At 37.8% G+C, this 66,359-nt stretch overlaps 2 protein-coding genes across 4 annotated transcripts in view; both read right to left on the reverse strand.

Annotated features, from left to right (window-relative positions):
* The window catches only part of HSPA4L (heat shock protein family A (Hsp70) member 4 like), a 27,447-nt gene extending 20,893 nt beyond the window's left edge, over nucleotides 1-6,554 (reverse strand). Inside the window, exons 1-3 of the mRNA XM_035326471.1 lie at nucleotides 6,349-6,554; nucleotides 2,400-2,457; nucleotides 834-974 (exon numbers count right to left, since the gene is read on the reverse strand). Of these exons, the coding sequence (XP_035182362.1) occupies nucleotides 834-974; nucleotides 2,400-2,457; nucleotides 6,349-6,455 (306 nt within the window). The 5' untranslated portion in view covers nucleotides 6,456-6,554. The remainder of the gene's footprint in view (nucleotides 1-833; nucleotides 975-2,399; nucleotides 2,458-6,348) is intronic.
* Nucleotides 6,555-17,430: 10,876 nt separating this feature from the next.
* On the reverse strand, nucleotides 17,431-60,547 carry INTU (inturned planar cell polarity protein). Of its 3 annotated transcripts, none has more exons than XM_035326469.1 (16): nucleotides 60,338-60,546; nucleotides 55,605-56,191; nucleotides 47,355-47,440; nucleotides 41,804-42,007; nucleotides 37,130-37,248; nucleotides 36,182-36,271; nucleotides 35,531-35,608; nucleotides 34,247-34,436; nucleotides 28,990-29,043; nucleotides 27,561-27,623; nucleotides 26,687-26,908; nucleotides 25,701-26,123; nucleotides 25,090-25,187; nucleotides 24,229-24,418; nucleotides 20,077-20,228; nucleotides 17,431-18,287 (listed from the first exon to the last, which is right to left on the reverse strand). In XM_035326469.1, exons 1-16 carry the CDS (start codon nucleotides 60,493-60,495, stop codon nucleotides 18,176-18,178), a joined length of 2,826 nt encoding a protein of 941 aa, XP_035182360.1. In that variant the 5' UTR covers nucleotides 60,496-60,546; the 3' UTR covers nucleotides 17,431-18,175. The 3 variants fall into 3 exon arrangements, with proteins under 3 accessions (XP_035182360.1, XP_035182359.1, XP_035182361.1); XM_035326468.1 differs by having other exon boundaries at nucleotides 20,077-20,232; nucleotides 24,230-24,418; nucleotides 60,338-60,545; XM_035326470.1 differs by lacking the exons at nucleotides 17,431-18,287; nucleotides 20,077-20,228 and adding an exon at nucleotides 20,249-21,286 and having other exon boundaries at nucleotides 60,338-60,547.
* Between the last annotated feature and the right edge of the window lie 5,812 nt (nucleotides 60,548-66,359).

Raw genomic sequence — 66,359 nt, forward strand, 5'->3', positions numbered from 1 at the left:
CCAAAGTGCAAGCTAAGTGAGGATGACAGGGAGATTTAATTTCGAAGTACATTCGTGATCTAGATTAAACTGCTAATGGTAGATGCATTCAGAGACTTAAGCCATAACGTCTGAATTTTAGAAGTACAGTTTCCAATCATTTAGTTTGGAAGCAAATTAAAAATAGCTTATTCAGATTAAATCTTCAGAGAGTTACCCTGTTTTCCTGACACTTGGTCTCTGCATTTCCAGACAAATTGAGATGTCACTAATAATCACACACTGTAATTGAAGCTATTTGAAGGTAAATCTAGTAAACTACAAGCAACTAAGGGAGACTACAGAAAGCTAGTAAAATTGATGAGAAATCTCAACAGACATCTCAGACAAAGTACTATGCTTAGTGAATGTTACTGCAGGTTCATCTTTTGAGAAGAGCAGATTTATTACATGGTTTTATTCAAGGTGAATGAAACCTAAGCTTAACCTTTCTGAGGTTAGTTATTAACATTTTCAAGTGCACCTGTACAACAGATGACAATAAATTTTTGCACTACATTTACTAGAAGACACAAGTATGTAATATAGAAAAAGTATTGTAAAACTTCCTGAACAGAAAGAAATTAATGAATTATAGGAAGGAATGAGAAACGTAGCTAAACTATGCCAAGGAAGGCTTTGCATGAAATAAAAGGCATTACTGTACTGGTTAGTCACCTGATATTTCTTTTCAAAAAGAATTAAGAATATATTTAGGGTTTTCTTAGGGAAAACATAATTCAAGTATGAAGTGGCACAGGTTTCAAGCACTCATCTCTAATACTCGATATATTCTGTACAAAGCTCTAACTCACCTTTACTCCTACAGAGCCATTCGGCATCTTCTGAAGTTCGTAAGGAAGTTTGGCCCTTTCAGCTTGTATGTAAGGATCTTCAAAGGCTCTTCCATGCAGTTTTTTGAAGCCATGTAATGTATTTTTTACATTTGTGACAATCTGTGAAAGATATTTTATCCTTAGTTACCTATAACATGCAGACTACGGAAGACCACATTCTTGTTATGTTCAGCGTACTGCACATCCTGAAGAACTATTTTAAGCCCCACACATTTACTGGAAAAGAAAGGGTGCAGGGAAAGAAACACCCTGTTTTTAATCTATGGTCTCCATTATAAAGTTCAAGTTTGCTTCCCTCTTTAATAACTATTAGCTTGCTACCATCAATTTTCATCGCACCTTTTAATTTAAAGGAGCTTCCCAATATAGTATGCAGTACAGGATGTATTAAATACTGCGGCACTGATAGTCTACAGCAACAAGTTAAGCTATTACCTACATTAACTTCAAATGAAGCTTCGACAAATTAATGCATTCCACTTCCTTTAAAATAATACTCTAAGTCAGATTCCATCTGGACATAAAATCTTCCCACACTTATTCCCTCATCAGTGTTTCACCTGAATTTTTTTAAGGACAGATTTTTAAGTAAACAAAAGACTGTTCAGGTCTAAATACTAACACACAATATTTAATTAAGCTATCAAAAGGAGTTACTCCAGGGTAAACTACTCCAGCAGAAACTGGTCTAGTTTACTAGGCTAAGTAACAAGTATTATAGTTGGAAACATTACTGACAGGACACCTTCTAACCAGCAAGTTCAGGGGCTGAGCTCAGATGAACGGTGTAAAGTTTCATGGAACAAAGGCAATGCAGCCTCTGCCACGTGCTACCGGTGGGCTCCATTACCTCTACATCCACTGGGCAATGCTGGAGTTAAAGGTCCAGCTGCCTACTCGACCACTCTACTATGGGGAAGGATGTCCCCTCAGAACGTTAACATGATGCATGAATGCAAAGGAGAGGGGAAGACACAATCTATTTTGACTTTCTGGACTCCTACAAGTTTTTAAGCATTTTCCTTGCAAAGCAGTTCTTCTCCGAGGTTGTAAGTGAAGTCAAACACAATTGGAGGAGTTGTATTTCTTTTCAAAGTTCCAAATTAAAACACTAAATTACGCAGACACATTAATTTAACTTTATAACCGATAACTAGTATTTATACCAAGCTTTTGTTTTTCAATTTGTTTCAACTTCTCAAAACCATACGCATGGTACCCCTATCCCCCAACTCCTTGGAAGAAGATGTAAGAATGAATTCTACTCTTGCTGTCACAAGCAGTCAAGAGGAAGATACTCTACTGGGAAAGAAACTAGATATTATCCTGTTTCTCCTCATTCTGTACTCTAAATAAGGAAATGAATTTAATAGAGAATGTACTATTGATGCAGCTTATCGTGAAACATACACTTATAGTAGACAAGTTACTTTAAAAGACCAAGTTTATTCATTACTTCTCTTTTCACAGTTCAACAAGAAACAAGTCAGGTCAGTAATAATCCCAACGCCCCCGTCTGCTTACCTGGCTCTTTGCTGCATTCCCAATGGCCCGGGTCTTGGATCCTAAAGATATACAAGCTCTAAGAAAAAAAAAAAAAAAAGAAATTTAGCTTTAAAGGGAGGTGTTATAAAATACTTCTACATTACTCTAATAAAACAAAACAAACGAAAAGTCAAGAAGTACAGCAGCAGAACACAGTTGTGTATTTCACAGCATTACTGCATGAAGCACCAGAAATTGCAGTGCAATTCTAGTTTTGTTCTCTGCAAATTAATTTAGAAACTGCAGGCAACCACAATTGCGTTCACTGCATTTAAAAAATTTCTTTAAAGCTAGCGTGTTCTACAGATCCTGCCATGAAGGTGTGGAATTAATAGTTTTGGGTGACGGGTCATAACCAGACAAGGTCTGGGCCATCCAGTTAAAACCCCTGAGCTCTACTGCTCGAGTTTTCTCGACACGGTGATTCCGCAGTCAGAAAGCGACACACCTTGGCACTGAGACAGCAATTACAAGTAACCCCCAAGCCCGAGGCAAACACACCAGCTGCCAGCACCACAGGCTGGGACACTCAACTGGCTGTGGCACCTGCAGTTGCTGCTTCCTGTGTACCCCCGAGCCTTGGCTCCAGCTAAGGCCACCTGAAGACACCAGCCTCCACCTGGCTGCCTCCCTACTGGCTTCCCAGAGCTCTGCAACAGCACCAAGCGCTGGCCTGCTTCTGAATGAGCAACGGCACCAGCGAGAAATACAGGTAGCAAGGAAACAGCACTGTTCATGGCCTCAGCCAACTGTCCCAGCAGCTACTGAAGTGTAACTTTAGCCGTTAACAGCTCCACTAATAATGCAGTTACTACGTGTTACTTTTAATTTATTCTGTAATCAGTCCATCATCTCATCAGTGCACTTCCAAGTACTGTCAGTGGTGCTTTTTTCCTCAAGTTACCATTGCCAGCTTTGTTTCTACAGATTTCAAATAAAACTTGTTTTCAAGTTCTTGTTTCCAATAGAGAACCAATCTGTCTAAATTAATTTGGCAGTAAATAAACCATACAACCCAGATTCATATGGTTTACTCTTCAGCTTAACGAATGCATAAAGGTCACTATAGTGGATTACTTTCTGCCTCTGCTCCTCCTTTATTACATGAGGGCGCTGCATCCAATTTGGCAGCATTACCTAGCAACCTCTTCTGCTGCAACACCACCCTAAACACTCACAAGCTTCACTGGATTTAACTGCTGCACACTGACAGCACGCTGCCCTACATTTTCAAAGACATGGTTTAGTTTTCAATAAAAGCTTTTACTATTTTTTATGTTGTTTAAACAGTTTACAAGACGTTTATTTTATGGCTTGTGATTACAACTTATTATTATATTACACGTTTTCTGTGCAGGAATTTGCCTCTGTTGACAAGCAGCATTACGTGCTAATACCCCTAGGCAGGGCATGAAACATCAAGTCTGAAGCCACTCAACCAGATGAGTCTTGCCATGGTTCACTTCCAGCCAGTTCCCGCACCAGGGGATGGGTGGTTTCTCCCTTGGCTGGGAAGCTAAAATGTCAAAAACCAGAAGGTGCCTGCCCTCCTCGGCTCCAAATGCTGGAGCCATACCCAAGACAGCCCTCTAGGAAGCACAGCCACCACCAGGAGGAAACAACTGCACTGCCTGCCTCCCACCTGCCTCAGCTTAATGGGAAGGGAGGATCTGAGCAGGACAGAGACTTTTCTAACACAGCAGCTCTCCTCACCAGGACATTTCAACCCTCTCCACTCACTGTTTTAAAGAAGATGCTACATCATTGTTTTAATTACATTTTGTGATTGCACTAATTACATGTGGTCTGAAAAAATAGTTATTAAAAAATTATGAGCTATCAGCAATCACTTTTTTTTTTCCCTCCACAAAACCCTGGTGGTGAGGCATACTACTTGAAAACACCATTTGCCATGGAGCTATTAACACCCCAGGCTCACTGGAAATGCACGCAACATCTGACCTGCTGGAGTTCTCAGCTCAGAGAAATGAGGTGTCAGTTAACATCAAAAGAGACAACAAGGCCAAAAGCCTGAAGAAACATTGTAAGTTTTGCTGAAATGGCTGGCTCAATGGAAGAGCATTTCCTTTCAAAGCTTGAAGACATGCACTGCCAAAGAAGATGCACATTTTACAAGCGCTAACAATCCCATGCCTTCAATTATAGATGTAGGTTGGAAGCAACAAATCACCCAAGTGTTTTTACAACTGGGACACTCGATTTAGGACTCCAAGAGTACTGTATGGAACTGTGATAATGTGGCGCTGTCTTCCTGAGCTCTACACCGCTTTTGTCTGCAGCACAGGGGCATGCTCAGACTCACACTGCACAGTCCACAACTGTATTGCAAAGGTATCCGAATCAGCTCCAAAGGCAGGCGCTGGCTGCGCTAATTAGCCTTGCCCAGAAAGAGTAATTAGCCCTGCACAGCACAGCCAGGACTGTCCTATCTTCAGGACGTAACCCAGTATCTTTACATGGCTTAATAACATACTATGAACAGAAGCATACCAGCTTGTCCAGAGCCAGTTCAGGATTTACTTTGTAAATCTGAAATTAAGTCCCAAGTATTTGGGATGCATCCAACCAATGTTAATTATTAGCTAACGTCAAATGTTTAAATGATGTAAGCACCCCTATAGGAACATATAAATAAAGAGCTCATTTACCACGTTGCTATGCTCAACAAGTGGAAAAGTTTTGATGGTTTAGGCATTGTATCTGCCCAAACCTATTCAAAATAAGGTTTAGTTACTGTGGTACGTTTCTGTAACAGTAATAAACCTGTAACGTTTCTGTTTCCCCCCCTTTTTTTTTTTTAAGCTTGCTTCAAAGTATTACCATTAGAAAAGAATTCCTTTCTGTATTATATAACCCTTTTATATTGTAGTTTGGAGAAAGAAGAAAAAAGCCAGGAGAAATGTCAGTCAGTGAGGTAACTACTGCCTTTTCATATCAGGCACTCAAAGCACTACCTTACTAACTGCCTGAACTCCCTCCCTTTCACAATCACTTTGCACACATCTTGAAAGTATAGGCACTCATAAATTTAAGTGAAAAATATTAAACACAAGGAAGCCTACCTAACGTCTACCTGCAAAGAACGCACTCCAAGAACAGCTAAGAACTAGCATCATTCATTGTCCTGAAGGGGGAGGAATTTGGCCCTAAACTGGGGATTCTTAGGGCCAAAGTTTCCTTGATCAGGATCAAGAGGTCCCAGAGGTTCTGTTTTCATCAAACATGCACAAGGATAAGTCCTCCTTGGGACTTCCGAATATGAGAAGCAAGATATTTCATCTAGGTAGTAAAAAATATTTTCAGAGTGTACTCTGAAGAGGTAGTATGCATATGGTACCATTCAACTTCTTTCTGCATTAAAAAAAAAAAAGGAAAAAAAAACTTATAAAACAAACCAAAATCTGTATTTCTTCGAGATCAAAAGGACAGAGATACTGAAGTTATTACGGCCTCGTATGGCCTTGCACAGCCAAAAACTTTCCGCTGTTGGCTATGAATTCCTTTTACAAAGAGAAGGACGACCCAAACCTCGAGCTTTACGGATTTTTCCCGATCCCCCCTGAAAAGCACGCACAGACGGGGCTCCCCAAGGCCCAGCCGTATCCCCTGGAAACGGGGGCGGCCCGTCCCCCCCCCCCCCCCCCCCCCTCCCCCTCCCCTCACGGCCAGCACGCAGGTACCGCAGGGCCAGCGGCAGCGCGGGGGGGGTTTCGCTGCGTGAAAGCCAGTCGTTACGGGGCCAGGATAAGAAAATACCTATGCGCTGTGTCCCCGGAGCCGGGCCGGCGCCTCAAGGGCACGGAGGGGCCGGCAACCGAGCTGAGCAGCGCCTCCCGGGGCCCTGCTCCCTGAAGGAGCCGGCTCCCGGTGCGCGAGGAGCAGCGCGGCCGCGCCGGGCGGTACTCACGGCGTGCAGCGGTCGCTGTACTCGTTGGCGATGGTCTCGATGCCGCCACTGCGCGCCACGCCAATGTAGCAGTTGAGGAAGCCGAGGTCGATGCCCACCACGGCCATGGCTGCGCTCCCCTCCCGGCCTCCTGCCGCCGCCCGCCCGCCCGCACCGCCCCGCTTACCTCCCCCCCCCCCCCCACTGCGGAGCGCCGGCCGCCAACCGGCCGGGCCGCCTCCCCGCGCAGGCGCGGTGCCGCCCGCCCGCCGCCGCTTCGGCGCTTTCCGGCAGGGCTCGGGCTGCGCGGGCCGCGGGCGGCGCGTTCCAGAAAGATCTGGAAAAGAAAGGGGTGGGGGGTGGGGGGGAAGGAGCGCGGCACCGCCCCCTGCCTGCGCGTCAGCACTGCGGCGGGGCGCGCCCACGGGAGCCTTAAAGGGGCCGGCGGCCTCGGTGGGGCGGGAGCGGAGTTCACCTCAGGGATGAGATGACTGACGGGGTTGTGTAGGTTACTCCTCGTTACTGACAAGAGTCCTGGACTTTTTAACATGTTCTTGAAAAATAATGCCTGGCGTGTTTTGGTTTGGGGTATGGGTTGGAGAGTGCGAGGCTTTAAAGAGAAGGGAGCTGCTGTATTTCTTAGTGCGAATTTAAAAAGATAATAAAAAATCTGTAGTTGTCTTGCCTCGTGCCTTAACTGGCCCTGAAACACAGCAGCGGCCTAGAACCAGGCTTTCCTTTTACTGTGGTTCGTGCTGGAGCAAGCTGTTATGTACACACTAGGCTGACAGGCCGGGTGAACTGCCACCAAAACATACTCAAGTACCTGCCACAAGCTGAAAGTCTAGACCTGTAACATTAGCATCAACACCATGGTGACACTGAGAATTTTAAACAAGGTACTTTCTTGGATTACTTGCTGGAATGAAATGAAAACAGTGCTCTTTAGTTCCCTAAATCAAACCAAATTATTTAACATAAGCAGACGTGGAAAAACATCCAAATGATTTCTTACATGTTATACAAGTAATACTCTTAAACTAAAAACGTTCAATGAGAATTCTGTCATGAACATTGTGTGAACAGGACAGGTGTTTGTTTACTATCTTCATCAGATCCTGAACTGTGTGAAGCATCAAGATGAAAAACTTCCTTAATTTTGTCATGAAGAGCTAGCACTAGGGCTCCTCCTGCTCCACAAAGGATATTGGAGAATGCTCCATGAAAAAAAAAAAAGCATTAAGCCCCGCTTGCTGGTATATTTCCATAAAGCAGTCAAGAGTTCTTTTATACTGACATTGTCTCCCCACTCTGCACGCAAATCATTACTGCTCTGTACTGAGAAAATCTTAGATGCTTAGCAAAATCTGTTTTTCTTCAGTAAAGAACACTAAGGAGCATTTCCCTCTTGTTTCACCTACAGCAAAGAAGAGATCTTTTACCCATTTACCTGATGTAATGCTCTGTTATCTGGTTGCAATAGCTAAATTTAGAAAGGCTGTGATCCTTCCTCTGATGCTTCTTTCAAGCTTTACTGGGCAAGTAGAAGGCTTAAGTATTAAATCCTAATCCTAAAGGCGCTCTGAAATGTTTGAATGTTATTAAAACTTCTACAGCTTTTTTGTTTGTTTGTTTCCTTTAGTAACAGTGAAACATTTTTTATAGCAAGTAGATTTTCAGTTCAGATTTCTAATCAACAGCCCATCCATCAGCAGTTTTCCAGAGTTTAAAATGCTGTTAAGGTTTTGACTAACACAATAATGTGAAAACATTAAAAAAAAAGCTAAAACAGAGCACACGGTATAGTTTTTGATCTAGCCCACCTTATTTTTGAACATTAATTTGCTCAACAAAAGAAAGCAAAGCAAAAAGGAAGAATTGTTAGAGACCTTGGCACCACATTGACTAAAACCTGCTGCAAGTGCTTATAGGTGAAGGAAAGAAGGGATGAGGAGCAGTGAAACATTACTGTTTCTGTACAAGTTGGTTCTCAAGTACTGAACCCTTCCTTTGCCTTTTTCCAAGTGCAGTAGAACTGGAAATTGTGGCAATTCTTAAATTTTAAAAAATTCAACAGTGTAGTAAAAACAGCCCACAGACAGTTGTACTCCGCACGGCAAAGCACTTGGGAAATGCAATCACCCGCTGTGGAACCCAGCTTAATGACTGCAACATATCTTTCAGATAGCTGAGTAACACGACTGTTCTGACAGAGTGCTTTCTTGTGGATGTGCTTGGTGAATTGTCAAACCAGTCCTGGTTTGGAACTGCAGTCTGTCATGGGGAGTGTATTAGGAACTGACACCAGTTTTGTCTTCACTCCCAAAAACATAATACACATTTTTTTGAGAGATGCATCTAATGCTGACATCTTTATGTGAAATTCTACTGGAAACAAAACACTGTATGTATATATATATATATTATATATATGTATTTATTTATTTAATGTAAATTATTTGACCTAAATTAGTTACATTTTAAGTCAAATCCACGTGCTACACCTAGGTAAGCTTCTAGTCTCTTCTAGACTCTCAAAGTATGAGATCACTATAGATTTCCTGAATATAAGAAATACAGGAAATACAGCAATGATGAGCATTCACAAAAAAACAAAACAAAACAAAACAAACAAAACAAAAAACAAAAACAAACAAACAAAAAACAGCACTACCACCACTACACAAAAAAACAATAAGCAAGCATATTAATAAAGCTAGAAAGCATTAGAGTATTTTATTCTAACTCTACATGAATATATGCAAATTAAAGGATATGTGGTAATGGTTATTACTACCTAGCTGACAGAAATCAACTTTTACTGAATGCAGTAACTGTACTGTACTCATTATTTCAGAAAGTTACCCCAGCTAGCAAATATACTTAACTGAAGAAACAGAAAGTGCTATATTTAACCCAGGGCTTCCTCTTGGATTAGAATGAGTGTCACAATATGAAATTGATTCTGTATGAATGTTAATTTCACCACCATAAAAATCATACTGAACAGCAGCTTTATTTGTACCTGAGGTTTCAAAACTATGTAAACAAAACACGGATACCACCTGAAGTACATGCATACCTACATATCCACAACATATCCAAATCATGTTGTTTCTTGTGTGCTAGTAAAACCATTATCTTATTTCATATATTTTACGTTTTTAATAATCTTGATACTGTTCTCAATCCCAGCAGTAGGTTAACTACCAGAAATACATGCATTTTTTGGTAAGGCCAGCCTTGGGAAAGATAGTACTTCTGAATAGGAACAGCACTAACTATAGGCTGACTGCTCACTAAGCAAAGAAAACAAAATCTGAAGACAGTAAAATCATATTTAGTTTGTAAGGAAGAAGTGCTTTCTAATGGTGTTTGTCCACTATAAGCTTCAAGGATTTCTGTTATTTGGGACAGATTTAGGACAGATTACCAGAGGTATGCAGGCATTACATAAGAAGTTAACTATCTCCTGGAGTATTCTGAAAACAACTATGCCAACATTTGTTCTAATTTTCTCTTCATTTTCTGGAGTACAGAGAGAAAAGAAGATACACCTGAAACCTCACTTAGAGACGTGTCTTTGGAACTAGCATCTCCTTTTTGCTACCAGATGGCAAAACCTCCTCAGTGATGCAGGGAACAAGGTTCTTTTTTTTTTTTTTTCTTTTTTTCTTTTTTTTTTTTTAATTTCACATTCAAAGATGCTCTTGATGATAAGAGCATACTTTATTAAATGTACTTCAAATGCTACTTAACTACCTAGTAAAGTTACCTAATAACTACCAACAAGATAGCTAAAAACATACTTTCCTATCCAGTCAAATGCTGAGAAATAATTCCCAGCATATACTGAGCTTTGCAGAATATTGATGCTATTTCACACATGAAGAATATCTGTATTCCACAAAGCCTAGTCTTCCAGCTGTATTAGCTGGACTAATAAAGCATATTATTCTACCCACAGACCTGTCTTAATCCAAATGCCAAGCATCTGAGTAGGAGAAAGCAAATAGATCTCACGTTTCTAAAATCTCTCATCAAGCTGTTAACATATTTTTAGCCAGATTCCTGCAATACCATTATTTCAGATCTTTCTTCTTTTCTTTCTGGAGCTGTTTTCTTTTCTTTTTCTGAATAGTCTCACATGTTGTAAGGCTATAAAACACTCCAATTAGCATGCCAAGCTTCAAAGATCTGGTAATTTCCAGAAAAGAACTGTAAGCTACCTAGATCATACCTGCATCATCATGCGTCTCCTGACAGTGTCAAACGGATGTGACAGCATTCCTGAGAACATAGTCACAACTTGAGCAATGGAAAAGGAAAGAATGAGTGGAGTTTGTTTTGGATTTGGCAATAATCCCTGCAAAATAGAACAAAAACGTAAACCTGTACTAGGTCTCTCTAAAAAGCACACCCAGTCTAACAGATAGCAAATAATTCCATCATTTTTGTTGTTAATCCTACTTTAAAATGACTTGGCTCTTCACTAATATACTCTGTTGAGCATGCATAACTGCAAAGACAAAAGCTATAAGTAACACTTTCATTAGTTCATAATGAATTAATATTTTAAATTATACAGATATAAAACATGCATTTTGATGCATAAGAGCAACCTTAATGGTATCGTAACATCCAAAATAAGAGGCTCAGTATACAATGATTCCCTGTACTGAAATGCCAAAACCCTGGTACAGGCCAGAAAGTTCATCTGTCTTTGCAATTTTAACAATAGTCACTGAATCCCTGGAACTGTTGCTCAGAAGCACCTAATATAAAATAAATTCATACACAGTTATGTACTATGACTGAAACATTTAACATATCAAAATAGTATGAAAAATAATTATTTCCTCCAGTTATGAACAAAACATTAAGAAAGTGTAGAAAAACATGGATGGATGAAGACACGGTTTATTAGTTCTGATGGAGACTACTCATTCCAGTATATACAAATCTAAAGGAAAAGTCAAACATACTGGTACCCAGCTGTTGAAACACTTTCATGCCAAATAACTATCATTTACTCTTTGCCCTAATTCATCAAAAGAATAGGAATTTTCTTACCCTCTCCCTGAGATTTCTCCCCCTAATACCATGCTTACACTTTCTCCCGACATAGCCTAACTCAAATATGTAGTAAGTACCACTCATTTCAGTTTTTCCCCATAGCAGAACACTAGGCATAAGCTGTGACATAGTTAAACAAAAAAATCCACTTTTTATATCTGTACATTTTTCTCATTTACACAAGTAACTAGACTCAAGCTCTTAGGATTCTCAACATGTGAAAACTCAGCAAGTAATAAACCAAACTTACTTCAAACTCTCAAATCATGCACATTATTATACTGAAGATGTCCTGAAAATATGAATTCTGCCAACACAAACTGTTGCTCACTTGAGTAACAAGCAGAAGGGGCAAGCTGTAATTTCAAGATGATTGACTGTGCCTGTATTACCTTCAATACAAACAGTGCCTGGCATGTAGATACAGCTGGCATTCTTCAAAAGAGGTTCCTTTGCACTTTACTTTCCACAAGCTAAAGTATTTTTTTTTTAAAGATAATTCAGAAAGCAAAAAATCACGCATGCAACCATACTCGCTTCTTGATTTCCTATCCTGCACAAAACATGTAAGAAAGCATCCCAAGACCCTGAGCTTTAATGATGTATATGCTACTTTGTGAAATATACTTCTAAAGAAATTAATCTTGAATGCTATTCAAGGAATGTTTCTAAAATTTGAGTCACAAGCGCATACACATGTAGGCCATCTGGAAATGTTTCCAGGAGGCGGAAAGGAGATTTGAAGAACTATAAACACTGTTATTTACATCATGCATGTTTTACTTTTTCCACTGTTAAGAAAAGAAAGAAAGCAGTAACCTTAAACTCTTTACATATGAAGAAAGTGCAGTTGAAAAAGGACAGCTTAAGAATTTGCATGCAATACAGAGAGATTAATCCAACATTAACAACTGACAACATTCTTCTAGGTAAGAAACACGAGGAAAGCCTGTGGCAAGTACAGTTTCTGGCATTGCAGGAAAAAAACTGTCAACAAGAGAAACCACAGATCACTGGACTTTTGTTTAAATTATGAAAACCTAACCAAAGAAATTCTAAAACAGATAACCTAAAAGAGACACAGATAAAGCAGATTTTCAGCTATTTCCACATAAAAAAAAAAAAAAAAACTATAGAAAACTTATTTTTCATTCTGATATGAATGAATTTTATGTAATTTTTCAAATTCCAGTATGAACACTTTGCATTCCAAGATCTGTATTTCTTGTAATTAATTCCCTGGGTGCTGACCTTTTGTCTCTTCACAAAAATCAATCCAAGTTAAAGAACATTCTTCAAGTACATAAAATTGCAAAATTAGGCAGCATAACCCAATTTGCTTTTTGAACCATAACCTAAAGTTGTTCAATTTCTTTTCCTTCTCCTTTTGTACAAAACTTGCATTGTAATACCAAAAGCTTTATCTGGTGGTTGCATAGTAACAATTATCAAGAAAATAACACAAAGAGAAGTAAGAAGACAGATAAAGACAGACTTCTGCTTGAGGAACACAACCCAAGAATTTTATGCATGAAAATAAAAACAGCTGTAATTTCATGAGTGAGATTACCCATGAACATAAATATTTTTGAGATTAGAGTCCATGATTGTGCAATCATAACTATGAAAATGTGACTGGGATTTTTGACAAAGCCCTGAAACATAGGTGCCTGCATCCAAGATTTTGAATATACAATGTAATACTTACAACGATTAATTTTGAAATAATTGTATGTCCTGAACAAATCTTTGAAAATTTTGACTGCAGTTATAAGCATTTACACACACCTCATGAGGTTATTAATCAATGAAGATCAAAACATAAATTTCATTACCTCAACAATAATCTACGCAGTAAGCCACAGGCACTTTAAAAACACTAATTACAAAATCTATCAGCATGTTATCAAGAATTACCAACCATGAGAGAAAGAACTACTCAGTGCTTGGCCAGATCAAGTTAATTTATGAAATAGAACTAACAGACACTAGATTATTTACCTGTTTTTCTTCATCCACTTTGGACATGAAAATCAGTTTGTACTAGTCCTTAAAAGCAAAGTTTAGAGCCTTTGTATTGGAAGTATTGGAAAATATCACATAATGTTTGCCAAATTGCCTTGCCAGAAGCTAAGAAATCCTAAAGGAAAAGAAATGGATTATTAAAATACGTTTCCACAGTTTGTGTTACACCAAGGCTATCATACAACTTTACTTCCACTGTTTCTACTTTGGTATGAGCTGTAACAAAGGCCAAAAATATTCCTTTTCAGGACATTTATTTTAAGGGCATTCGGATTTATTCTGTCACTTAACAACGGATGTATGTGTTAGTACAAGAAAATCTATAACTACAAGACAAACAGCAATAACGCTAAGAAATGGGAAACATTTTCAACCTCTTCACTTCAAAAATTTGTAAGACTAAGGATACCTATGTAAACTGCAGTCTGGAAATAGGCTAACACTTCACCTGTGTAGAAACTGTTTCCTTGAAGTAGCCTGCCTATGCATTTTAGCTTCCACAGGGGGTGCTCAGACACCATATTAAAGCAACGACTAAATGGTTTATATGCATACGAGAAACTTCATAGGGCTTTTGTAATTACATCCTTTTTCTAAAGGAAGAAAAGGATTCCTTTGGACACTAAGAGAAATGCACTAAGATGTTAAATGCAGCTGAGGAGCTAATGCAGAAACAGATGTTATGGGAATCACGAGAAGAAGCATATGCAGAGATGTTCACAGACATTGCACCTGCACTGCAGCTGGCTCTCATCAGTGCTGTTAGATTTGGGTAAGCAGTGATGACAGCCATCTCTGTAATGTGCAGCCATGCTCTTCAATATCTTGTTATCATTGGAGAAGATAAAGACTCTAATGATAAAGAAAAGTCAAAACTAGGTGTTCATTTCTTACTTCAAGTACTCTTTCATATGCATCAACATGGGAATGTTAAATATAAGCAGTGCTCTGAAAAACGATCAGAAGGAAAATATTAAACATGTTTCATACCATCCAAAACTGAGCACAATTTTGTTACTATGCCACATGAATGCACAACCACTCAATGGCTGCAGGTTTCACTCCTTTTCTGAAAAAACAGAAATCCTGGGGGGACTCCCATGGCAAACTCACCCTCTCCCCAGGTAACGCCACTCTAAACACCAGCAGCCCGTGATGCAACCCACGATGGCTTCTCCATTGCTGTCAACACAGAGGTGTTTCTAAAAGCTTTTGTTTCCTGGGCTCTGTACCTTGCTCCCCAAGATGTGCACAAAGCAGTTGACCATGCCCTTGTACTGCTGGTCCGCCTGGATCTGCTTGCACGAGGCCTGCACCTGCAGCAACAGCTTCACTCGCTCAGTGAGTGCCATGGCCGACTTGGAGATTGCGGCTTCCACGCCGCCAGCCAGAAGGTCCTTTGCGAAGGACACGGGGTCGAACAGCCCCCCACCCTGTGGGGCTGCCGTGGTGTCCACCTCCACCCCTTACCCTCAGCGGCCAGAAAGACCTGGCCTCTGCGTGCACATGGCCTCTGGGCAGGCAGCAATGCCTAGCGGCGTCTGCGCGGCTTCACCCCGCCATTCATGGCCTCAAGGGGAAGGGGGGTGGCAGTGCCCTCCCTTGGTGGCTGGTCATTTCTGCCACCTTTCTGGAGCACTGAAATCCAGGCCCTCAGTGTACGCTGTGGCAGGTTTTTCCCCCGTTGGCTGCTGGGGGGAAAGTTAACCAAAAGGCCTGTTAAACACATCATTCAGGCCAATTTGGTGATCAGCTGGCAGAACACGTAAGGGACACAGACAGACTGCACCTGGGAATCAAAAGCTAGAAGAGTGAACAATGCACTGCTACACGTACCTACAGCTACTTTTATATTAAACACAATTGAACAAAGATCAACAAATCTTATTCCTAAATAACCTCCATCCTTGAACTGCAGTCAGCAATCTTCACAGAAACTTGGGGAACTTTCCAGAAGGTTCTGTAAGCTGTGGAAACTGGCCCCTCTCCCACAAGAAACCAGGAAAAAGAACAAGTAACAAATGGTTTAAACCAGAATATTTGCTGATTACATTGAACTCTGTGTTAATGAACATCACATATAGTAAGTCAAAACACAATTTAGTATGTTATTTATACCCATTCTGTTACAGTTCATAAGCGTCAATTCCTGCTAGAACTGCTGATAGCAAGGAAGTATCTTCTTTCATTGCTTTACCACCCTTATATCTACAAACTTTATTACTAACAAAGGCATGAAGCACCATATTTATTCAGTCATTGTAAATCATTAATGTTTTTAAAATTATTTTATTGCTTGCATTCCCTTTAAATTAGTCATTTTAACCCAAATACTCCACTGATTTTTTTTACACATTGCCTTGCCAATAATTCTTGTAAGTCATAATTTAAAAACAAAATAAATACATTTCTTCTGAACTTCAACACTGCCAGTTCAATTCCTTTAGTAGCTTCTCTGTATCTGTTCCTTTAAACATTAATTCCATACACCACAATTCACAGCTATAATCTTCCTGCAAGTTACTATGCTACGAGATTTGTATCAAAGCTCATAAAAATCTGTGTTCTGTAGAAAATTAAGTCCTATCCTTTGGGGCTCTTTTTAAACATCTCTTAAAAATCTACAAAATCAAGTCTATGCTCAGTTGGGGAACAAATTAACCGTTAAGAGTCTCCTTAAGTGTAGTATCAACAAGATTAAGGGAGATTTTGCAACATATTTTATTGCTGATCTACACTGAGTATAAAAGTTGTACCATATTCTGATAGATGCCCTTAATTCTTTTTAAGATGGGGTTTGTTGTGAAGTAGCAAGCCAATCTAAATAGCTGGTTACTGCTGAAGGAGTCTCCTTCAGTTCCCCTTTTCTCTACACATATATATTCACACTTTTTTTCTGCATTGACTTAGTCCAACTAAGTCAACAGAGTTTAGCCCACTACTCTGGCAGCAAAGTAACCTAGAAAAAAATCTTTTACTAAGTTAGCAAAAGTAATTAGGCTTAAGTCTTTCTTCCATTGTTTATAATGATGGCCTTCTTTTCTGTATTCCTTTTACCATCTACAAAGAAACACAATATTCAAAGCCTTCCTATTTTAGACTTTTTAAAGGTGTTATTCAATTATTGTCTATACTGTTCCTTTTTTTTTTTTTTTTTTTTTCCCCTCCAAACAGTAAATCTCATATCACTTAATTTACAGATGGGGAACACAAATGTAAAAGCACTATTTATGCAACTCAGCTCTGTACATCTCAAACTGATACACTATTTCTCATCAAGGGACCATAAATTCTGAAGGTTGATTTATAAAACCTTCCATCGCATGCTTAAACTTCAGGCCTAAGACTTCTACTGCTTGGAATTAAAGCAACTGTTGAATGATTCAAGCCAAGCTGTGAATCACTCAGAGGGAGTGAACAGTCAAAGGTGTTTGATTGATTATTTTAGAATTAGTCTAAACAGTGCAATTTACTTGTTAAAACAAGATCAAAGGATTTGATCATGAGAGCGTATGGAACTGAATTTACTTTTCTAAAGACTTAATTTTATTTTTTTGATCCCATTGTTTAAAATGCAATTTTATTCATGCATTTTATGAAAAACACTTAGGAAAAGCAAGTAGAAGCAGCAGAAAGGAAAAAAAAAATGCACCATTGACATGGAATGTGATGAGACACTATGCAGATGGCCAAATCTAAGTGTGCTGGCTAGGGGTAAAAATGGCCCAAAATCATACATTTTAAACTAAACCTTTAGTACAGAAAGCTTTAGGAGCAGCTAGTCTATAAACTACCTTTCAACAATTTGCAGAAAAGCTGAATTCTGCAGAAGACTTCTCCTGATTTTGCAAGTATTTTGCCTTCTCTTGCCTTGTACTGATGTAAGCTAAATTATTTTTTTAATATCCAGTGATAAATTGTAGAAGACTTAGCTAAACAAACACTGTTCAAATAAACAAAAGAGAAAATATGTTAAGTTGAAAAAATAGAGTAGCACTGTACTGGTCTTTGAAAAATAAATGTTTTTATTAAGAAATTATGATTATAATACAAAAGTAGCTATCCATGCATAAACAAAAATATCATGCTCTGCACCTCTTTTTTGTGCCTTCAAAACTGTTTTTTAACAAATGTGTTATTTACAATCAAATCATGAAATTAAGTAAAACATCACTCATGCTATAGGCCTTGGGCGTGCAGCAGACTATACTGGTAAAAAATGTAAGACATCAGTTTTGTGTGGCTAAATGCCATTAATCTGCTAAAAGATTTTTCTGTGTTGATTAACACAATGTTACTGAATACATTTCAGTATTTTTTATGCCCTCAGAGGTACAAAATTTTCATTAATAGGTAAATATTTTTCCCCAAACGGTGAGTGCCAAATATTCACAGAGGGCTTTGAGGATATCAACTCATCATTTTACGTGAATACTCTACACTGAACAGCAGTGAACGTACAAATTATGTGAGGTTTTCATATAATAAAGTTACAATTGGGATAAATAATTTGGCAATATATAAAAATAAGAACTTTGGTTCTCTGAAAACTTTTTAAGTATTCAATTGATGAGGTCATTGGAATAATCTCTTAAATTTCACCTATGTCATACCACAAAGTTGATTTACCTTCTTAAAAGCATTTCAAAGATATGTTATAGGTGGATAACACAGTTGAGTTAATTTCTTATTATACTTAAGTACTTTAAAGAGACGACAAGGATGGCTGAATATTCATGAAGCTCATCTATGTAGCTAAACCAAAGGACAGTTTAAAGGCCAGTTCAACAGCAACTTCAGTGACTGAGTCATGAAAACAGACGTAAAACTCCTGAGGTTTTGGATGCAGGAAGAGTCTCCTGAAAAACAACAAGGAAACACATAAAAATAAGAAATCATAGGTGTGAGCTTTTTCTTTTTGACTGTTCAATACATTCTGGTTGTAATCTTACGGTTTCAGTATGATGTTAAGAACAATTGCTGTGTAAAACTGCTAGCAAATTGCTGTGGCTCTCCTGCATTATCTTACTGATTTCATACATTAGATTCTTAAAGCAACAATTTCTGTTCAGTTTTCTCAAGACTATCTGAAAACCAGTCTTCAGGTTTTTAGTATGTATTTCAATGGTGCTGTTGTGTTTGCAGTAATCCTACTTTCAGGCTACAAGCTGCAATCAGGTTACTTGGGAACAAGCTCCAGTATTTACATATTTACTCATTTTTAAAAGTAATACAGCCTGACCCGTACATTCCTACATGTCACTCCAACACAGTCTTCAAGGGAAAGAACTAAATAGGAAAGCTCTTAATATTCTTGTGCATAACTCTGTGTAGCATTATAATGTAGCATATAGCTCTGTAAATATTAATGCATTGTCCCAGATGTAATACATTATCTGATAGTGCAGAGACTGAAAGATTAATGTTATTACTTAAAAGATATCAACAGGAGCCTTGACATTTGCCAGGTTCTTAATTTTTCCAGCCACAGGATAGCGCTTATTAGCAAATGAACTGTAGTTATGTACAATCCACTGTGCGATTCAGTCCTTTTTGTTTTTTGCTTTTAACCATCTGACTCAAAGGCAAACAGGTTCAAAAAAACTCTAGTAGAGAATTTCTACATTATTATTCCTGGCCAAAATCATTACCTGTGGATGACATTTCTTCTCCTTATAGTAGGAAAAAGTTCTTATGCCGTATTCAAAATATATTTTGCTGATTTCAAAGACTTTCCTATTTGTGCAATAATTGAACTAACCAATAATCATAATTTAATGAATCATAATCATTTATCTTCCTTTCACACCCTAGCCATACTGAGTTATTATTTCATATGGTGAAAGCATAGCTTCCACTTTACCAACCATTTTCATTTTTCTTTCTATTTTCTAGTAGGAATACTGAAGACAGAAGATAAATCCAGAAAAGAAGGCAAAATCCTGCTGACTGACTAATCTTGACACAACCGTCTGCTTAATGCAGATATAAAGTAGTCATCACAAAATATGGTGAGTAGAGGACAGAACAACACATAAGTGGTGGCTACTGGCTTAGTGGCCTAGACTTAAAACAATTATAAGAGTTCTGAATTTTTCTGAAGTTGCTATGTTCTGAATTGTCAAGTGATGATACATGCTATTTTCTCATTACACTTAATTAGTTTTTAAAATATATTATTTTTATTATTTAATACCTAGGACAAAATGCTGTTCTGTCAGGCAAATAAGGCTTAGCTATGTAGCAATAACCATATATGTCATTACAAAAATTACTTAAGTGACATCATAGCAAATGGATTGTGATTTGCGATAATGGCAGAACTTTGAAAGTAAATTTAGAGTATGATTACAGCACTTCAGCATGTTTGCAGAGCACAGAGCAGCATGGTGCACTGCTGTGCCTTGTGCCAGCTCTGTGGTGTTAATACCCTATCATGCTGCTCCCAGGTTAACAACCTTTATGTTTAACACCAGGTGGAACATTACAGTAGTGCAACTTCCTAGATCCCAAATCAAAGCTACCTGATCAGAATCGGCTTGAGTATTTCTGTGATTTGCTACAGTATTTTTTTTTCCTAAAGAGTACAGGGGCACGTTCAAAATGGAAAATTCTGGGAGAAATAGATACATTTGTCTTTAAACTTACCCCACAACCCAGTAACTCATTGTTGGTGGTGGTTTCTTCTGATCAGTCCAGTTATCAGGAGAGCACTCAAATAAAACTCCATGTTCTCTTATCAGATCTAGGTCTTCATCTGCTGTACTAAATTCTGAAATCTTGCTGCCTTTCTTCTTCTTCTGTAAAAAAAAAAAAAAAAAAAAAAAAAAAAAAGTGAAGTGGGTGAAGTGTTAGTAAAGAATTTTTTATGTAAATTACTAGCAAATATATCTATAAAATGCTTTCTTCAGGAAGCTGCTGAATCAAATTGCTTTCAAAAAGGCAGATTTAGAAGAGAACTATTTTGCTTATATGATTCTTTTCTCCACAGTTTTGTTACTTTGACATAAACAGGCTTTTTTTTTTCCCTCATTGTTATGCAATCAAGAGGTTGTTTTCTATCTGAAAAACATTCTCTTTAATAAGACATTTGAGATAATACAGCTTCATTAAAAAAAGTGCGTTAAACAGTTAAAGCTCTCATCTCCCTTTATTTGTTTGCCTTCCTAATTAAGAATTGTGATAGTAAAAGCCTATTCAATAAACTTGGTCAGGCAGGAGTTTCTTTTACTTTTTTTTTTTTTTTTTAAGCAAACAGTTGAAATACTTTGCTCAGAGCATTTTCTTGCACTTAGTATAAGTGCATAAGATGTACTTTTTTGTGCTTTGTTGATTTTTTATTTTTTTTTTGAGGGCTATGATTTATGTAGAGCTTTTGAACAAAACTTGTAAAAGTTCAGGTGTGGAACTGAACCCCTGGTACCCATTTAGTAAGGATCAAAGTGCATGTGCAAACCTACTTTGCTCTGTCTTGGTGCTCAACAGTTCTCTAAGTCCAATAAAGCTACTTTTCTTTTTATCAGAAATGGAAAGGGAAAAAGACCAGAACAGACACTGAGATAAGCAGAGGAGAAATTTTGAAAGGGTTTGTCACTTGTCCAACTCTTCTCCCCCTGAAGTCAAAGGATGTTTATTACTCTTTTGTATATGTCTACATAATGAAAAAAACAAGCTTTGTATCTTATTTTCTTTTTGAAGCATGAGAAGGGAGATGAGATTATGGAAATGCATGGAAATCCATTTGAAACAAATCTGTTTTAAGAGAACTGTTAAGATGAGGCATCTCTGGTTCAATTGCAACCATGCCAATAAACTTCTGTTCCAATCAGTTGCTTCTGAGAGGAAAGAAAAGGTTTTCCTGGAGGGCAAAAACAACAACAACAACAAAAAACACAAAAACAAAAACAACAAATCATACATAGGGAATTTGTCTGCCATATGCAGAAGCATAAACCAACATATCTCAATCTGCCTATAATATTGAAAATGTGAGAGTGTCTAGAAGAGAAAAGATTATCACAGTACCACAACTATGCTGTCTCTCTCAAAATGTTGAAGAAAAATGAACCTTAGCACTTGGAAAACAAAATGGCTAATATTTGCCTGAGCAAATGTCTTTTAAATTTCCCTAAACATGCTTTGGATTAAATTCATAAAGCATATTCTAAATTACTACCCACAGTAGAAGAAATTTCACAATAGATGACAATCCTGTATCTTTCTTTAGTACGTAATATTATAAAATGTAAAACCTGTTCTTACTAATGCTGCTACTGAAGAGATTTAAGGAGTATGTAAGACTGCAGTCTAATAATTTTTCCTCAACAAAAAAATGCGGTTGCTATCATGCAATTTCCAAGTGGACATTCGTTTAAATTTTGTCATGTCTTACATGCATACTTAAAATACTAAAGAAAAATAATATATTAAGATGGGATATTGGATAAAAGTATGGGCATGATTTACTTCTGTACTTTTATGCGCATAAGGAATTCCTTCCTTGTGATTTTAAATGTAAGAAAATATGATAATGATGAAGAAAATTAGGCCAGAGCTGTTAGATCCGGGCACATATATTACAGGGTTTAAGACTACAGAACTTATTTTTGCTCAATTTCAACTTTTTTCCTCAACATTTTTGTGCACATTTAGAAATGGTAAATTTTCAGTTCTCAAAAAGTTAGTAAAAATTATTACTAATTACAATAATTTTGCATAATTGCTGCAATTTTCAATTTTTACCTGATGTGATGTCAAAGAATAAACAGTATGATAGTGTCATTTTTGTCTTTTTTTTTTTTTTTTGTCATGCCCTATGAACACAGAAAACTTATATTCACTCTTTTACATTTTCCTCATGCTCTAATGCAACTCAGCAATTTCAGCTTTAATTGTTGAAACCAACAAAACTACCCCCAATTTGTAGAGTCAAAATACTGTTAATTCTTCTGTTACCAAGCTGGCTTACAGGGTATTCTTAGATTTTTCTCTAAGAGAAACTTTGTTGTGCAATATGTGTTAAATTATTTTTGACTTTCAGGGCAGAATGAACACAGCTGCCCCAAAGAACCCAGAAAAGCGTATGCTGAGATACCTGTTGCCAAAACACAAATTTTCACTTTTAAGCATGAGTTCTTCAGTTTTTATGAACTATACCTAACAGTTGAATGGTTTATTTATTTTTCATATTTCATTTGTATTTATGGTTTGAATTATAAACTGTCCATTTAACATTTGTAACAGTTGTAAATTATGGCAATTTGGTCATAAGACATATTTGTGTATTCTCTCTGCTTCCTTTAGGGTTTCCAGATCTCTTGACAGAAGCCCCCAAAACACAAGACCCATTGCCAATGTCCCATTTGGCCAAACCTCAGTGTCACTGGAAGCTGACAGAACAATCCAAATTAATCTGTTTTTCTAACACTTAAAAATAAATAAATAAAAAATCCCAGATGATTTATGAGACACAGTCTAACCAGAACTGACTTCTTCAGTAACTTAAAGAAAACATGAAGAAAAATTAAATTATACTGATATTTCCAAATGGCATTCATTCAATTTGTACTGTTATTCCCCATTTCTCATTTAACACACTTGGATCGTCATTTTAGGACCTAAAAGTTGCAACTGGTATACGTCGTTCCACTTATATTTAATTATTTCTCTTTTTCATATGGATTATATAGATGGCAAAATTACCAGGGATGAAATGTTACCCTAATTTGGCTCATGTCAGTAAAAATCAACTGCACAACTAACAAACCAGACTTCTAGAAAAACAAAAAAGTGCATTGGACACAAAATGTCTGTTCTGAGTGTCTCAAATTGATTCTTATACCTACTATTTAGATTTCTGTATTACTTTTGATGTATTACTTTTATTCCGTTTTACTTTTGATGTATCATTTCAAGAAAACAGAAAGTTGCAACCAAAATGAAGGCAGGACAGCTGCTGGCATCATATCTATTTTTTTTTTTTTCCAAGTAGCCACATAAAGCTCTGGCAGCTGCCACTGGGCTTCAGCCTAAGTCTACAGTAAAGCCTAAATTGGTATCTTTGAAGAGAGGAAAAAACCCTCACCTATTCTGCCATCCCACATCATCTAAAATCCAAGAGATCATTTAGCTTCATAATTAAGAGGAATTGATCATTATGGCCAGTCATCTTCTAGGCAGACGTCGGTGTGGGCAAACTATTAGAGACGTTAGTGTCTGGCAAGTGTCTAAGTGATCTCGGATAGCACAGAGACCAAAAACCCAGAATGAATGCCCTCTCAGGTTCAGAGAGGCCCTCTTCAGGTCAGTGCTCAGACACACTGACAGGGCACTGAGGGGAGGCTGCACTATCACTGTTCATATCAAACATCTTATGTGAAAAATAGAGGGCCTACATCTCCTTTTCCTGCCAGTGTGAAGTTTCCTTATAGAATTAATATGACTAAAAAAGCCCCTTTTCACTCTGCTTCTTACAGCTCTTAAACCCAGTATTTGAAACTTTTTGCTAAGTTACGAGTCCTAACAGCAAACAGAAAAAGAAAATACTATACTGGATACATGGAGTACTTACTTTGAGGGCATGGCTGGGGAGATTGACCATAATTACATGCACACATGGTTGGATGCTCTGTGAGAGAACCCTCCCATAACAATTAAAGTGTCAGGTGCATTATAAACTACCACACAGAGAGTCACCTGCCAGTGGCCTTTTTTTTAAATAATGAAGTGAAAACAACCTTGAAATACTGAGTTGAGAATGTAAATAGAGAGGAAAACTGAAGTAAGACAAAGCTTTCATACTTCTTTTTTCATGGACTGCTGAAAAACTGAGCGAATTGAAAGACAGCAACGATGAAAATTCTCGATTAACTGTGGGTGGATGGAGCCACCGAGCTGTGCTACTTCCTTGTGAGTTGGAGTAATAAAGATTCCTTGCATTGTTTCCAAAGATAAATAGTGGAAGAGGGTATTCTCAGGACCAGATGTCAACCTTCAAAAATAGGAGAATTCATTTAATATTCAAATAAATTTGTATGAAATTTCAGTTAAACAATGTACATTTTTTCCTTAAAACAGACCTGTCTTTTCTAGTAACTACAATGGAGTACAAAAAAGCAGACATTTGAAAAGTGCTTATTTTTATACCAAGGAAATCTGCTAATTTGGACTGTTTATACTCAAATGTGTATTTTCAAGCAAGTATGGTACTAGTTAGATATTCTGCTTGCCATCTCAAAGCTTCTCATCAAAAAAGAAAAGGGAAAGGAGAAATAAAATCTTTGAAGAAAAGGAAAGCTTTCTTTAGCACTCAAACAAAACACCAGATCAGACTGCATCGTCACAAGCAACAGGTAGAAACAAGGAAGGTCATGGCTTCTATGTCCTGTGTGCTTAGTGGCACGAGGGACACACAAGGAGTATGTGTACCAAAACCTCATTTATTTGAACTTCTAAGGTTATATAATTATGTGACATGGATACATTCTACTGAAATATTATTGAGAAAGTCTTCTCTTCTAATTTATATTCCATGAAGAGCTTGCATAGCAAAATTTTGGTTAGAATAAAATTATGCAACAACTTCTGTGATCTGTGCATCTTCAAAAATCCATGCATGTAAAACCTTAAAAATCAAATATTTAATAACAAACCATTTCTTACTTGATAGCATTAAAAAGTTCTATATCCTTCTCTGACAGGTTCTTTTTAGGGTTTCCTGAATTAAATGGATTTGGTAGGGTATGTTTTTTTCTAGTGACCTGAAAAACAAATAGATAGATGAACTAACAGACAAAATAAAGGTAAGGAAAGAACAAAATCAAACCAGGAAAACACCTATTTAAAAGAAAAAAATAGTGCTTTTTACAAGGCTCAGTTGCATCAACTAACATAAATGTAATTTAGTCTATTTTAGGCCAAAATTGATTAGAAACAGTTGTACAACTGTACAGCAAGTTGTCATAATCACTTTTGTTTACACCATTATTATTTTGGGGATATTCTCCAATTACTTCTGCTGATTCCAACACAGCTGTGCCCAATTTAGTCATCCGAAAACCAAATATTTAGAAGCGATAATAATCAAAATAAAAAATGTGATGGCTGTGAGGCTGACCCAAAGCTTCTCAAGACAGCAGTATTTTCTACAGAATTTAGGAACTCTTGATTTTTTTTTTCCTGTTTGTTTTTAGTTCATGATTTTTTATAAGAATTGCTACCTCCCCCAAGCCCAGAAGAACCTTGAACAATTTGCTTTGTCCCTGTACTCAGACCTGATCGGCTACAGCTTGTGGATTACTGCTTTCATCTTCTGCAGGACCTTCATTGCCATGGTCAGGTCCTCCACTGCTTCTTGTAGGACTTGGCTTACGTGTCATTAAGGATGAGTCACCGAACAGGGTCCTTTTGCTTGCTGGAGTAGTTACTATTTTGGAAGCATTTTGTATCTTGCTTATGATGGGTGAGGTGGTCAAGCTCTCCAGTTTGTCACGTGTTGCAGGAAGGAACCAGTCTGCACAAGATAAAGGTGGAATGGAAGGAGAATCTAGCCTTTCCTCTATGCTGGCATCTATTCCTTCCAGCTGAAGTATTGTGGCTTTGACCTGATCTACATATATACAGTCTGGTCCTGGATTCCCAATGGCTTTTGATGCACAGCCTCCTGCCTCTAGCAGAACACACAGCATGAAGTGTCTCTGTAAACATGGAGGTAGCAACATTAGTCTCTGTTTCAAATATAGCATGTACTGCATTATATCTTATCAGATACTTGGACAAAAATCAGCACAATATTCAGCAGTCCTTCCTCCTCCCCAGAGGAGTTTATTTTTTCTAATCAAATCATGTCCAAGGAGATCTTTCTCTTTACACATTATCTAAGTTAACATTCAAAAAAAAAAAAAAAAGTATGATTTACACAGTCATTAGATACTTGCCTTTAAAAAAAGGAAAAAAGAACCCACAACACATTAAAAAAAATCTTAAGTGAATTATCTGAAAATACAAGATCATGGAAGAAAAAAAATTCAACTTAAGTGAGAAAGTGGAAAAGGTAACTAGACTTATTAGAACTTGCAAGCTTTACAAACATACAAATACTTGTACTGCCTGAGAAATTCTATCCCATGAAAAACTACAATATGAGTATTTTCTAAAATTACTAAACTAACACATGTAAATTTATGATCTTACTCAACAACAGACAATACACAACAACACAGAGCACAGGAGAAAGGGCATACTGGAAGTGTTAACTTACCAAGCCAACTATCAATAAAAAGTATCTTGCTTCAGGTTCTCTGTATCCTGTAAAACTTGACACTTTGCATGGCTGGATGTGATGCTGTGGAAATACCTCCCGCCATATCACCAACTGACCAATCTTCTGTTCTGCTGCCAAGGGTAACAGACAATAGTGCCGGCTATATAGACCTATATCAATAAGATCTTCCTTTGGCAAGTGATTACTGATCAAGTAACCCTTAATTAAACACAGAAAAGGAAGCGTATTCAGTAAGAAATGTGCTGGCAAAACTATGCCAAAAAATTATATTGACAGTTTACTCTCGTAATGCTACTGGCATAAAGATCAATTGCATGACAATAGGTTTCCTTAAAGCAAAGCCTGTTATCTTTCTCTTTCTTTATATTGTCAAATGCATTATCTACATTTAGTAAAATAAATTTATAAATAAGGTAGAAGTGAAAAAGCTGTTGATACAAATTTTCAAGTCTTTGATTTGAAGACCCATTAAAAATAGAGGAGCTGTTGTCTCTATTAAATAGTGGCAATGCCCCCACAAAAAGATCCTGTTAGAATATCATACCGAATCAACTCAAGTGCGATTTTCATCTCATATTACTGTCTTTCTTCAACCCATGGGTCATATGACAGAATTTAAGTAAAACAGCTTCAAACAAGTATTTTGTTCTTATTGATCATACGGCACATTTCACTTCATGAAATCTTTTTTTGTTGTTATGGTGTTTGAGTTTTGTGTCACTAGAATTACACTTAAAGCAAACATATATTTCTCATATTTGCAAGGTTCTGAAAAGAGTTACTCCGTGACTGGGTTAGATTTCTAGAAGTTGTATTTTCTTAATCTCTAGGCCTTAATCAGTAATACTACCTTGTAGAAGAGACAAGAGCCCATAATCACATATAATCTTCTCATGTCGTAGTAATCTTCAGACTGCGAACAAAAGCATGGATTTTTAGTTCAGAATTTTTGAGTGAATACAAGTAAAATATTTAATTCCAATCAACTGTAATCAGTCTTATTCAGTATTTTGACCACTTGTATCATTAGGGCATCAGAAAGGTATTAAAAAGAGTATTCTGAACAGTTAAAAGAAATACAAAGTTTTTAGCCTCCACTGTAGATTTTCATGTCACTAAATTTTTTTCTTACAAACAGTTTTCAGTTCAAGGTAAGATGCTCAGATTTCCTATCCAGTATTTATCTTTTCATAAACTATTTTTGTAGGCTATGCTACTTCTCACAATTAGTAACAGAAAAGTAACTGAAGCATAGCTATAGTTACCAGGGCCTTACCAGAGGCCCTCCTAGAGCAAAAATTCTAAGTCAAAGCATTTTTATGCAGTATTTGCAAATTTACCTGAAATACACTTATTCATTTTTTTTTAGTTTAGATGCCCATTGGTCTCAAAGACTAACTTTACATGGAGTCTAGAGTATGTTACATTATTGGGTGCAATCAGTTTCTTTGAAATAAAAAACAATCTAAACATTCTTTCCTGTGAACATTCATCCACATTTTGTTTTTTATTCTTTTGAAACATTGACTGTACATTTACCTAATTTATCTTTTAAGCATCTTTAGCTATCTGTAGTAATGAAGAACATCTATGTCCCAGATTGTTATAATAAATATATGATCAAGCAACTGTTCTTCACACCTGATATTTTAAAATTATATTCTTTATTGGGTTTATTATAATAATTTTAAAGTACAAATAATTGTTCTGAAATGTGATTTTAAGAAAGCTCTTTCAAAAGTAAAATTGAAAATTCAGTCTGTTTACATCTCACCAACCTATAGAGGAATTAAAGAGCATATACTCGAGTAAATTACTATCTTCTTCTTTATGAGTGTTAAAAGTATGCATAACTTGTAATTGTTTCATTGAAACTGGTAACTCAAGTTCTCTGAGCTCCATAGAAGCTTTGATATTATTCTCAATTGCTTGGGAAGGAGACAGTTTCTATACAAAAAAAAAAAAAAAAAAGGGAGCAACAAAGAACAGTTATATTGAAATTAGAGTGTTCTTGTAAACATCCCATGGACTTATAGTAAATCATGTTTTTTCAGTGAAAAATCCTAGAGGATTACAATATGGTAACATTAACCATAGAGAAAAATTCCGGATAAAAATGGGTAAAATTGATCTGTCTTAAAACGAGTAATGCAGTATACTTTGACTCCCACTTGATTACAAAACATGGATGAGTTTGTAGTTAGTACTTTTTTAAGCTACTGAATATGAGCAAGGTAAAGAGATACTGTGCAATGCAAATAACAAAGACAAATGTTTACCAGTTCTGCAAAATCAGCTGCTTCAAGATCGCTCAGTGCTGTGTCAATTTCCATCTGAAATATTTAAACATTTTAATAGACTCTTCCAAAACATTAATTTACGATATTAGCATATTCACTAATAGATAGTTCACTTTATCCTGCTAATCTGAGAAAATTAGTATTCACATGTACAAAGTGAATGGACAAAAACTGCAGTATCAGGTAACAGGAACACTTCAATTCATTAAAGAAATATTCTTCAATTGCCATGCATTTCCCTCTTCTTTGAGACTAAAATTTATCTGCTTGCTTGCCTCCTGAACATGATGTTCTGTATATAAAGGAGATGTCACTTAGTCCAGCATGGTTTAAAACATGAGGCCTAGTGACTACTCCTCGAAGGCTAGAGACAACACAGAAATCTGGCAAGCTACTATATCCAACTGAGTTCTTAGACAAATCTTTTTCACAATACATTTGGGTTTTGTTTCTATGGAATTCTTCAGCACTTTCTCATACATTATCTCTGTTCTGCTGAAACTGCTCTATGCTTTTGCATTTTTCTTACTTCAGGAGGTGTTAGTTAACTCAAGTTTTACTAAAAATACTTTGCTTTTAAGAATATTGTACTAGCCACCGAAGTTCACGACATAAATGTGCTACTAATGAAAAGAACCTAAACCCACCATGACAAACTCCTTGGGCTATATAAACAAGCTGACTCTAATTGAAATACAGCCAGTTTTGCAAACAGAAATGTCAGCTACGCTGTTGGCAGTCAACAAACTAACCAACCTCTCAGCTTTTTCCCCAGTTAAGATATAAATGGCTTTCTGCCCAACAACTGACATTTGTATTCTCCAAAGAATACACAAATAAAAAGATCTTCACTAAAACTTATATAGCAGAAATTTCCTCTTTTTTTTTTTTTTTTCAGGAAAAAAAAAGATATCTTGCAGATATGGATGATCTAAGATAATTTTGGAAACCCCTGTTCCTATCATACATAGGAAATAAATTGTTTTCTAAATTCCTGTAATTTTACAAGAAAGAAAGCAACCTGAAAGCTAAGGTAGAGAACAAGCTTCTACAGTCTCTCCCTGCAGAAATGTAAGAGAAAAGAAAAAAAGCATGGGGGGAAAAAAAGCATGGAGAAAAAAAGATTTGTCACCAAATAGTACAAGAAAATAAACATGTCATTTCCTGTATAAGAATGTGTGACAACGGAGATACACTGAGTTACATTTCTAATACATATTAGATTGCAGATTGGCCATAGTCTACAATTACGTATTGCATAAACATTTTATTCCCCTTGGTTATGGAGCATAGATTTTGCAAGTGAGTGGATGTGTATGTTACATAACTATGTGCACTCCCCAAGATTTTTCACTTGGATAGCAGATTTAACTCTGGAGTTATGATATACAAGTAACTTTCTTGAGACACTCAGGGAATACACACTTCTGAAGCTAAAACATATATAATATGTAGTATAAATGCAGCAGTTGGACTAAATTCTCCCCAACACATCCAGCACGTTTAGTAAGAGTGTGTCTAAACAGATACCATGGGGCAAAGTAGAGAGAACTAAATCATTATGGGTCTGCTAACCAAGGCAGAGAAGACAATTCATATTATGGAGAAAGGAGAGAGAAGTCTGCACTAGCAAACAGGAATCTGTTTAGCAATGAATGGCACTCAGTGATGCATAGCTTGCAATGTCCATGGCAACTTTTATTAATGAACAGTAGCAAGCCTGAAACAAGTCTGCAAACCCTGTCAATATTCAAGATGAAAGACTTACCACTTATTCCCTCCCCAGCAAACAGACTTACAAAAATCATACATGAGGTCTTCCCATTAAACATGCAATTCAGAAAGCCAGGAAAGTCTTAATTAATACTTTGCTCTGTATAGGCTCTTTATTTCAGCATGCCACTGCAGAAGTAAGGTCATTTTAACATGCAAACTCAGTCCTCTTGGAGAGCTATTCTGAGAAGAACTTCTAATTTTCCATTGCATGGTGTCTTTACTTTCATGGACAACAGTGAAGAGTGTTGTAAAATTTCTTTCCTGTTACTTATTTAATAAGTTTAGGTAACAGCTTCTGGTCAGCTCAGATCACAATCATTGTCTAATTATTAGTATTAACTTTGTTACCCACAAGCATACAAATATTTTGGGTCTTTCCATGGAAGAAAACTCCCAGCTTAAAATTTTCCATCTGTTTCATCTGCATTAAATCACGGCAAATAGTTACTAAAGAAAACAACAAACTCTACAAGGACGGCACTAACATACCCTTAACATCTTTCGAGCTTCATTTTTTTTCTGCTTTGAAATCTAGTAAAAACATATGCTGACATAAATATGATATGCAATCAACTCTTCACATGATATGGAAAATAACTTCCTAACTGAAGGGTTGAAAATACTTAAAAATCATGAAAGTAAAAATGATTCCCTAGTTTCACTAATATTCACTGAAGGATGGAAAATTAAAATGCAGTGAATCTTTCTTTCATCCACTTTAAGCCCTGAAGTGACATCTGAAAATCTAAAGGGTCCACCTTGCCTTACTACAATACCTGAGACTTCCAGAATAAAGGAGAATATATAAAATATTAGCAAATTGTCATTACAGGACGTGCATTGCATGGAAAGTAACCTTGTCAACAGGAACCTGACTAGATATTAGAGTTTTATATGTTAATATGACTGCTTTAAATAGAAAAGTGTAAAATTTTAAAATGTGTCTGTCTCATTGAAGACCAACAGATTTTAGCTACTTGGTCACGTGCTTAGTTCCTTGAATGAGGCTGCATTTTATTAAATACCTACAGAACTGACATGCCTGTTTGAGATGGTCCCTTCATTTTAGGCTGTCTTCATAGGTAGAGTCCTGAGACATGATTCATCTAATACTAAAGCAAAAAGCTGGAGTAGAACAGGTGAATTGCTGGATTTTCCCCATTCAATAGTAGGAAGAGATCAGAATTAGCACCTCAACCGTAGTCATTTATATCACAGACCGAAGAGAAGGTGAGATGATTGCTACCCCAAATCACACTATTGAAACAAAAAGTAGGTGCAAGGAATATCCGAATGTTTAAACTGATTCTAAGAAACCCCACAAACAGTTAAGAAATGTGTCACATTAGAAACAACAGAAGAGGAGCCGTACTGAAGCTACACATGATGTAGGTACAACCCTCAATTTCTTAATTGCTAGTATACATCAAATAGGTTTGAATACTAGAAAGAATCACAACAGTCACTTGTAATGTTAATAAAATAGTGATGTGAGAAGTTGTAAGCTGCACTTTAGCAGTAGCATACTGCAAAGAACATCTACAGGTCTGCTTCCTGAGGTACAGTTGAAATACATTGAGTCTCTCTTCCCCTGTAACCACGTTTGTTAAACATACCCTGGAAAAGAGACAGCACTGAGATTCATTCATACACTGACCACATGGTTCAACAAGATGACTGCTTTGGGATTTTATTATCAGCTGGGATTTTATTATCAGCTATTTTTTAAAAAATATATGTTTCTATTTTTGACTGGGGAAGCACTAAACAGAACAGTTCTCAAACAGGAAAAGACAAACATAAAGGCAATCATTTCATGACTTGCATGTTTTGGAAGTGCAGATTAACTTCTGTACTTCCAGTATTAACTGAAAATACAGCAGCCAACTGCACCTAATGATACCTTGTTACCTACAGCTGAACCTATTATCAGATCAAAATATGTTCTAGCAATGTGTTCCATGGGAAACATAACCCTTTTTTAGTGATACTAACTCACTTTGTAACAAACTGTAGCATGGGAACAGGGAAAAAAAAAAGGAAACTGGAAGCCCTTAAGAGGAGGTACCAGAAGTCTTTTGGTTTGTTTCTAAACAAATGCATATACCATTACTGTTAATAAAACACTTGACACTAGAATTAACAGAAAGTATCCATGGGGTTTAGGAAAAAAAAAAAAAAAAAAAAAAGACAATGACAGACAATGAAAAATGATCTGGATACAAAACAGGAAAAAAATATACAAAGAAAAAAAATTTCAAAGGAATTTTCTGTACGTAAGCCACAATTTTCACCTTTTGTCCTTAGATGTAATTTCACGTAAGCTTTCCCCTACATTTTCTAACGATTGCATCCTGTACCATTTGCATTACTTAATACTTATTATATGTTTTTTATCAATGTATGTCTGCCAACCAGTGTACAACGCAGCTATGACTTGCTTGTCTGTGCTGGAATCTGCCACCCAGGAAGACAAAGTTTTTCTAGTTACAACCCCTCTTGCAAACTTTGCATTTTCTACATTTCAAAGGGAATTCAATTTTCCTTTCACTAAATTCAAATGAATATGTAATTCAAAATAACACCATACATTTCTGATTAAATATGTGTTGGACTTAAAACTCCACTGCTGAAACTTCCATAGAATTGTTTTCTCTAGTACAAAAAGTGTTATAATCTTTTCAAATTGGAGGGATACCACCTACATGCAGACCTTTGGTCTAACAAAGTTAATTGTAGAGTTCATACGAAAAATCACTTCAGAGAAGACTTGGCAGAGATTGTGGATCACATCTATAAAATCTCTAATATTTGTTTAAAAAAATACGTCTTCACTAATTATTATCCATGATCCCCATTTTAACTCAAAGTAATTTCATGCAAACGAGGCTTGAGACTGTCTATGCTGCTTGCTGTGATCTAGCTTTTCTCTAACTACTGCTAAATGCACAGCTATTTCTAATAGAAAAGTAATCAGACAGTGAAACAGCACCTATATGGTTTCAAACAAATGTGGATATTTATTTTGATTCTGCAACAGCCTTTGCAGCTCTCCTAAATGACAAGTTACACATGGGCTTCCAGAGTAATATTTTCTACATTTAAAAATACTTAGTCAAAATTAAACGTAAAGCTACATACCATGACTTGCTTTCCCTGTTACATGTGCTAGTAATTAGAAATGTATTTTTGTCAGGTAATCTTAATTCCTTTATCATTGTGTTCTCTTCCTAGCTAACTCAGAAATCACCAAACTACACCCACAATAGCATTGGTTCTTATGGAATTGACTGCATAGTTCTAAACTTGAATAAAGGATCCTGTAGGAAAAACTGTGGCTTTGGATGGGTAAAGCACATTTAAATTACACAATGACACCAAACAATATATGCAAGACCGGAGTCAATTTTCTGGCCTTTCATATACAAGTTTTTCTGAAGAGATCTGAAAACAAGATTACCTTGATTTCCTGAGGCAATGTCAGCCAGCGCAAGCCTGGGAGATTGTCTAAGAATAAAGCACTGAAGGTATCATAGTGTTGAGCACTGGAGCTGGCATTTGCGTTGAGTCTTGCAGGCTGAAGTGCTCGCTGGAAGAAGAGGTTGAAAAAATGATCCAGACGAGAAACATTTTCCACCTGGCAAAAAGCACTGAACAAACATGAACTCCAAGTTAGAATATCATCAAGAAACATGTAGCTTGTTTATATAACCCTCTATTCTACAGAAGTCTCTTTACAGCATGATAATACATTTGAATTTTTTAACATTCATTTTAAACACCAGGCTGATATGCAGGCAGTACATACATACAAAGATGACACTGCCTGCGTAGCTGAGAGCAGTATAGTATTATAGTAGATATCTGAGAGCAACCTAAGATGAGGCAATGATCAGATTAATCCTTTCAGAAATTCAGATTATTCTTTATTTTAATAATTTAATAATTTTGGTGTGTTAGACATCACTGTATGACTTTTCTTCAGAAGATATTAAAAAAATCTACATTTCTAAATAGTCTGATATAGTTAACATAAAAATGAAGTACTTTACCCTTCATATTCAAAGCTAAAGGTTTTCTGAGATGCATTTAAACATTTGCAAGAATAACAAGGGTAAGTTGCTCATAGTGAAGTGACATTAAAAATGCTGTAAGAAAAAGATACGGCTTGACATTACATGTGACTGGTCTACCAAGAACATTTTTCTGTGTTGAACAGCACAAAAGTAATATAAATGCTAGGATTTTCTCCATGGCATACACACTTAAACCCTGAATTGAATGCAAGCATATGAACAGCCTACCTTGGCAATTTTATTTAGGTTACAGTCAGACTGAAAATTTTCTGGGTGATTTCCAAATGCAGAGAACTCTGCCAAATAAAGTTGAGAAGTCTGAAGTGTTTATTTTATTACAGATATAACACTGTGATTCATTTGTGCGTTTTACAGACAGTGCTTTAACACATTTGCAGAGTGCTGTTGACATCTAGAGTGACATTGGTTATGTGAATGATTTAACCTAATCAAGGACCAAATTGACTGAAATAACAAAGACTTTTTAAAAAGAGTCTTACTAGTGTTAAGACTGAAACAAAAAGTCATTAAGAACAGAATCCTGGTTTTGTGCAAAGGTGAAAGAACATGCAAAGAAAATCCATATAAATATAAAAAATGTATGCTTTTTCAGTGAGCATCAATTAAAAACTAGCGACTGAAAAGAAAATACTTTTGAAATAACTCACCTGTCTAAAGAGCTGTACATAAATTTTAAGGTCCTGACAACATTTTCCAACATGATCCTTAACTGGGAAAGTGGCACACTAAAAAAAAATAATAAAAAAATCAAACATACATATATGTTTATACCATCTTTAACTACTGTCAATACACATAGGCATCTTCTGAAGAGAGATGCATTCGTAACGAATGATATATTGCAAACAAAATATACTTTATTGTACTGTATAAGAAATTTCCTTTGAGTGTTTTGCCCATGACCACACAGACATAGTAGTAAAGCTGGAAAAAAAAAAAATCTGTACTTCTTACCTCCTAGAACACATAAATACGTAATACTACTCTTGTTATTAGTAGTCTCTAATTAGGACATGACTTTAACAAACACTAATAATTACTGTTCTACAGTTTATACATATTTCTGACATTTAATGAGAACTCATTCACTTCATAAGGAGTAAAAAAGAAGGTGTAACAAGGTCTATATAAAAGATGTGTATAAAGTTGATCCAAAAAGTAGGACTGCAGCTATAAAATCTATGTATACTAAGAAGAGTACATTGTAAACCCTCCTTCCTTTTTGATAGGAGAATAGTACAATTTGAGGATTGTACTTGAGAAAAATAGGAAAAAAAAGTATTATATTTGAAACTCACTTTTCTTCAGGAAGGCCAATTACAAGTAACTTGTCACATTCTTTCCAGTAAACAACTTGAACCAGTTTTCCACACAAGAAAAGAGAGGAACTATAAAAATTAAGCCAAGAGTATTATTTCCAGTAGTGTTATTTCCATTAACACTATGCAGTTATAAAAGATCACCGTTAAAGTTGGAATGATTTATATGTATTTTATATACAGTCTTATGCTCATGTAAAATAACATGCATGCAATTGGGCTAGGTAATTACATTAATTATTAGAGAACTCAAAGACCCTTTTATTTCCCTTCCAAGTTAAAGGTCACACCAGCACTAATACGCACACGCTGATCATAATTTACTCTTCTGACAGAAAAAGCTTCATAGAAGAGCTGTGGATTTTCTATTATATTTCTTGAAAAGATGAGACAGTCCATAGAGACCAGCAGCGGTGCTTTTGTATTTTGAGAATTCATCTAAAAATGGGGAATGGAGAACCCTAACAGGAAATGTTAAGTCATCGTGGATTTCTGTACTGTCTTTCTGATGATACCACATATACAGGTCATCCACAAATGGACTGACTTGTTTTTTTCAGATGTTTGAAAATCTTGACGTGACAAAAATGCTTCTATAGGAGAGAATTCCCCATAATAATGCACAAGCATTTAAAAGTGGTAAACACACCTAAGTGCTAATTAATGTGACATTGCAGTAGAATACTGGTATATGCAAATGATCAGCAGCTTAGTAGCTGCTGTTAAGAGTCAATCTGCACTGTAGTGATCACTAAATTAGTAACATGCTTTTATTAAATAGAAATTTTTAAGCACAGTTAAAGCACTGTGCTAAAACTTCTCAGCTAAAATAGCAAGATATCAGCAAATGACCCATGCACATTCTTCTGTACACATACATATAAAATATTAGAAGTAGTAATACATAAAATTTCAAAACACTTTTACCTGATAATCTGGGTACCGGTAACACTTTCCAGTATGTCAGAGAGCGTGATAAATATTCCCCTCACATTTTTGAGTTTTTGGGATGCGTCCGATATGGGGTACTGATAAAGAATTTCTTGCTGTGAATGAAATTAACTGCTAGTTAAGCAAAGCAAAGACAAATAAAACCAAAAAACAAGCTGACTTTTTTTTTCTGGTATCAATTTTTTTGAACATTTTTGAACATTTGTTTTGGTATCAAAACAAGCAGTGGTCTGCATGGGCATACTGGAAAGCTCTAGAACACGAATGTTTACAACAATTTAACTTCGGTTTTATAGAAAGGTAGGACTTATTTTGAATCACTATTATATGGAGAAACATAAAGCGACCAACAGTATGGCCTGTATTTACAGCTTTAAATACATTGTTAACAAATCAGATTCCAAGAGATTACTAACATTTGTATAGCTCTTTCAGTATTTAAATTGTGATTTATTTAAATTGTGATTTAAGAGCCCACCAAGACAGCTCTTGAAAAACAATACATAAGAGTATAAGAACCCTCATCTCTCGCTGTATCCCTACCTAATCACCCTACATCCACAGCAAAAAAATAATACATTCAAATAATGTATACACCATTAACAATTCTATCACGAAAACACAAACTATTTATCATCATATGCTTAAAAAGGTCAACCTTAAACTGAAGATCAATAAAGACAAATATTTGTAACAGTTATTTCTATTTTTCTAATTAGTTATTTAATATAATGCTATTGTATTAAAATAATTTTAAGTATACTCCGAATTTTTATATTATTTCAGGAACCGTAGCAATGAAGTAGTAATAAGTAAACTACTTTTGCTTTCTACCAAATCATGATGGTCAGAAATAATCTGTATAACAATAAGCCTATACAATGCAAAGGGGACACTAAATTATCTTACTACACAAGCAAAAGAAACAGTGATATGATTAACATTGCTATTTTATTGCTCAGTGCCAATATCCGTTAGAAAATTTTCCTTATTCAAGATTAAAAGTATATAAAGTTTCATTGTAGAAGGACCTGGCAAACTCTTCATTCTTATCCAATTTAATTAGCTCTATTTTCAAAAACTCATTAGTAACACAGGTTTTTTTTTTTCTTAAATCAATCCCTCAGCAGGAGAAAAAAAATGCCATTTTCTAATTACAGTATTACAAAGGGCAGGGCTAGAAAGAAAACATTCTCTCTTTTCCACTCCTTACTATGAACTGGGGCCTTTACACAAAACTCATCTGAGAATTCTCTGAACACTTTCCCAGGGAAAGAAAAGACAAATGTAACAAAAGGTCTTAGATGCATCATGTATATACACACAGTAATGAGTTGTTAGCAAGGTTCAGCACATAATACCATACAAGATCAGCTGTCTTCAGAGTAAGATGAAGAGTACCATTTTATCCAAAATCTTAGAAGCACTTTTTTTTTTTAAAAAATGTGAACCTTCCTCCAAACCAAACACCCAAAACCTGGACAGAGTATCTAAACTGAAGGCTTAGCCTTTAACTTATCAGCTGCCCTTTTATTTATTTCTGTGTTGTTTATTTCTCAAACTCAGCCTAAATTGCCTTTTTTTTATTTTCACTGAGTGCAGTCTTGACAACAAAAAAAAAGGATAAAAGAAATTGTGTCGTAACGATGCTGACCAGCTAAAAAATTTCTACTGTCCTCACAGTGCACTGACAGCAGATGCTTTAAATTGCACCTTATATGAGAGTAAAAAATAAATTTCAGATTAAAAGAACACTACAAATTCTTAAAGATTTGTTTACAAATAATAGAAATGGAGTGAAATGCTACAGGAAGCCCAAGCGTCTGTACGAACCAAGATATCTTAACAGCCTACTCAGTAATACCTACTTTGCACGCATACTACGTGCTACCAGTAAAATCGTCATGTAGAAGGAATACAAAGGCTATTTCTTTTAAAACATGGTATCACCAAAAACAGCTCAAATGCATAAAGATGTTATAACATCTGCTGGTGCACATAATGTATGTTGGTACAAATAATGTATGCTATAATCATAACACCTTCCTGGAATTAAAGCATAAAAGACAAGATCAAACTTTTTCACCACATGCATGCACACATCCTAAATACTTTCCTTTGTGACTGTCAGATTGAGCTTACAAATCTTAGAGATCATTAATTTGATATTTGGGTGCCAAAGGCTCACAAGTGGAAGAATTAGTAACTAGCCCTTGTTGCCGTTGTTTGCAAGGATGTCATCTGCATAGGATGCTTCCTTTGGATATGGGTAAAGAAACCTAGTAAAACACCATTATGTTTTTCTATTGTGCAAGATGGCGTGGGTGTATAATAATAATTCAATGCTAATTTGAAGTACTGTAAACTAAGTCTGGAAAACTAAATCTACAGGATAAATGTCGCTTACTGTTTACCAAATGAAACTGAAGACAAATGCCTTGAAGAAGCCAGCAGTCTTTTGTTAATATATGATTTAAAGAGCTCGATTACGCCAGCAAAGCGTATCTGCACATTAGAGACTATCTGTATAACTGCCAAGACTTATCGGGAAACAATTCTTCTATGGTATGAAGGGAGAAAAAGTGCAATACAATCCTTCTTTTACCTCAGCTCAGCATTCTGACTTAATCCTGTTTCTTGGGAGAAAGTAAAGAATGCTCCACTGTTCCATTTACTCTGAAGTGCAGGTGTTACCATTAGGCATTTGCATATCATTTTACCTTGCAACAGGGCAGAGACCTTGATTTCTTTATTTTTTATTTTTTAATATTTCATAAAATTTATCTAAAAGACCAATGTTTTCTTGGTCACTTAAGTCTACAACAATTACCCATAGCTGTTCCATACATGTAACATAAGAGTCATGGACAATGAAATTAGAATTGAAGATAAAAGAATTATTTGTAACATGCAAGTCAATTTTGATAAAGCATCTTAAATTTATTTAATTCACAGCTAAATGAGCTTTTTTGTTGATTTTTATTATACGGAAATACCAAAGCAGAAAAATACTGTGGCATTGTATGTTTTAATGGAAGCAGTCTCAGGGTGCGTGTTTGGGGAAGTCACAGAAGGAAGGTTCTATAAAATTTACAAGAGATTGATATAAATTAATTTCTACTGAAGGTACTTCCTATGAAAACCTATAATCTCTTACACAAGATTGGAAAGAACTGCAAACCAAAGCTTACAGTATGTAGCTGCAATACATAATGAAGCATATGTTACCTTAAAAATACTAGAGTTAAAAAGCACATTATTTATATTACAAACTCAAGTACTCCAGAGTTATGAAGTATTGGATTTATGGCTGCCTATTAAAACTTATTTATACACACTCATCTGTCCATCATCTTTTGCTCTACACAAGACTGGCATCTTTCAGAAAACTAGTAATACTTACAGACAATGTCATGCTGCATATCTACAAAATGGCTCAAAGTTGCACAAGTAGCCATAAATCCGTCATTTCCTAGCTTTCACACAACTGACTGCAAACTATGCGACATGTAATATCATGTAATTTTCTAGGGTTCTCCTCCCTAACCCTGTCTTTAGAAAATAAACTCCATTTTGTGTAACTGCAACACACTTTCTCTATAGTAGATCAAAGCAATACAGACTTCTATCAGTTGAAAAATGGTATTAAAAAGATAAAGACATCCCAGAGAAGGGATGGAGTGCTGCCTGGATCTGACTAATTAGGGGAGGAAAAAAGAACTGTCTTACGCTCCCCACTCTGTCACTGTCCCACCAGTCCCCAGAGACTCGAAAAAACTCTGCTTCATTTGTCACCTCCAAAGCACAGATAATGTAAGTCAACGGGGCCTATATTAAATCTGAGGAGAATCTATAGATGGGGACAAGAGTCTTTTTCCAATGTCTGTTTCTGGAGAGCCCACTTCGGCCATTTGTCATTTTCAGGTCAGGCAAGAGGCCAAGCTCAGCCCTCCCCACTGTTCTCTATCTGTCCTGCATTCCTACTAGAGCCTTTGTAGCTATGGCTATGCCAGGAACAACATCCACACAAACTTACAAAGGGTTATACATACACTGGCACAAGTTTCTGAGGAGCACGAAAGGAAAGAGAAGTGAAAGGGAACTTTATGGGACAAAGAAAGAGTACTTGGGTAGCTCAAAAATGTTGCCCATGCAAGAATCAACAGTTGGCTGCAAGCAACAGCCATGCAAGCAAGACTCTTCTAAGAAAAGGCACATTAGCATTTCAAAACAGGAGGCACTAGACAGATTATGTATGGAGACTGCCAACTGCTCCTGCTAGGGAAAAGCTTTTTTTGATTAGGAGGATTTCATACTTCGAGTTTGAGAAGTGCATTGAAAACGTCACAGTGAGCATTTGGGAGACGACAATGAACTTCTGAATTTGCCTCTGCTTTCTCTGTTAACACCTGGTCTGTTCTTTCTATCAAGACATTCAGTAGTGCTGAAGTGATTTTAAGCATAATTGGAATCTGCCAGTAGTGATGCTGCCCCCCTGGAATTTCAGGCCTTGTTTCTGTCAAAAATAGGTATTTGGCAGACTACTCAAAATGATTATCAGGATTTATTTATTTTTAATCCCAATAGATGTAGCATTTGCTGTTCTCAGTTTTTATCTTTCACCTTCAGTTTTCTTAGTTAGCTACATACCTCATCCTTAGATGTTTCGGAGTCCAGTTTCAGCGAGAGGAACATAACAATATGAGGCACATCTCGTGTCGCCTGTTGAAGGTCCGCGCTGTCTTCCCCCCACAAAAGCCGAACCAGGTTGTTCATACTTGACTGTGCCCGCTTACTCCTTTGCTGAGATGTTCCTTCAGGCTCAAATATCGATGTTTCAAATGTGAGTTTTACCTATGAAGATAATTAATCAGTGTCAAAATGATGCTGCACTTACAATTACATTTTAATACCAGATGAAAGAGATGTAGTTTTAGCCATTTAAGAGATATTTTCATGGCTTTTCTAAAGGCAAACTTCTCTGGCACAGTGGTAAGTTTTTGTAAGCATATATTCAAGATAAAAGCATTCAAAAATTGCTGCTGTCTGAGGAAAAACAATTATACATGCAGTGTTACATAACCATTTATTATTAACAACAAAGCTAGCTATTACTTGCTCTCTGAAAGATGCGAGTAAGCATGTGGTTTGGGGTGTTTTCATACTCTAATTTTACGGATTTTGAGAATGGAAAAATATACTTACTGCTCTGGGTTTGTTTGAACACAAAACCTATTATCACCATCTTTAAACATACACAATATTTGACTTCTTTCAAAATACCAGCCCTTCCATGAACATATACCCTCAAGGCTCCTTCATGACCATTTCTTTGCTGTTTTGAGCACACTGACAGATACAACTGCACAGGAAAATCCATTTGCATTGGACAGCAAAAACCATGTAGGCCCACTCTCAGTTCCTCATTTCATATGTTTTTATCCAAGATGCTTTGTCTGCTTTAAAGTATCCTTAAAAAGCTTGTGGACTGGGAAGTTCTCAGCATCATGCGTCACACCAAATCCTGATCGTCTTTGAAGCCAGTGAGTTTAGCCTAATGATTACTGCAAAGGTTTCTTTGTTCCCCAGTTGTGATCAATCTGAAAATATAGATACTTTTATATTTTCATAATTGTGTGTACGTACACACTTTGAGAGGAGTGCCAGCAAGGAATTACGATGCTTTAAAACACCCACTGCCTGTCACTGGATCTGAGAGCAGTGCCATCATCAGCTCTTTAAGCTACAACATTTGTGTCACTGGCTGCCTTCTTCCTGTTCCAGTCTACTCCCTCCCGACACTACTCATTAATCTTTCCTCGCCTATTTTGGCTGCTATCAGCCTCCTCCTCTTTTCTATTCCTGTTCTTCGGAATGGCACTGCACTCCATCATGCTCTCCTGCCACGTGCTACCACTTTCTTTTCTGACTGCAACTCATCCCTCGCTCTCTCCTCATCATTTCAGTTTCAATTCATTACACTGCATATTAACGGGACTCAAGGAGTAGCAACATCCAGCTAAGCTGCAGTGGCTTTTTAAGACCCAGTAACTCGATCACTCACAGTTGTAGAGATGCATGTTTCATTCTGCAGCCTTCTGTGACCCAGTTCTCTTTCTTCATCACTCCATCTGCATGTATTTGAGAGGATTTTGCTCATACCCTGTTTAACTTCTTGCAGATTTCCTCAAGGCTCAAGAGCTATTTCTCTTAACTTCTACAACATCTTTTCTGTGGAAACTTACAACACTTAGGCTACAGTTCCTACACTAATGATGCACAGATGTAATTCTTGATGTAGTCTATCTTTTGGTCTCACAAACTAAAAAAATCTCAGTCTGTCTTGTCTTAGAGACATAACCATATGGCCCCCCAAGCAAAAGCTCAAACTAAATCAGGCCAAGAAGAACCTCAACTCTCCCTCCTCCTGCAGGGCTCCATGCTGGCTCCCCCCTCACTGTGTGCAACGCCGCACCACTCGGATGTGAAGACACTGGATTTGGAAGGCCTCGATCCATAATGTGGCTTCCAGTTCCTTTCCAAGTCTACTCGATGCTATATAGCAGCCAGAAGCATGACCTTTTCTGTTCCTCTCCACTCTCATCCAAGTTCTAATCTACTGTGAAAAAGGTCATCTAGGTTAGAAAATAACAGAGAATGACCAAGAGACTACATTTCTACATAGCCTATCACATTAGTTCTTTTTTGTAGAGAAGAAATGATCTGATTAAATACGTGACAACTGAAGAACTCCTCTGTGAATACTGACTATGAAATCTTTCACAGCTTTAATTCCAGTTCTCTTAAAGAAAACCAGGTCAATGCACAGCATAAAACAGATAAAAAAAATGAAAATGTTTCAAAATGGAGAATTGGAAAGGCACAGCAAATATTAATATTCCACTCTATAAAGCATGGGTAAATTCTCAATACTTAGAATAGTTCTCAAAAAATTTAGTCAAATTGCAAGAAGGAATTGACAAAAGTGACAATAACAAAAAACTATGAGGTACATAGATGGGGATTTGTCAGCTTAGGAAAGATAGGACAGAAGTGGAACACGACAGAGCTCTCCAAAATTGTAGAATGATAGGAGGAATAAGGCATGGACAGCTAACTACTACTCGTAACACAGGAGGCTGGAGGTACTGAAAACACTTTTTAGGTAGCAGTTTGAAAACCAACAGAAATGAACACAACATATAACTCAGTTATGTAAATCACTACTCTACGATGCTGTGGAAGTCAAGGGAATTTTAAGAACTAGACTACAATAAGCTACAAACCAGTAGGTGATCCAAAAAGTCCCTATGCAGTCTGGTGGACTGCTGGAATCTGGAAAAATACGATGCAATGGTCACTCTACACTTGATTTTCTTCTTAACGCTCTTTGTTTCTTACACTGACAAACGTTTAAGCAGAAAATATTGCTGTTGCCCCTTTGGTCTGACCCAGAAAGGCATGTTTTGTGTTTATCTGCAAGAAAGCTGTATACTCGAGAATATGGATTTTATTATAGGGAGATCTGGTGGCATTGCCTGCCTTTCAAGGTTGTATGCCATTTCCTGTTTAAGTCTCTGTTTTCCATGTGCTTATGATTTGCCAAACCATTACTCAAAATTTCAAGCTGAGATTTCTGATTCTGACTATTTGCCTCAGGCTGAATATTTTAGGAGGTTTCAGGTAATATGGTTCTTCAACTTCCAAGTATCGGGTTAAAGATAAGTATACTCCTTAATGCTCATCTTCTTCCTATTTGGTCTCCTCTCTCTTGTGCTAGGAAAACACCTCAAAGGTTCTGCTGCTTCCAAGCCTGGCCTTGAAGAATTAGTGGCTGGGCAGACAAGCAGTAACATCTCCGCTACCAGTCACAAGCAGCACAGAACGTCACTGTGATTCTTACACAATAAAAACAGCAGCAATGATGTTGAAGAAGGACCTTTTTTGATCCTTAAATTACAAAAACAATTCTGTTGTTTTGAGGAATATTTAGTTTCTCTGAAATTTATCAGCTTCTTTAGGAACTTGGACTACAAAGCTCACCAAAACTGTCAGGTACGTTAGGTTTTGGGATATTTACAAGTTACCTGATTAAAAGAGATCACTATAATTTTTTTTTTTTTTTTTTAAACTATCCCAGTGACTAAGGTAAATTGTCACCTACGTGTATTTTAGTAATTTCACCAGAAACAGTTCTGCCATGCAAGGGGGGATAGGGGGACAGGACTGATGTAGCAGTCAGACTGCTATTGCTCAACAAATACCCTAAACTAGCCCAGAAGCAAGTTTGCCTAAACTCAGGTAATGAAAACAAAATCTGGGAAAAGTGACACAACAAGGAGAGAAGTTATACCACCTGCTGCAACTGAGAGAAGCCAGGCATGTAATTTTCTAAATTACTTCCAGTAATTTTTAACATTAAACCCAAAGAACAGTGACACAGCTTATTATTTAGCAGCTTTAACATAGTTGTAAGTTAACTTTAAAGTGCATCTTTTTTTTTAGATATATGTGATGTACAACGAATGAGAAATCATTTTTTGCAGCGTATGATGAATGACAATACATTAACAATTTTGCTTGTGTAACAGCTGTCTTCATTACTAAATCTCAGAAATAACAACCCTCTGCTTCTTCAGCAGTATGAACGCAGTGTTCTACACCGCGAAAAAACAGAACCATGTATTTAAATTCTCCATTGGTCTATTTCAGCAATCACTCTTCTGGCTTGAATGAAATTGCACAGTAAAAAAAGGAATAATTGCACTTTAATAGAAGGTTTTGGAAAGCCAACATGACAAACAGTTATACATTTCAAGTAATCACTGTCTACTTGACAAATTTACTGACAACGTAAATGTTAATGTTGCGTTAAAAATAACTACTAAACAAAGGGTTGCATTGCACTTTAGCAACGAGTAACATGTATCCTGTAATCTAGCAAGGGTACAATTAAATTAACTATATAATCTCCATTTTTCTTTAATCGTTCTGTATTTAACAATACTTATACCAGTTCCATATTTGGTCAAAGACAGGCAAGACAAGGTTTGTCTGCCATGGAGCTCTGCCAATACCTGACCACAACTCCGGTAGCTTAGGCAAGCTTCTTGCTGTCGAGTATCTTGGAAAGCTTCCTAAACTGACATACTAGTACTCAATCTTACTGCAATTGCAGATGCAGTTCTACACGCACTCACACCAGATTGTCAACAGAGGCATGTTTAACAAAACCTAAAATTCCCACTTCTTTTTATCTCGGGACAGAAAAACACTTTTATTATTATAATCTCATACATTATATCTGAAGAAAAATCACCAAGGGGTTACAGACCTACTGTAAGAAACACTACTTTTAACCTGTTCTCTCTTTTACGATTTACAACTTTTACCTTGTCTTCCTTTTCACCAGGAAGTGGATTTAAGCAGAATAACTCAAAACCGTTTAATTTTATGTTCCTAACAACCTAGGTAATTAACACTCTCCTGTTTTAATTCTTTAACAGCTATGTAATTCTTTATTACTTAATTATTATAGCTCCAAAATAATTGTTCATCTAGAAGGCAAGATACATGCAATATGTGGGAAAGGACATTCTTCATATTTTTTTGGGTTTCTTTGTTTAATATCAATTTCAATCATTATCCAGTTTTGAAAGATCTTAAACACATTTAATCTCAAGGCTTTTAAATACTTTTTACTTGCATTTTTTTTTTACTTGCATTCAAATACAAAGCTTTTAAATGTATTTTTTTCTATTTACATGTGAAAACTATCATTTTCTCCATTTAAATGCTTTTAGATATCTTTAATAGCATTGTCAATTTTAATTTTACTCTTGTGATTCTCTTATATTGATAGTTTTAAGTATTTGCATAGCAATTATTACTATTTTAAGAACAGACATTTTTTGACACTTTGTCTATCCAAGGTAGATGAAAATAGCACTGTATACATTACCTATCCATTCAATACCACTACTCGTCTCCAGCTGACATTTATTTATTTGAAAGCTAGACATCAATATCTTGCTTCACACACACTACTGCCAGATTGCACATCTCACTGATGTCAGTGAAAAATTAGACCTTCCCCATCCAAGAGCAAGACCACCTAAGTAATTTTTCCTAAGGAAAAAAAGGCTAAAAATGGTATTCATTTTTACAAAGGACATTTGCAATAAATGTTCAACTACTGTACCTGCATAGGACCTGGAATGCAAGACAAAACCCTTTCTATGTTTTCAGAATTCACATCAACATCATTTACAGCAACTAGAGCATCTCCTGGAGATAAAACAGACAAAAGCATAAATTAGAGGGTATTACACTACAGTACAAAGCCAAACAGAGTTTTGTTTTAAAAATGAATATGGCATCCAATTATAAATGACCTACTGCATGTAAGCAGATTGCATCTCCTTGCAACATTTACAGTACTTAGAAACAAGTCTATTACCCAAGTGTTCCTAAGTCCTAGCTGCCACACTTGGATCGTTTTACAAAAACAACTGCCACAGCCTTTTCCCTCTATCCAGGCTTCTGTCACTCCTGTTGATTCACTCTTCCTCTATGCAGTTGACAAGCTCCAGGCCATTGCTTACAGAAGAGGTTTCAAGGGTTAGCGGAGGGAGGATCTCACCGTCCCATAGCCCTTCTATCAAAGCACTCCTATGCACCTAAGTAACTTAGCTCAGTTCCCTGAACTGGCAGAATGCTCTTCACTCCCCTAGTAGGTAATTTTTGTAACCCAGATGCTCTAACAAGCACTAGAGTTAGCAAAAGAGAAACAAGGAGTGCAGAGACAAGATACGATAGACTTTGGCCACCCTTATTTTGTGGTGGTGAGCAGTTACTTTGGCTGGTCATCTTGTGGAATGTCACTCATCTTCTTGACTTTTTATCACAACTACCTTATTTCATGCCTACGCCTCCTTTGTCTATCATGCCACACCACAATTTAGTGCTCTCTTCCTTCCCATGCCTTCCCCTCTTCTGTGGCATCTTAGTCAGCCTTCTTCATGCTTTTAGCTGCCAGTTCTCCCTGCCTAATGACATCTCATGTTTTCTGAAATCTGACTCTTTTCCTATTACTGAAAATGCATTTAAAAACAGGATCCCAGAGAAATTCTTCAAGTGCAAGTAGAAAGGGTTTGAAAGATTAAAGGCAAGGTAATAAAAGCCAACAAAACTGAATTAAAGCTTACAAAGTTAAAATCCACTCTGACGCTGAAAGTACAAAAATCAAATAGAATTTTTATCTCAAGTAAGGGAAAATATTTTAGAGAAATATCATGGTAATCGTTAGTTGATAACCTCTGCCTCATCCCCCTCAAAAATACAGATGGTTTAACTACGGAGTGTGTAAGAAAGAAAAGAGAGATCAATGAGAAGAAAATACAAAATATAAAGCTAAGAAAGAACCTCAAAAGATAAAACTAGTTAGACCTGACAAAAGGAATAGAAAGTACCAAGTTAACAATACAAGTTTTTTTCTGGACATTCATCTACTTTCAAAGCAAATGGAAGCTCCAGTAAGAAAAGCATGCATATTAAAGATATTTCATGTATGTATTTTCTGTATCATGTATTTCCTCAGTTCACAGTATTATTATTATTTGTACCTACACTTATACCATTTATACTCCATCCATTTAGTAGAGGAATTCCAAAACATATTGAGCAGGCTAAAAGCTGCTACCGTGACACCTATCCTTTTCTTAAGTGCCAGGACATGTGAAAAACCGTCAGAGTTAGCATTAATAACAGCATTCAGCTATACCTGCAATAGACAAATCCTATTTGGAAGGATTTCCCCCCCCCCCCCCCATTTCAAGTAACAGTAAAGTTAAACAGCATTGAAGAGCAACTAGGGAGCCCACACCAGAACCCCAGGACTTGAAAGTTAGCAGTCAAGAGTGGAGCATTCAGGCTGCACTAATACAACAAGAAATTATAAACAGAACTAAGTTATTTGATGAAAAGCATATATATTTAAGATCATTGCTTGCAAATACAAGAGAAAACATATGTACTAATCTGGAAATCTGAAGCACTGTTTAAAAAATGTTGTTTGTATTCCACTTGTTTCATTATGGAAATTATGAATTCTACTCCAAAGACAACAGTCTAAGCATCTAATGCCCTGCTCCAAAACGGCATTCAAACCAGCTGCATACACTCAGTGAAGACACATGTACCTTAGCACTTAAGGAATATTTTTGTACCACATCTCACAGGGTGGAATATACAAATACACTTTGAAAGAAGATCCATCTATATTTACATGTTACATACTCAAAATGGTTTTTATTCATTTGACACCTAATGTATATATGTAAAACTTTCAGTGGAACAGCATATATTTATTCCATTCAATTTGTAAAAATGCGATCATGTACGATAAATGGAAAAGCCTTCCAGAAGACACAGCCAAGGCAATTCCATGAGGCTGTCTTCATTTTGCCAGAAAATGCTGCATCAGTATTACAGAACTGCAACTTGACGTACAACTAAGACAAGCTACATTTATCAGTATGTCCTTCCAGAACTGCAGTGGGGATGATTGCCTTTTCTTTTCATCAAACACAACAGAATTCAAAGAATAGAAACTTAAGTTTCTATTCTTTGAATACAAATGGAAGACACCACTGGCACAATAGGAAGTACGTAACTACATGAACACAGAGCATCCTAAAGCAGAACGTGACCACAAGATCTGTCCAGTGCGATAATTAATGCCAGTGAAAGTTTATATATGCAAGTGTTCCTTTGTCAGTATTGCTTCTACATTTTCACTGAGAGATGTTTACTCCCCTTTAGCAGTGTGAAAAACTTAAAGGTGCGAGTGACTTAGGCTCTCAGATAAACCTATTAAAAAGACTGGGTGAATATACAAAGTTTAACTTCACTCACATTTAAGCAATTCAGGTTAAATGAAATAAAAGGCTAAATGATATTCACAATTGTTTCAGTTGATCAAAAAAGAATCACAGCTTTTTTTAAAAAAGCTTGATAGCTTGCAGAGTTAAGTCAAATTTTCCCAGACTAAAACATAACTGAATTGCAGATGCAGAAAGACATTTCACTAGAGATAACAAGGTTGTACAGATGGTACTGCAAATACATTGTCCCATTGTTTCTGCGCTCTATTAACTTGATTTTAAAAAAAAGACTTTTGTAAGTACAGAAATCAAAATGAAATTTATCCTTTCTGCTGCAGTAGACATGTATGCTTACATAGACAAGAAGCAGACATTTCCATGAAATGGTCTTTTCAAACTTGTTATACAAAAATGTAAAGCTTTTCCTTTTTTGTTTTAGCTTTTTCATTAACCATTGTATACAAAAATTATACTCTATAAGAAAACGTTCTGTGGAATAGCACTTGACCCGCTCTTATCGGCTTGCATTTCTACCAGTGCATAAGCTCATTATTGTCTATCATGAAAATCACCATTATATACGTTACAAAATGAAGAACATTAGACCAAGGTCTCACTTCCATCTTTAGGGACACTATGAGCTGCTGCACTAGAGGATGTACTTTTTTTTTTTTTCTGATAGCACCAGGATATCAAACCTTCAGTCAGTAAAGATATCTATAGAAAATACGTATCTTTCTCTTAAAGGAATAAAGTTTTTGTTATTGTTGAGTAATAAAGAATGAATAATCAACTTTTGCAGTTTACCATTTTTTATAAAAAGATTGTTCTCAGTCCACAAAGAAACTATTAGATGTCTTCACACATCCTCCACACAATGGAAAACAGAACTGAATTTTATCAGTGATGGAACATGTAGAAGACTTTCAGGAATTGGCTCCTGTATTCCTTAGTCGCTCTTCATTTTCTTCTCAAAAGAGAATGATTTCTCATATCTTCCCATTATTACCTAAGAACAACATATATTGATCTCAAACACCTGGTTTAAAAATGATTTTTTTTCCCATCTGAAAAAGATGAATTTTAGAAAAGTCTGGGGACCTCTGGCATCCCTAAAATGTTTATTTCAGGACTGCCTATCACTTTCCCACATGAGGCACAGATTAAATACCCATTCCATAGAGTTAAACCCTCTTGCATCATTTCTTAAATCAGAACTTCTTCCCATTAACCAAGGGGCATGGGTTGATGAACCTGTATTGTCCATGCTGTGACGGGAAGTGAACATTTTTAGCTGAATTAAAAATCAGAAGCATGCTGTTCCTATGGGAGAGGACTGAGAACACTTTTTTTCCCCCCATAAAATCCTGATATTTAGTTTTCTCTGTTCTTGGTAACGGCTTAGTGGAAGTACTTATAAATCTTCACATACTTCTCTCCAAAAAAGGCAAAGTGTGGAACACATTCTCCTGAAGAAAGCCAGATCAATTACTTGTTTTATATGTTAACAGGCTGCTTTTACCAATGCTGTTATGCTTCAAGAGCAGATTAAAAGAACATAAACGACTTCCCAAACTCCACAGTGAGAGCACAGCAAAGCTTACACAAGCTCTGTATTTCTGTCTCGTGTGCCCAACATCTCTGCGTTGGAGAGCCTTTTCAACAAGTACACCATATATGGCAATTTCTCATGGAAAATCTCAAACTCTCACAGAATTGGGGTCCTTTCAGGAACTGTTTTCTGACAGAACTCTTAGCTCCGTCCTCTGCAAATGACAAAAACCAGTATTTACCTTCACTGTCTGAGGATGACTGCAGGTTTCTTTTGCAGATGGATTACTGTTTGAAACTTGTCTGTACTATACAAATTTAAAAGATACACACCACATTCCAGTAACAATGGCCTGTTTTACCAACCTGTGTCCAATTGCTTAATTGAGATACTATGCAGAGGGCTTGAACTTTGGACCTCCAACAGCAGAGGTACTCCAAAGGAGTAAAAAGTGTTTGCACTACTCAAATGAAAGGAGCAAAGATTACTACTTAAACATTTCTTTACTCAGTGGAAATAAATAACTCTCCCACATAACATCAACAGAATTACTAAAGCCATCCATCCGTAAATGGGGATCTGGATCTTTCAACTGAAGCTTGCAACAGTAGCCTGCATCTTTTAGATAGCCGTTCAAACCGGATTATTATAGTCCATCTTCACTATGCTTCAGGAATAATCCCTCTCCCTAGGTGGTTCTCACATCTTTTCAACAGTCGAGCATACTGATCAGATAACAGAATTCATGCAAAGCATTCAGATACGCAGTGATGAATGCAGTAAAAACAAAAGATAATAGCAAAGAGTGCCATGGTCGTACTCTGACAATGGAAGAACTCTTCTGTATTTTCAGTGATGCTGGAATTAGTTTTGCATTTATACCACAGTAAAGATGGCCATCATCAGCATTTACAGAAAGTATCCCTTGCGGTAAATTGGATAGGTTTCAACGTGATGTTGCGAGGGGGGAGGAAATCAAATTATAACGGCATTTCCTATTACAACCCTTATTTGACTGGATCTAAGTGAGTATTTGGTGGAGCTTTTTATCTTTGAAGATACACTTAGAGATGAAACTAGAAATTTTCACATAGCAGATAAGGCTTGGCATATGAAAAGAATATGAAAAACTATGAGGACTTGTTTGATTTGTAAATTTAAGATGGACGCTGGGCTGTTAAACAAAGTAAATAAATAAATGAACTGAAAAACGACACAGAGGGAGTGTCATCTTTTTACGGAGTCAAAGCGGCAGTTTTTTTAGCTTACAAAATTTTTATTTACTTTCATATGGTCAGCGGCTGTATTCTACTTGGTTAATAAATTACAGCAACAAGACTTACGACTTCCACATGCAAACTTAAGAAAATTAAAGAGCACTGCACAAATAATAAACAGATGTTTCATTTTCTGAGTGGTCAATGCTGTACGGGATACACATTTCAGAATAAATTGAAGAAGCCACCTGAGGATGATTATTTATTGGGGAAAAAAAAGCCGTTAGTTCTACTAAAAATGTTAAAGCAATAATCACTCTAACTGGTCATTCAAAGTGAAAAAACAATTAGTCTCTCACGCTGCAACCCTAACAGCCACTTAAGTGGCTAACATACTACAGACAAATGATCTGAGTAACTACTGAAAATACCAAATAATCAGTAACTTGATCATTTATATATCACAAACACAGGGCGGGGGGGGGGGAAGGAAATCTAGAGAGCTCAGATGTTAAGTAGGGCTGGAGAGTTGGGACACTTTCCTGGGCACACCTGCCAGGATTTTGGGAGCAGGGTGCTACAAGAGTGACCTGTGTGGAAGGAGGTCACAAACCGCCTTGTGCTGCTCACAGCCAGTTTTGAAGCAACTCACGATGCACCAAAACACAGCCCAGCCAGGGGAGCCCATGGCACTTCTGCCCAAGTCTATTTAAGAAAGTGGGGCAGTGATGATGGCAAGGGTTGTGGCCCACAGAGGATCCATTCCCTGAACGACTACGGTCCATGGAGGAGTCATGATGCAGCAGAGGAAAATAAGCAGTCAGAAGCAAGGAGCAGCAGAAGGAAGCCACCATATGCAATGTGCACTGATGTGCAATGCAGAGACAGTAAACCAGACGTTTTTTTTTTTTTTTCTCCACAGGACCAAAATTATTTTTACTGTGTATTCTTTATGCTGACAACATTGAAACCTAAGCATCTAATTTATGCAAAGCTTCTCTGCTTCTAGGCACCACATAAAAATTTTAGAGTACTCAGTGTTCACTATAATGTATAATTTTCATATAAAAATACTTTCAAATTATATACTTTATACCATTGGAACAGAATACAGCTCATTTTCCCAACTGCAAGCTGAATAACTACAGTATGCTTGAAAAATATTTCTTTCCAACATGCAAAACCAAGGCAATATTGGTTGACAACCCTACACACATTACACTGCTAGAGTCCTTAGAATAATTTAAATGTTCTTCTATTTAAAAGAAAACAAAAAATACATCAAACAATTGTGCTAATGTGGTCATTAGCTCTGGGAAACATCAAATGCTGCAGATGAAGATGAACCACAGAGAATGCTAGCCTTATCTCCTGGACCTCATGTTTGCCTACACCATCCTGACTTCATGGCTGCTCTTACAAACAGGTAGTTACAGAAAAATTTGTCTCCCCAAATTAACTTGCAGGATGTAAATACCCACCATTACCCTAATTAGATTAAATACCATTATATTAAGCACAGCAGATGAAGCTGAAACTCCCTCCCTCCTCCTCTGATTCCGCATCCCCCTCTTCTTGACTAATCAATTCTTTCTGGTAAAATTTGAAAGTTATCCAATTTTCCCTCTGGAGTATTCCTTAGCATCCCTACTGAAAACACGTGCTAGGAGAATCAGCTAGTCAAAGCACGATTTGCCTTTCTATGCACACAATGTTGGAATCTCAAATGCACTCACGCTGACTTTGTGGGATTTGTGCTACTACAGTATTAAGATTTTCATGATCTTCTACCCAGTATCACATCTTTGCTCTCCCCTTACTAGGGAGGAGCTTCAGGGGCAATTAACCATCTCCTGCCCTTTAGAAATGCAGGTTAGCTGTCTCACATTTACCGTACCAGACACTGCGGGCTCATGAGTGCTAAGTCTTTTAAATGTCCTCCTGATACTATAGGTGGGAGTACTTGCTTCTGCTCCTTCACTTCTAGGCACAAAAGTTAATTCCTTTGTGTCTTTCAAGCCCTGGTGCTTGTCAGACCTTCTGTGACCCAGTTTAACTTACCACCAAAAACTAGACAGGTGATTTTTCTTCTGGGTTAGTTTGCTGCCAGGTTACTTAGTTGCACCAGCTTGTGAAAGTGTCTGAGGAGCCAACCCAGCACACAGGAGAGCTGCTACACTAGCTCTCTGCCTTCTCAGGCTACACTCTCCAAATACATGGAGGGCATCTGATTGCAATTGTTGAAGCTGTTATTGTTGCTAAATTCAGTAATATCCACACAATGATGCGGACAAAGAAAGACTGTAAGATATACATATATTTTACTTGATATTTTTTCCTAATTTTTATGTATCAAATCCACTTAATGGATATTCAGTAAAGCATCGAAGAGGGGTGGTAGAAAAGAATAAATACAAAATACAGTATTTGGTGTACTAAAGTTTTTCCACAGTCCCACTTATCTACTGAGTAAATTCTGCATAAAATTAAAGGCAGGCAGAAGTGTTTGTTTTTCTTGAGTTCAAGCCGCTCCCTCCTTGTAGGCTAAAAGGACGGCCATCTCCTTGCTGTATTAACACCTCCTGGTTTATGTCACATATTCTTGAAGCCACTACTACAGTAAAATTGAATAGGTAATAAAACATCCAACGCACTGATTTTTATTTAAAATACCACCTCAAGAATTAACAAAATAGTTGCTGTAATTATACTTAGATCTCGGGAATATTCAAGTCAGCTGCCTCTCAAAAAAAAACAAACTTTATTTTAAAGAAAAGTGCATATATTTGATTACTTACCAATCAGTATTTGACCCGTTTTCATTGCTGAGCTACCTGGCACCAAGCCATGCACTACAAGCTTCTCTTCACTGATTCCTCTGATGACTTTATCCTTCTTGCCTTGTTTTTCTGCTCTTCTGCTGCTCCATGATGACTGATGGACTATGCCTACCAAGGCCTCCAGAAGCTTGTGCTGCTCCTCTTCTCCAGCACCGTACAGTTTTCTGGGATTTACATAAACATATATATCTTTGTATTTTTGCTGAACAGTGACACCTGTTTTCTGAGTGGATTGGTGTTTCAGTATAGAAGTAGGACCAGTGGAGTGCACATTACAGCTTGCACTCCCTTTCTTACCAGAATTCTTTGGTAAAAGATTCTTCTTTTTTAATATTTTTGTCAATTTCTTCAGTTCATACTTTCTTTCTTTTCTTGATCCCTCCTGAATAACTTCAGCTTCATTTTCACGAAACCTGACATGATTCACTGCTGGTATTTCTGGACAGGTGTTCTGAAGCAAAGTTTCTTCTTCACTTTCACTCATTTCTAAATAAAATAATTCCCCATTTTTCTGGACACCATCCAACCATTCAGGCTCAAGGTCACTGGGAAAGAAAGAAGAATGATCAGTGATAGCTCTGATAAGGACAACTGCTATGCAAGTGACATCTGCTTACTTCCAATGGGAAGGGGAGTACAGAGAGTGCAAGGCAAAAAAACTATGTTGCCCCTTGAGTATTGAAAGCTTAGCAGCTTGAAGTTTGCCAAGAAGATAGGAGCTCTTCCAAGACAAGTGACGGATATAAGAAGGAAAGACATTCCTCCCAGATACTAAAATTGATTCTTCAAATGCCTTACAGGAAAATAGTCATTGCAAAGAGTGCTGTCTTTTCTGAAAGCAACCAAACAAAAGTGTTACAAGTTTTAATTAGTAGTTATTCATGGGCATGACGGGGCTTTGTCTCTGAGAAAAAGAAACACATCCCATTTGTTCTCTCCCATTATTTTTCCCCTTACACACTTAAAAGACTTGTACTGTAAGGTCACTGAAAGTAAAGAACATTTTAAAATCTTAATACAGCAAAAAATAAAAATAAAAACAAAGATGAAACCCAGATAACACTTTTTAAGACGCGTTTAAAATTAGTATATTCAAACTCAGATGCAAAAACACAGAAGAAAAAAGTAAATAGGCAGCGCTGCTACAGAAAGTTCTAGCAGCTGGAGCAAATCACTAAGCCACTAGCATCAAGCTGCTGCAAAGGAGAGGCAAGGCAAGTGCAGGATGTATTAGCAGGAGCGCCATCGGCAAGGCAGAGAACATTTTTGTCCTAATTTGGCAATGGCGACGTGTCAACCATGTCCAGTTTGGGATCAAACAGTTTAAGAAAGATGTAATAACTGCAACAAGAGCACAGAAACAAGCAGTAAGTAGTTTATAAACATGTTTTAAATGGAAAGAGACTGAAGGAAATAATGTTCTTTTGGTTGAAGAAAAAAAAAAAAAAGATAGCTGAAGAGGCAAAAGGCCAAATTGTCAACTCCCCCACTCCAATACGAACCACAGAGCACTAGTACATGAGGAGCGTGAGGATCACAACAGTCAAAACAGGGCGAACCGTCACTGTTTTAATTTACCAAAACGTTAAAGCTAAATATTAGAGAACTTTTTGATCTCACAGACACACAAAGAATCAGCATTAGCAGTCTGTGTAAGAACATCTGGGATATTCTGCATGGAAGATTTTCACCAACAGACAAGACCAGCTCAATCTCCCTGCCCCCGGAAAACAGCATGGACTGACTTGATGACAGCCACATCTCCTTTTCTACAAATCTGAGACTGCACTGATAAAAATTAAACAAGGAAAAACTGGAATGGAGGCTCACATAATTAATACCATTAACTGTGTAAAGTTAACATACATTCAAAGACTTTCTACTAGAACTAGCCACTTTTACTGAATAAAGGAAGCAAGCTTTGTTTAAAACTAGTATTACCACATAATTTGAATACAGCATTAATTTGAAAACATGGATTAATGATACAGCTTTGGAGCTTAACTGAGCAGAGAACATTACACACTGCATCACAGCACCTTTAAGAGCTCAGAGGGAAGATCTTGCTGGAAAAAAAAGAATACAAAAAAAAACATGATGATAGTACTCTCTCCCCGGAACTCCAGAGACTTAAAAACGTGTAAGGATGCTGCAGACAGGAATACTCATCAGGCACTTTCTCTTGAAGAAAAGTCACCTCCTGTGATAATTTGGCTACTCCTGATGCCATTATGGCCATGAGTAAATCAGAGCTTGTATTGTCTGCAGGCTCTGACTTAAAGTCTTGAGTAAAATACTCATGGAAGTATCAGAATGCTAGCAACATCTAATGGCTTTTGTGGACAGACACTTATCTGATCTACCATTGCAAAAGGTGCTATGTAAGAAATAACATGACAGCATTTTACTTTTTTTAAAAAACAAACAAACAAACAAACAAAAAAACTAGTGCATTCTGGCACAAGTAAGCAAAACTGGGAAACACAAGGTTCATGAAGGGAACATTAGAAATCAACAAAGAAGAAACACCCATGACATATGACAACATTTTTACCCCCCTCTTCATACGGGATTATGCTCTTTGGGGAAGCTGTTTCTTCTTTGGGGTAGATGTCAAAATTTCAACTTGGATATCAGTTCATACACTGACATTCTCCACCTTTGTCATCTACTTTTATTAGATGGTCCAAGTAAAAAAAATAAATAAAAAAGATGTGTTGGAGCATCACGCTTGGTCCACTCAAACAAGCAGATCAAAGGCTTGTCAAGGATGAACAAGTTGCTCCAGAGGAAAAAGCCCACTGGGAATGGAGAACGTGTCATAAGGGCACGAACTACTCTCCTTCAAGGCATTGTCACTAAGGCACACTAAAAAGAAACTATGACTTTCCAAGTACAGATCCCTACAGGCACCTAAAAATAGGGAAGTCTGAAACAAGAAATGTGTAGGTAGGATAACAGGTTTGTTTATTTATTTTACCTAATGCTACAATTTTACAATTACTTTAAACAAGTAATAAACAAATAAATAAAATCTCATTTCCAGCACTCTTGCCTTGTGCCAGAACAAGCACAAAACAAACTGAGCTTCTGTACAGGTCTGAAAGCTTCCATTAGAGATCTAACAACCTGGAAGACCTGCGTACCTCTAAGAACAGTTTCACTAGTCCCACACAGGCTTTTCTTCTTTGGAATGAATGTCCGAACAGCTATGCAAATTGAAGTCGTACACTCATGGCAAGGGATACACATTTACTAGAAATGAAGGAACTGAGTTCTGATTTTGAAGCAAGAGAAGAATTCACCCAAAGAAACTCATAAGCAGTAACATCTCTGAGCCTTGCTTTAAAGCAGTTAATGAAGATAACAAATCAAGGTTTTAATATTTTACTGCTCTCCATGATTAAATTCCTCCCATATGATACTCTGCAGAAGATCATTATCTCTAGTTTCCCCAGCATTTGGCTAAGCAAGGACAAAGCAGAGCCTTGGACTGAGGCATACACAAAGCTGCCAGTGTGGCATACACAAAGCTGCCATCCTCTTCACAGCTACAGCTGCCTAGAGGGGCTCTGATCCATCACAAGTAAGTAGCAAAAATGGCAGCAAATGTTAAATTCTTAAAATAGACAAAATTATTAGAAAAAAATAACACACTGCTTTCACAACTGCGTATATCAGGCACTCCTATCACCCTTATTCTGACCTCTTACTGGTGCTCCTCAGCGTACTTTTGTTTTGTCCACACTTGTGGTACTATGGAGCACTGTCGGTTCAACCATCAGAACTTTATTCTGGACAGTACTAACTTTTAACAACTTTTCTTTCTTTAATTTAACCAAATCTGGCTGATTATAAAACCACATACAGCTCATCCGTAGAGGAAGAAATGCCATTACCTCAAACAACCTCCCAAACCTTCCTTTGTACCTACGACTTGGCAAAACCACATGCCTTTTTCACTACAGATCCCACCCTAACCCCCTCCTGTTTCTGAATGCAGAAGGCTGGAGTATTACCGGGGTATATATGCCAACAGGAGGAACTGTTGGACCTAAAATTAAAGCCTCGTGGTTCTGTTGGTGCAGTGACAGAAATGACGCATTTCAACGTATACAGGAGTATTACATCTTGTGTTCCGCATGGAGAACTGGACCACGGCTTGATCTTCAGAACATGGTAAGAATGACAGTAAGATAGTATTTTAGATGAAACCTGTGGAGAAGAAGAGCACGCAAGACCAAAAAACCGCACGGCTTCAGGCAGAAACGCGTCACGGTTGAGTTGTGGCTTATAAACAGGCACAGAGTTACACGGCTGTACCCCCAACAGCTTTGTTTCTCTCAGCTAGATGGGTGGGCTAATCGCAAAACAAAGTATAATTTAAACACGCTTCCAAGCTCTCCCACTACAACATCCCAGACAAAGCGCCGTAAATTAGAACTGGAAATACGCGTCTGAACTGAGGGGCCAGGGAGGTCTCTCGCTGTAAGTCGATGAACCCTCGCTTTAAAAACGAAGCAAGAAAACCCCAAACAACACAAAACCTTTATCGCCAGGCAAAGCGCCGCCCCCGCGAACAGCGACACCCTACAGCAAGACCCGCTTCGAAAGCCCCGCCGCGGCCGGGCCTCGAACCCGCGATCCTCCGAGTCTCCGAGTCCCGAGCCGCCGCCGCCGCCCGCCCTTACTCGGAGCTCGCGGACAGGGAGGAGGCACACGAGCCGCTCCCGCTGCTGCCGCTGCCGCCGCCCTCCGCGCGCCCAACGCCTTCACCCTGCAGCGGCTCCGCGCCCGCAGCAGCAGCGGCGGCGGCGGCTCCGCTCCCGCCGTCCCCCCCGGACGCCATGACAGCCGCAGCAACTCCTGTCGCGCACGTGACGAGCACCGCGCCCTCCTATTGGCGGCCCGTGGCTCGGAGCCATGGAGACGCGGGAAGCTGGCGGCGCGCGCGGAGCGTTAACGGCCGCTAACGGTCGCTGCGCCGCCTCTGAGGCCCTGAGGCGGCGGGGAGCCCCCGGTGGTCCCGCAGCGCTCTGAGGCGCCGCGAGTTCACGGTGTACGTAGCGCAGGGCCCGGTACAGAGACCTCCGCCCCTGCCCGCTATGGCTTGCCGGGGGAGCAGCCTGTTTGAGTGCCCAACCTCCCCCCTCCCCGCTTCCTCGAAAGCACCATCCGAGTCTCAGTAGTCTCTTGAAAGTCTTTCGGCGGGTAAGTGTGGGAAACGTAATGGAGAACAGACTGCTCAGCCTCTAATGGTGAGGCCCCAGCTACGGTCCCATAAAAGAGGCTATTGATGGAACTCATATAGTCCTGGGGTGAGCCCCAAAGCACTGCTTATAATCAAAACCTGATCTGGGGAAAGAAACCTGAATTAGATCGTAATTTTCATCAAGGGGCTAGCAGCAGAATGCCCCCATGCGCTATGTTATGCTCTATTACACTCCCTTAAAGAGTCATGAGAAACTAAGATTACTTCTCTGTAGGCTAGTCAGGACAGTGGGTAAATTAGGGAGGAAGGGCAAAGACATGAGGCAGAGCCGAACAAGCTAGATGATTTGGCTCCTTAGTGCAGTTAATGCAGGCCATAAATGCAAAGTCATACACAGTAAAAAGAGAGGCGCGGCCCCCCCCCCCCCAAACAAAAAAAAAAAAAAACACTAAATTTTCAGAACTTAGATTATTCACATGCATATTCACATGCAAGACCCGTGGCAGCCCTGCAGACAACTCGCTGTGTAGCTCTGTCAGTAAACCTATCAGGATGCATATGGAAAATAAGGAAAGGGATGGAGAATAATTGTTGGAACATTTTAAATGTGTTGGATTTAATCTCTGCTCGGTGGGATGTTTGCACAGCTTCAGCAGTGAGGTTTTATAGTGCTGGAGCATTTTGCAAGAGTCGCAGAATTCTGGTATGAAATTCCTGTGTTTGAAACTGTCTCAAGGAAATGTTCATTAGTAAATGCTATTTCAAGTGAGTTAACAGCCAATAATGTTTTGGACTTGTATCCCCATGATTAAGGCTTCAACTAGAGCAGTTGGAGACATGTATCTTAAATCTTGTGGCACCTCACAAGTGCCTGTACAAGAGCTTATTTCAAAGATAGATCACTCTTGTGTGGATTTTAACAACACGTATCTATCCAAAGGAAGAGACAGAAATATTCCCTATGTAAAGAAAAGAAAAAAAAAAAAGTAAATTTGTTCCACTACAGTTTCATTCAGTTTAGGACAAGATATGATAATTTTTTCCTCTATCTGAACTGGCAAAAAACACTCTACACAAAGAATATAATCCATGCATGGTAGATGATTCTTAAAAATTCACATATTTGTTTCCAATTGCCAGAATGCAAGCTATGCATCAACTTTCATACTTTCTGTTGCTTCCAGAAAAGCAGGTGGAAAAAATATTTTTAAAGTACCCAATTTCCCAAACACTTTACTTTGTAAAAACAAAATAGTCTGCATAAGCAGCATTTCCCAAAGCACCTGATGAGTTGGGATTTTTTAAAAGGAATACTGCAGGAGTTAAAATTTTAATAGAGGTAGGTGAAATACACCGTCCCACCCACCCTAATTCCAGATATATTTGCAAGCACTTTTAATACAGTGAATGGCAGCACACTGAAGTGTTTCTGGAGAGAAGTGATAGTCTATGCCAGATGGTCCTGTTAGTTATGTTAAATTTCACTGAGTTCAAGAGTTGGTTAATTGTTTCCAGTTGTTTGCTCAATAAGTGAGAAATACAGGCTTTCCAAAAAGGAGGCAGTCCTACACCACTTGCTACTTTATAGGGATAACCGTATCATGAAGGAAAGGATAACGGAAGATTTTAGTCTACTGCTAGTTGGGAATCACCTCAGTATTTTTCTGAAATCAATGTGGAATTTTGCTGCTGTGGGAACAGTTAAAGATTGAAGGACATTTCACACACAGCAGGATTTTATTTTAGCAAAGACACAGATTTTCCCACACAATCCGTAAGAAGAAAGCTTCTCATAATTTCTTGTGCATAAATATTAGGAAAATATTTGAAATACTTTGTCTTCTGAAGACCCTTTACACTTAGTCCAAGTAGTTGGGCTGATACTTTTCACTAAGGAACCCCTGAGCCTTCTATGCTATGTTGCTGATACTAATAAGCAAATGGTAAAAATTTGCCATGGCCGTCATTGGCACCAATACTACTACTCACCCTTACTGGACAGCTGGTTAATGAACATTTAAAAGTGGATAATTAAAAAACATTTTTGCCTAAAGGTTTTTCTGATTAGCTGTTCCTGCAAGGAACTAACTCCATGTGTGGAAATTCATTTCAGAACAAGAGTTCCTTGTTTCTTTTTGGCTTAACCTGCTTCAGGAGGTATTGTGCTATAAAAATAAGTCTATCCTGATACCTACACATATGCTTGGCTGTAGACAGTAAAAGAGGACAGTGCATAGGACATACCAACGAGATATACTCCTTTCTAATAAGGGAGAGAAACAATGAGCATGCAACTCAATTCTGGTACTGTTGCATGGTTACTTCTCGACTCCTCCCCAACCACTGTCCATGTACCTGAAAATCTAAACTACTAACATTTTTACACATTGGCAACTGATTTTTTCAACCTGATGAAGAAACGAGGCTGGAGTTGTAGTGTCTTTTAGCAGTTAGCTGTGAGAGCGCAGGGAAAGTCAGGATTTGTGTGTATGATTACTCTAACTTGTCCTGTTTAGTTTTGTATAGTTAGGCGCAATTTTTGCAGTTTTGCCAGGACCCACAATTCACTGTCAACGCCAGTGATTGATTTCACTGATTTGCATTCAGGTGTGCTGGGCCTGAAGCACGGATGTGGCCGTGCTGTCTTCAACACAGGGCTGAAAACAGGGACAGTGTTTGCCTCTGGTATAGAGGAGCAAATTACAGCTCCCTCTGCTATAAGGGAACTCTGCCTGATACTTAGGAGTGTCCAGTTTATGCCTGTGAGGTGCCAACGCACTGTCCAGGAGTTACTGGGTATTACTATCCAGGTCACTGCTTTGTCAGCAACCTCCCCTTCCTCTTCAGGGGCACTTTCCCTGCTAAATGCCCGTGGGGGTGAGGAACAGAACTGACAGTTGTAATACCTGAACAGTGCTGCACACTGGGAGAATTCTCTGGAGACTGCATTTCACAGCTGTCTGGTTTTTGGTTTTGTTTTTTGTACAGTGCAGGCTAAACCAGTTCATAGTACTACTGTGAGAAAAATCCCACTGGATGTGCCTGGACCACACAGCTGAATCTTTCTTCCAATTGCCGGTTTTATCAATGGCATTTTAAGTGTCCCTCTGCTTTCCCCTCTCCTTTTCCATACTTCAATTACAGCTCTTCTTTATTGATAAATAAATAAGGGCTAAATAACTTACTGTGGCTTAATTCTTTCCTTTCTGCTAGTTTTCAAATCAGTTAATATTACCAGGAAGACTCTACTGACAAATGGACAGACATACCATGATGTATCATAGCTAAGACAGACAATACTAAGAGGAAAACATTTTCATCTTTGTTTAAGTTTCTTGAGGTTAACACCTCCTTTACTTAAACATCTGAAGAAAAACTGACAGTAAAACTGGACTGCCCATTCCAGTTCTTATCGCTATTGAGTCCTATTGACTTTTTATTTCTTTGGTGCACAGCATCAGCAAAAATGAGACAGGAATAAGTTCCTCTTTGTTCAAGATTAATGACAAGAGTACAGCTTTCCCTTCTACCAACCAAATCTTTCTTTACTTCAGGGGCAAAGGCACTTTTCAAAGGCTTTTCCTAACGAATACGGTTTTGTGATTACAATAAGGTTTACACAAGATTACGTGAATAAGACTGTGGTTACAAAATCTTCTGTTCACAGCTTTTCTGACATTAGTACACAGAGACCATCCACAGCAAAGTGGCATGAATTGAACAGGGATACTGGACTGTCATTTAATTGGGATATTTACATTTCAACAGACTACACGGAGAGTGAAGGCTACCTTTGTGACCAAAACAATTTAAATTTTATAGGAAAACAAACTAGTGCTGAATAAATAAAATTGACTGTTCTTTTTAAAGCCCCTTTATCAGCTTCACTCTATGCAATTGTCAAAATGGATTGTAAATAATATTTCAGAAGAAGAACGTAGAAACAACAGAAGACAGCCATGAAGAACTCAGGTACACCAGTTCAACCTAGCCTATCTCATTCTTTCAGAAAAGAATCTTACAGGGCTAAGAGTTCCCACCAACATGAAAAGCAGCTGTAATTTCAAGTAAGATTTTTCTTACTGTTTTTGCTTTGCTTGAAATCCACAGGCATTTTTAGGATCACCTGCTACACATAGCAGGCATGTCAAGTATGGAAGAAAGTTATTTGCAGTCAGTCTACATCAAATTGTTTCAAGTACAAAAATGTACCTAATTACACTGAAAGTACACATGCAAGCAGTACTAAGGGGCAGCATGTTTTTAATCTGACTTTGAAGCAAAACATTATTTGTTATGTCACTAACAAACACATTCCCAGTATTTCAAATACCAGAGGACCCCCTGGTAACACACAGGCACATTTATTGCTTAATAGATAAAGGAACTTCAGAGAGCGGCACAGGCTGCTACACAGGCTGGTCCCAGAGTGCCCTATTTGCTGCAATCAGTTTTCATCCTGAGTGCTCGCAGAAATGGATTTTAAGCAACTATTCAGTTTGGTGCTTTCAGCTGGGGAGAAGTTGAGCTCTTAATTAGCTGTTAGTTCCCATAGCAATATCTCTTTGGAGCTGGCACTGAGAGAAAGTGCACTTTTTCATTACAGTAGGAAATAAATCAATGCAGCAGAGAGATTACTTAAGGAGAGGGGCACAACTGCAGATGAGCTGATGTGGGGCACTGCTGAATGGGACGGTGCTTGCCCAGTGCAGCCCTCAGCCAGTGCAAAGATGGCAGGGAGGGTGGCTTGGAAAGTCATGTTCTGGCCTCCTGGACAAGGTCTTATCGGCAAGGTTTCTCTGTGCTGGGGTACCGCGGAGAACTGCCTGTTAGGGATGGTGAAGGCAGGGGAAAAGGAAGTTTCTTCTTAGGCAGCACTTCTCCTGCACACTCGCTTAAGGATCGCCCATCTGGGATTTGCGTGTGAGTGCAGATCTTTTCCTTCTCTCCTTAAAGGAGGACTCAAAGAGGTTGTGGAACCGATCCAGCAGAGTTTCTGTCAAGTCGCTCTCCCACCCGCGTGAAAACCCTTACTCAGTGCCGCGGCTCGGCGGAGCCCTGGCAGGGTGCCGACACCTCTCCGGGGCGCTTTAGGCGGGCTGCCCTCACCTGCGTGCGGCCGCGGCGGCGTTCCCATGGGGGAGAGCCGAGCACCGAGGCGGCCCGAGCCCGCAGAAGCTAAGGGGAAGGTGCCGCGGCCCGTGCTGCTGCCTGCCTCGGCAACAAAAGGCGAGGGCGAGGGGCGTCGGAGCCTACCGAGCCCGGGACGTGACCTCCCTCTCCGTCCCCGTCCCCGCCGCCGGTACCGACCTATGCAGCAGGACGCTCTGCACCGAGTCCAGGTCCTCCAGGTTTCTGGTGACGGGCCGCGGGATGCTGTACCGGCCCGCCCCGAACATCGCGGCCGCCCGCGGGCCCTTCATCGCCGCCGCCCGACCCGCCGCACCGGGACTGCGGCCGGCCGGGGGCAGGTGGGCGCCCCTCCGCCCGCCCCCGCCGCT

The sequence above is a fragment of the Oxyura jamaicensis genome, chromosome 4 (genome assembly GCF_011077185.1).
Source record: "Oxyura jamaicensis isolate SHBP4307 breed ruddy duck chromosome 4, BPBGC_Ojam_1.0, whole genome shotgun sequence".
NCBI classification, from domain to species: Eukaryota; Metazoa; Chordata; class Aves; order Anseriformes; family Anatidae; genus Oxyura; species Oxyura jamaicensis.

Bases quoted from the DNA above. Each gene is read 5' to 3' on its own strand.
- INTU (XM_035326468.1), bottom strand. From the start codon at position 60,495: ATGGCGTCCGGGGGGGACGGCGGGAGCGGAGCCGCCGCCGCCGCTGCT. The intron at 56,192-60,337 runs GTAAGGGCGGGC...TTTCTTTCCCAG, and splicing joins TCCCTGTCCGCGAGCTCCGA to TGACCTTGAGCCTGAATGGT. The intron at 42,008-47,354 runs GTACAGTAGTTG...TTATCTTCATAG, and splicing joins GCATTCCAGGTCCTATGCAG to GTAAAACTCACATTTGAAAC.